At 44.2% G+C, this 71708-nt stretch overlaps 1 protein-coding gene across 2 annotated transcripts; it reads left to right on the top strand.

Moving 5' to 3' along the window:
• The first annotated feature begins 19030 nt into the window (after window positions 1–19030).
• Window positions 19031–64801, top strand: N4BP1 (NEDD4 binding protein 1). 2 transcript variants are annotated; one of them, XM_032323201.1, is made up of 7 exons: window positions 19031–19253; window positions 45016–46706; window positions 53724–53854; window positions 55417–55513; window positions 58012–58119; window positions 60067–60174; window positions 62019–64801. In XM_032323201.1, the coding sequence occupies exons 1-7, from the start codon at window positions 19056–19058 to the stop codon at window positions 62374–62376; spliced, it is 2691 nt and encodes an 896-aa protein (XP_032179092.1). In that variant the 5' UTR covers window positions 19031–19055; the 3' UTR covers window positions 62377–64801. The 2 variants fall into 2 exon arrangements, with proteins under 2 accessions (XP_032179092.1, XP_032179093.1); XM_032323202.1 differs by lacking the exon at window positions 58012–58119.
• Window positions 64802–71708: the final 6907 nt, after the last annotated feature.

Here is a 71708-nt window from a genome sequence, read left to right as displayed (position 1 = left end):
AAAATCAGGGCTACGTCTACACACAGGAAGCAAGAGCACCAGAATGTCACAATCCCCAGGATATCCTATTGTCTTAACCTCTGTTAGCTTTGTTGATTTGTTACCTGCCTGAATTCTGGAAGCATTTGTTTGTAACTTCTCTGTGTACTGCCATCTCTTGTCCCTTACACACATATATATGCACACACCCTTCCAATCACTCCATCTAACTTACATTTTCTTTCAATCCTCTATGCCTTTCCATCCTACTGCCTCTGTCTAGAATGTCTTCATCATCTCTACTGACCTCTGTGAAGGCCCAGTTCAAAACCACATTCTAGGGCAGCAGATATCAACCTTGAGATCCATCATCCCTTCCAACAGCTCTCTATCTTCCTTTGAGTCAGGGACGACCCTGTACCCAAGTTCTGGCAAATGAGATGAAAGTGAAAATATGTTGTGGGCTTTCAGGAAGGCTGCTTAAAGGAAAATGTCTTCACCAGGAACTGGAGTTCACTGCCACCTTTGTTCTGCCCTCAGTCCAGAAGACAGATGTGCCCTCTCTCACCTCCAAGTCCCTTCATGAATGCCACCGTGAGAGCTCTCTAACCATTCCATTTAAAATATTGGGGGTGCCTGGGTGGCTCAGTGGGTTAAAGCCTCTGCCTTCAGCTCAGGTCATGATCCCAAGGTCCAGGGATCGAGCCCCGCATCAGGCTCACTGCTCGGCGGGGAGCCTGCTTCCTCCTCTCTCTCCGCCTGCCTCTCTGCCTACTTGTGACCTCTGCCTGTCAAATAAATAAATAAAAATTAAAAAACATTAAAAATAAATAAATAAATAAAGTATTGATCCCTCTCCCTTCCAACAGTCTGACTACCCTTTACCAATCCTTTCCTCATATGGCACTTACTTTTTAATGTACCATCTAGTGTATAAAATTATACTATCTATTGCCTGCTCTTCCATTAGAATACATGGCTAGCAAGAGCAGGGAGCTGTCTGTGATTTTTTTCCACGTATCCCAAGCATCTAGAATAGACCTGTGATAAACGTAAATACATATCTTGAATGAATAAATAACCCTCCTCCATTTCATGCAATTTGAAACTCGGGCATTTTTAAAGGTTTATCATTAACCCTACTTTCAGTTTAAAACAAGTCCTATAAACTGCACCTGCATATCACCTCTCAGATGTGCCCATCCACCCTCTGCCCCCCAAATACCACCTGCATGTGACTCTCCCTCACCTTAACCATCTTCCAGCTCCCAAACTCCCCCCCACCCCCGCCATCTTGCAGAGGGCATCCCACATCACTGCCCTGCTTAAAACCTTTCCATGGCTCCATCGCCTCAAACTAAAGTGCAAACTCCACAACCATCCACAAACCTACCCAACCTGGCCCCAACTCCTACCACGTCTCCTTGTGTTCTCTTCCACCTCCGACGCATCCCAGACCTAGAAAACTCCTCACTGTTGTCCAAAGAGCACTCCTACACACCTTCATATTTTCTGCCCCATCTGCTAAAAATGCTTTCCCCCACCTCTTTCACCAGGCTTGCTCTGGTTTGTCCTTGGGAACTTGTGTACCGCCTCCTCCAAGAAGTCTTCCCTAACTGCTCCTCAGGCTGAGCGAGCTACCACCTCTTTGTGCTCACATATCACCCCATATTTATCCCCATCAGCTTTCTGACTTTACCATGAGACTACATGTGCCTTTAGATGGAATTTTCCTTATCCTATAACCCCGGTGTGAGGAGCAGCACCATCCCATAGTAGGCACTCGGTAAATGAAAAGGGGAGGAAGGCAGGAAGAAAGAGAAGGAGGAAGGCAGGGAGGCATGGACAGAGGGAGGGAGAGAAATCACTGGATCACAAACACGCAGCTGTCTTCTGAGCCCTTGAGTTCATGCCTGGCCATGTAACCTGCTATGGCCCATGAAATGGGAATGTCACTCACGTGTCACTACTGAGCAGAAGCTGAAGGGGCAGTCTGTTTCCTCCAGGCTCTTTTTGCTGCCTGTTGAGCTGGAGCTTCTGTCAGCCCAGACCCTGAGGGACTAAGGGGAGAAGAGCCCGGGCTGACCTGAAGTATGCTTACGGCATTAACGAGAGTGACACTTTTCTTTTCAATTGCTGAGATGTTAGGGTTTATTACTAACCCAGCATAATTATGTCTGTTCTAACACAGCTGGTTTGGAGTATTGAGGGGAAGAAAATCACACATTTTTAACCTTTTATTTCCTGAGAATATCAGACACTACCTTGCCTTTCCCACTGCCATGCAATTTTCAACCAAATTTTATGTTTCCCCGGGGTTTCCTTGTATGATTGCAAAGATGCTATAAGATAAAATGCTCAGATCATATTATTCCCTCTCCTACAAACTCAGAAAAACTACACAAATGACTTGCCTGAGACTCCCTGGCAGGAGAGAGGAGAGCTCACGCTAGCACTAGCTCTGTCTCTGACACCTGACCCAGTGCTCACTGCCTGCTCTGGGAAATAAAATAGCACCGATCTAAATATAGTCTCAATGTAGGGGGTCTGCACCAGAAAGGGATCCTTCTCTTGTTACCGAGGAAATATATCAAAACTTACATAAAATGGTGGGCTCTGGAGCCAAGCTACCCTGAGTTCCTTCCAGCCTCAGCCTTTAGGACCCAGGATCCCTGAGCAAGTAGCTACATTTCTCCCCCCCTCTGCTCCCCCAGCCCTGCAATAGGGGAACAACAATCGTACCGCCTTCATTCTCTCCTTGTTGAGTTTTACATAATGAACCCATGAGGGGGCCCTGGCATGGTGTCATAACACATAACAAAGGCTCAATACAACTTAGCTATGGCGGCCCCGATTATCACAGATGGAAGGCGCTCCTCACTCTGTCCTTACCTTTACCAGAGGGGCGCTGCGTGGTAATGCCAGGCTCTTGCCACGAGGTGGCACGCTTGTCTCTGGTCACCCTTCCTTCCTGCGTCACTAAAAGCTCCGTTTCTCAAAATGCCAAGAAGGGCAAAGATGGAAGGGGGACCTGGAAAAGGATGACAAAGTCTGAGCACTCCAACCAAAAAGATGTCTTCCCAGACAAACCATAAGTGACTTTTTTTTTAAAGATATATCTATTTATTTATTTGACAGACAGAGATCACAAGTGGGCAGAGAGGCAGAGAGAGAGAGGAGGAAGCAGGCCCCCCGCTGAGCAGAGAGCCCCATACGGGACTCGATCCCACGACCCTGAGATCATGACCTGAGCCGAAGGCAGAGGCTTTAACCCACGGAGCCACCCAGGCGCCCCCCCCCCCGCCCCCCGCCATAAGTGACTTAATCTCACAAAACAAACTGAGGGTTGCTGTGGGGAGGGAGGTTGGGAGAAGGGGGATGGGGTTATGGACATTGGGGAGGGTATGTGCTATGGTGAGTGCTGTGAAGTGTGTAAACCTGGCGATTCACAGACCTGTACCCCTGGGGATAAAAATACATTATATGTTTATTAAAAAAATTAAAATTTAAATTAAAGAAAAAAAAAGATGTCTTCTCTATCACAGCAGAAGTGCAGGTACTGCTTCATTCATTTACCTCTGCTGCCTCTTATTGGGTTCCCCAGCCTGGCCGATCCCCAACCTTGAGAAGAGGCTAAAGGAGCTAGTAAAATTGTGTTGTCCGGTCCCGCCTCCACACGCCATCCTGCGGGGTCAGAAGTTGCACCTGGGAATCTGATGGAAAAGGGTGTTTGAAAGCCACTATGAAAGAGCGGGGCTGGGGTGCCTGGGTGGCTCAGTGGGTTAATGCCTCTGCCTTCAGCTCAGGTCGTGATCTCGGGGTCCTGGGATCAAGCCCTGCATTGGGTTCTCTGCTCAGTGGGGAGCCTGCTTCCTCCTCTCTCTCTGCCTGCCTCTCTGCCTACTTGGATCTCTGTCCGTCAAATAAATAAATAAAATCTTCTTTAAAAAAAAAAAAAAAGAGCAGGGCTTTCTAGGACTTTACAGCACATGTAAATCACCTGGGCATCTTGCTAAAATACAGATTCTGATTCAGCTGGTCTGGGGTGGGGCCTGGGATTCTGCATTTCTTCTTTTTTTTTTTTTTTTTTAATTTTATTTATTTCTTTGACAAAGAGAGAGATCCCAAGTAGATAGAGAGGCAGGCAGAGAGGGGGAGAAGCAGGCTCCCAGGACCCTGAGACCAGGACCTGAGCCAAAGGCAGAGACTTAACCCACTGAGCCACCCAGGCACCCCGGATTCTGCATTTCTTTTTTTTTTTTTTTTTTAAGATTTTATTTATTTATTTGACACAGAGAGATCACAAGTAGGCAGAGAGGCAGGCAGAGAGAGAGAGGAGGAAGCAGGCCCCCCGCTGAGCAGAGAGCCCGACGCGGGACTCGATCCCAGGACCCTGAGATCATGACCTGAGCCGAAGGCAGCGGCCTAACCCACTGAGCCACCCAGGTGCCCCCGGATTCTGCATTTCTAACGAGTGTTCCGGGCATGCCCATGCCGCTGATCCATGCACGATGGTCTGAGCACCAGGAACCTGGAGGACCTGGCCCAGTGCCTGGCTCATGGAAGGAGCAGACACTTTCCGAGTGCTGACCATGTCTAAGCCCCTTCTGTACACTAATTCATTTTCCCCTCACAATAGCCCCTCGCAATCAGTCCTATTGTCCCTGCTTGGCAGATGAAAAACAGAAACATTAAGTAACAGTTCCAAAACCTAACAGCTCATCTGTAGTGGAGTCAGGACTCACAGTATACTTTTGCTAAATCAGATGGTACTGTTTAACGCTGAATTAAACACCATCCGGCTTTCCTTCCTAACTTCCCAGGACAAAGAGGAAAGATCACCGAAGCAGCGAAGCAGTGTAGAGGAGCAGTGAAGAGGGCAGATTCCGGAGCCAATTACCCAGATTCACAATCTCAGCTCTGCCACTCAGGAGCTATGTGACTTTGATGGGTGGTGTGACCTCTCTGTGCCTCTCTTTCTTCATCACAAAATTGGAATGACAATAGCACCAACTTCAGGGAGTTGTTAGGAGGATTAAGGGAGGTAATTGAATACGGTGCTCAGCAGGCACCTGGTAGATGGGAAGTACTTGGCTCTGCCTGCCCCCAGGTCATTCTTCCAAGGCAGTGAGAACTGCAGGGACAAATGAGTCTCCACTTCGGACTTTAAGAAACTCACAGTGTTAGGGGCACCTGGGTGGCTCAGTCAGTTAAGTGTCTTCCTTCGGCTCAGGTCATGATCCCAGGGTCCTGGGACTGAGCCCCGCATCGGGCTCTCTGCTCAGGAAGGAGCCAGCTTCTCTCTGCCTGCCACTCCCCCTGCTTGTGCACTCAAGCTCTCTCTCTCTTTTTCTCTGTCAAATAAATACATAAAATTAAATTAAATTTTAAAAAGGAAGAACTCATAGTTTCATGAAGGAAAGGGAGAGAAAGTGCTAATAAGCGGGCCGTCAGAGCACCCCCGGGGGAAAATCATCACCATACAACACAGCAAGAGGCAGCCCTCCAGCACCCCCTCCACACACAGCTTACATTTATTCACCTGTATGCACCCTCCTCCCACAAGAAGCTTAATAGCTTGACTGATGCCACCCGCCACCTGACCCAACAAGCCCAGAGAGGGCCTATGAACCTGCTGGGCCTGCTGTTCCAAAAGCCTCTCAGAGTGTGAGCTGACCATAATGTGGGTCACTACAGTGTGTAGACCCTTGATTTGTACCCCAAGGCCCGGAAATGCACACCTGTTACTTCATACAGCGCCATGACCCATTACAATGCTGGGGAAAAGTAGCCTGGGGTTTACTGAGAGAAGGTGGCCAGTCTTGACTGTGGGCCTATCTATTTTATTTTATTTTTTAAGATTTTATTTATTTATTTGACAGAGAGAGATCACAAGAAGGCAGAGAGAGAGGGGGGAAGCAGGCTCCCTGCTGAGCAGAGAGCCCGATGCGGGACTCGATCCTACGACCCTGGGATCATGACCTGAGCCAAAGGCAGAGGTTTTAACCCACTGAACCACCCAGGCGTCCCAGGCCTATCTATTTTAAAGGGTGAGTGTAAATAACACATTTTACTTTGCAGTCACAGTTTAAACTCTTGGTAAGTTGAGCTGATTCCTTTGGGTGGTAGTTAATAAAGTGTCTTCAAGAGACTGGAAACAATCTCAACACCCGCCAGCTGGGGAGTGGTGAAAGAAATTATAGTTCCTGGATGATAGCTGCTATAGCAGCTATAAAAAAGGAATAAGGTATAGTATTATTTATAATAACCAAAGTGTGGGCACCTGGGTGGCTCAGTTGGTTAAGTGACTGCCTTCAGCTCAGGTCATGATCCCAGAGTCCTGGGATCAAGTCCAGCATCAGGCTCCTTGCTCCATGGTGAGTCTGCTTCTCCCTCTGACCTTCTCCTCTCTCATGCTCTCGCTCACTGTCTCTCTCTCAAATAAATAAATAAAATCTTTAAAAAAAAAAAAAAAAATATATATATATAGTAACCAAGGTGTGGAAACTACCTAAGAGTCCATCAGTGGGTGAATGGATAAGGAAGATGTGGTATATACCTCCAATGGAATACTATGCAGCCACACACACACAGACACAGACACACACACACACACACACAAATCTTGCTGTTTGCAACATGGATGGACTGTGAGGGTATTATGCTAAGTGAAAGAAATCTAAGAGAGAGAGAGGCAAAAACTATACGATCTCACTTATATGTGGAACCAAACCAAACAAAACAAAACAAAAAAACAGCAACAAACAAACAACAACAACAAAACCAAGCTCATCAGTACAGAGAACAGATTGGTGGTTGTTGGGGAGTCAGGGGCAAAATGAGTGAAGGAAGTCCGAAGGTGTAAACTTCCAGCAACAAAATAAGTTAAGTCCTGGAAATATGACATACAGCATGCTGAGTGTACTTAATAATACTGTATTGCATATATGAAAGTTGCTGAGAGAGGAGAATCTTAAAAGTTCCCACCACACACACAAAAAATTCTATAACCACGTACAGTGACAGATATTAATTAGACTTATCATGGTGACCATTACACAATATATACAAATATCAGATCGTTAGGCTATACACCTGAAATTAATATAATGTTATATGTCAATTATGCTTCAATTAAGATAAATAAGCATAAATAAATTTTTAAAGGAATGAGGGGTTCTTGATGTTCTGATGTTGAATGATCTCCAAGATATTACTGTCCCCAGACAATAATAAGACGATGATTGGTATGAATGGATAGTTTGCTACTCTTTGTGCAAAAAGAGCCGGGGTCGAGGCTCACCTGTATTGTGTGTATTTTTTAAAAGTGAAAGATCCCTATAAAACTAATAGTGCACATGGTTTCCCATGGTGAGGAGTCACAAGGCAGAGAAAGGACAAAGGCAAGAGAGAACTTTTCCCCTGAATGCCTTTTTTCTTTTTACTACAAGTAAAAAACATAAAAATAGAACATAAAATTCACCATTTTACCATTTATAAGTGTACAGTAGTGTTAAGTGTATTCACGATATTGCATGACGCTACTGAATATATTTTAGTATTTGTTTGAATTGTGGAACCCCATAATTGTATTGCTTATGTTTTAAAAATTAACTTTAAAATCATCATGCCCAGATAATAGGAATAAAGAGAATCATTGTACTGGAAAAAGAAAAAAGAACATCTGCTTTAAAATCAAACGGACTGAATTCAAATCTTTGTCCTTGCCATTTTCTGGTCTTGGGCAAGTCAAGTAAATTCTTTAAGCCTTAGTCTCTCCCTCCTCTACAATGCACCAAAAAACGGGGAACATCCCCTTACAGCGATGTGATGAGCATTAAGTGAGAATCCTCAGAGAACACCAAGAACAGTAAAAAAGTAAGCTTTCAGTCCACGGTGGTATTTTTCACAGCATCCCGAAGAAGCTGGACAAAAGAGTGCTTTTTAAGCCTGTGCAAGTGCTTTGTTACCTTAGGAGGACAGGAATCACCCCGGGCACCTGTTAGAAATATACCCAGCCCAAACCCCCTCCACCACACACCCACCAGACGCTTCTCTTTCAACACTACCGTCTCTTTAATTCAGAAAGATCAAAACTAGAGAATAACTAAGGTGAAAAGCTTCTGTGCACCCAGACGGCACCCCCAGGCCTCCAACTGAAAACTCAGGTGGACTTTGAGAATCTTGGCTCAAAGTTGCACGATGGAGGAGTGGGGTCCTGGGGAGTGGCATCCCCGTTAGATTGGCACTCAGGTGCTGCATTCTGAACACAGAGGAGTTCCAGCCCCATCACTGAGACTGCTAAGAAAGAGAGCTTGCGGGGCGGGGTGCTGGGTGGCTCAATGGGTTAAGCCTCTGCCTTCTGCTCAGGTCATGATCTCAGGGTCCTGGGATCGAGCCCCACATCGGGCTCTCAGCAGGGAGCCTGCTTCCTCCTCTCTCTGCCTGCCTCTCTGCCTATTTGTGATCTCTCTCTCTCTGTCAAATAAATAAATAAAATCTTAAGAAAGAAAGAGAGCTTTAGGAAGCAATTCCCCCCCATGTGGGAGCGGAGCACATGCCCTCTGTGCGGTGACACCTTGCCTCACCTTCCTCTCCACTTAAGGTAAAAACAGAATGAAAAGTCCCAAACAAATTAATTCATCGTCCATTTATTGAACCTCTGATGCAACTCTCTAGCTGCTCTCTCCACACCCACAACTGCGGTGGGAAGCAGACCCAGTCCCTTTTTGTTGCCTCCAGGTGCTTGTTGTAAGCCTTCATTTTCGTGAAAAGCATGGCCAAGTAGGGCTGTCACTGCTTGCCTATTTCTTTTGGTTCCCTCTGAGGCCCTTCCATCCACGGGACGCTTTTCTGCCAATCACACAGATCCATTTGCCAGCATCCCCATTCGGCCTTGACCCTCGGTTCCCAAAAGAACTGCCTTCCCTGTTTCCCCAGGGGATTGTCCCCAGCGCGCGCGCTCCCTGCGAAGGAAGGCTTGAAATCAAGCCTGCTCCGCCACCGTCGGAAGCTGCACTGGCGCCTCTGGGACAGCAGGTGGCGCCCCGTCGGTGGCCTAAACCAGGAGCGGGTGAGAAGCAAGTTTTCTTAGAGCAGAGGTGTCTGGGTCGGGGAGGGGCACAGTAAACACTTGATAAGGGAGCGAGTGTGCTCGTGAAACGTGGAATCGCTTCCCGGGACACTCTGTTCCCTGGTCCAAGCTCCAACGCCAGCAGGAGGCGATAGGAATGAGAATGTGTCAGCTGCAAGGGCCACAACCTCCTCATTGCAGAAATGGGGAACTCAGCCCACAGCAGGGGAGACCCGCCCAGGCACCCACCCAGGCCAAGACTCCTGCCCTGCGGTCCTTTGGCCGGCCTAGAGCCAGCCCTTAGACCCTCAGACGGAGGTCTTCCGAAAGATTTGCCACTATTCGCACATGCCTTTGCATAAGGGACAAGGGACAGGGTCCCAAAGCACCAACTACCATAAGTATTTCCCACACTTGAGTTCTTTTGAAATGCCAATAAAGTATTACCCCCACCTTAAAAGACCACCAGAGACGTGAGTCAAAGCCAATCAGCAAGGGTCGTTTATTGCAGGTTCGAACCTGGACCTCTGCGCCGCTCGTTGCCGATAACGCCTAGAGGTCCGGAGCTGGGTGGGTGCAGGATTTTTATAGACAGATACAAACAAGTTTCGGGTGGGGCTGAGCTGATTGATTGATAGTTTGAACAGGCATACTTGGCGTCAGTGGATTGGGTCAGGGGTGATTCTGGCCTTTTCCACACACTACCCCAGTTATTATTCCATTAACACGTTTTCTTGAATCAACTCACATTTTAAAGTTAAATAAAATTATATGGGAAATACTTCATTACTACAGCTGGAAGTTCAGTATTTCTGCCAAAAACAGGACGGTAAAAAAAAGATATATGACAATTACAACTTCTTCGAAGTCTGGCTGTTTCCCAATGAAACTCATCTGCCGTTCCATCAGTGGTGTTTTCCACGCTTTAGGAAAAATTGGGCTTCTAGAACTACCTCTCCTGGGAATTCTGAAGGAGAAGAAGCAAGAGGTGGTGAGGGGGAGCCAGAGGGTGAGGTGGCCACAATGTTGACTTTGTTGTGAACAAGGAGAACCCTCACATATTCCATGGCCTTCCTGCAGTACACACTAACTTCTGAAAACTGCAAGTTCTTTTTTAGTCTGGAAAGCTGGAGGGGAAGGGTGGAGACCTAGTTTCCTGTGAGCCTGCCCCACCCTGGAGCTCTTAGGGAATGCATAAAATAGCATCTCAGGATGAGGCGGTCCTAAGAGGTCACCCAGCCAGTTCCCTGTAGCTGGACTGGTCTCCTTTCCCTCCCTGTTGTATGACAGGGGTACTCGGGCACCTACACCAGCACGGTGCCTGCTGCCAGCATAGCAGGAAAAGATGCGTGGGACCTGGGGATGGGGGTGGAGAAAGACGAGGCCCTCCTCTAGACAAGGGTGAGCCTGGCTGTGAAAAAGGTTTGTCCACTCTGGATTGGGCTGTAGGGAAAGACAGTCATGGGTGTGGATAATCCACTTCCCCTCTCTGAATTTCGGTTGTCTCATCTATACAATAAAGAGGATAGACTGGACAGGGGGTCTTAAGTTAGGGTCAGACTCAAGCGCCTCTCCAGAGTACAACTCGGGGGGGTTGTCAGGAGGAGATGTCCCCTGGCCAACTCTTGTCTTCCAGAGCATTCAGGAGTTTTATAACGGGATGTCCAGACCTGTCTTGCACATTTCCAGAGCACAAACAAGAGACAGGTCAAGTAGGAAAAAGACCTTCCTGCTGTCTGGGTCCTGCAGTCCTAGAATGTGGAAAAGTCATTTGTGCCCTCCTAGAGATCTTTAGTTGAGCAAGACCCAACTGGGGTCCTGGGCAGTCACTGAAGGAACCTGTCATGTTTGGGTGCAGGAGGGTACCAGGGGAACCAAGGCATGCGTGCCCCCTTCTACGTCTGTGTCAATACTGCAGACCTGTTGTGTCAGTTCTGGCTCTGCCCTTTCCTCCCCTTCCTAGTGGTACAGACTTTAGACAAGTTACTTGAACTCCCTAAGTCTCAGTTGCCCCATCTTTAAAATGGGTATGACACCTACTTCATAGAATTGTTGGTGGGAGTGGACAAATGAGATCATTCGTGTGGAGTCAGCCAATCATTCATTTGTGGAACACATATTGTTCTAACACATATTGTGGAACACACATATGCTGGGTGCATAGCCCAGTTCCTTGTATTGGTCAAGCATGCAAAGGGGCATTTGGAAAAACAATGTATATATAGACATATGCACATATGCTTAGGCAGCATGTCTTCCATGCCAGAGCAATTCCATCCAATCCCTTCCTCATTTGTGGGGAATTTTCCCTTCCTCATTTCCTCTGCATCTTTTGCCTGCCCCTCACCACTTGATTTCTGTCCCTCGTGGTGGTAACAGTATGCTATCTTTCATTATGAAGACATTACTTGCCTTCTTTTGCTCTTCGGGAAAGATAAGCAAAGACCACCTTCGTCACTGTTACCCCTACCTCTCACCCCCACTGGTGACTTTAGCATATCCTGTACATTACAGGCACTCGTATGAACTTTGTCTGAAATTCCACAGCCCAGGTAGCTCAGACCAAAGGTCTCACAAAGCGGACCCCCTTGTTTGGCCACGTTATCCTAGAAGCTACTGTATCCACCCGGACCGGATTGTGATACATGCCGCTGTGCACCTGGAGTCTCAGGCCTGGAGTGGTGGCCTCGCCCACGTGCAGGAACCCAACAGCTCCTCCACTCTGGCTGCAACATAGTTCCACAAACAGGAAACGTGATGACAAGACTTCTGAAGCCCCCACTGCTCTGTGATTTGCAGAATCTATCGACCAAGGAGCATGGATCACCTTCTAATGTCTTCCCATCACATGTAAAATAAAGTCCGACACTTTCCCAGGCCCACAAGGCCCCATGCTCTGGCCGCTGCCCATGTCTCAACCTCAACCTCTTCTCCTCTCTGTGCTCACCCAGCTCCAGGCACAAGGGCCTCCTTGCTGCTCTGCAAACACACTAACTATGCTCGGCCTATAAGCTCTTCTCCAGGTATCCCCGGGGCTCCCTACTCCACTCAGATGCCTGCTCGAATGTCAGCTCCTCAGAGAAGTTTTCCTTATCCAGCCCATCTAAAGGATCACAAATGCATCTTCTCCATTTCAGAATCCCCATCATTGCTAGTGCACCCTTTTTCTCTGTTCTTTATGTTTCCTGTGAAGGAGACCAGCCAGACCCTCTCTCTTGGCCTATGTCCCTACCCATCTCTCCCTCCTCTCTATGGGAAGGTTGAATTGCCTGATTGATGAGTTTGGGAGAAGACGCTGAGCATGTGCAGCTCAGCCCTCTTCTCTAGCTGAGCCAGCCTCGCTGCAGAGAGCACACCCCTGACTGCTCTCTGATGTGTAGAAAGGGAACTTCCCATGTGCCCAGAGGGTAGGGAAAGAAGAGAAGACTGGAGGGTGACCAGCGGTGCCTGTCACCACCAGACTCGTCTAGTTCATGAGTAGGTCAATAACTAGTCACAACCTCCACTCAACACCATCAGTTATAAGTTTCAGTATCTGGCTTCTATGTTGCCTATCAGTTGGTTATGAATTTCAAGGTTTCTTTTTTTTTTAATATTTTATTTATTTATTTGACAGATATCACAAGTAAGCAGAGAGGCAGGCAGAGACAGAGAGAGGGAGAAGCAGGCTCCCTGCTGAGCAGAGAGCCCAATGCAGGGCTCGATCCCAGGACCCTGGGATCATGACCTGAGCTGAAAGCAGAGGCTTCAACCCACTGAGCCACCCAGGCGCCCCTCAAGGTTTCTTTTATCTAGTACGACATAACACACCACCCAAAACTCAGTAGCTGAATGAACAATTTACCATTTCATATAAGTCTGTGGGTTGACTAGATGGTTCTATTGTTTCACAAGTTGTCTCTCAGCGGGAACCCTGAGCCAGCTGGAAGTCCAAAATGGCCTCACTCACATGACTGGTACTTGGTTAATGGTCACTAGCTGAGAGTTCATCTGGGGGCTGTCAGCTGGGAAAATGAGGACCTTGGCCCTTCTCCACATAGTTTTTTGGGCTTCCTCTTGGCATGGTAACTAGGTTCCAGTCAGGCCTGTTCCACAAGCAAATATTCCAAAAGGAAGGAAGTAGAAGCTAACAGGCTTCTTAAGAATTGGTCTTGGATATCCTGGAATATCATTTCTCGAGAAGCTATCGGTCAATGCAATCACAGAGCAGCCCAGATTCCTGATATAAGTATGATACTAGTAGGACCACACGGAGAGGAAAAGCATTGTTGAGGGCCAGCTCTGGAGACTAGCTACCAGAGATGCGGGATAGAATATGGAGCTCCTAAATTCCCACAGCCCCTTCCCAACACTATGCCATTCATTCATTCATTGTCTCTTCCCTTCTAGTGAGTTCACGAAAGCAGATACTTCGCTTTGTTCATTGTTCATTTGTTCTTTAACTAGTTGTTAAATGAATAAATGAATTAAACAACCAGTCATTCAACTGCCCAATAAAGGCAGATACTTTGCTTTGTCCATTGCTATGTGTTCAGGCAGTGCCTGGTACATAGTAGGTATTCTGTAACTACTTGTTGAATGAACAAATGAATTAAACAACCAGTTATTCAATTGCCCTAGTTAGCTAAACAGGCCAGCATGTTTTCCCAGAAGTGAGGCTTAAGCTGGGCTTTAAAGACAGGCGGGCCTGGCAAGAACGTGCCCTATAGGTAAGCTGATGAGAAGCAGTGATGAGTAATGGGCAGCCAGTTGCCGGGTCACTAGCTTGGTGGCCACACACAAGACCCGGACCCTCTTAATCCATGTTGTTCCAAACTCCGTCTACACAGGACAATATATCAGAGGGAACTCGGAGAGCTTTCATTAGATTTGGGGTGTGTGTGTGTGTGTGTGTTGTGTGTGTTCCCTAGAGAGAATGCAGAAGAGAGGAGAAGACAGAATTCTGACTGGCTCAGTTCCAGGGACAAGGCTTTCTCTGAACTGCTGTGTAGACTAGCAGTTCTTAGTAGGGACAGGGCCATTACAAACTGTCTAGAGACATTTTTGGTGTTGTCATAACTGGGCTGGAAGGATGCTACGGCATTATCTGGCCCCAAATGTCAATTGTGCCATTAGGGATAAAACCTGCTGTAAAAGGTGACAGGAAAACACTGTAGATCCAGGGCATCTCGGAGCTGGGAGGTTGCAGGCAATCATGGAGTAACACCTGGCCTAGAAACTGTGTTCCCACCTGAGACGACTGAGATTTATAAATGACTTGCCATGCGGTAGCAGGTTAGCAGTTTGAATTAAGGTCAGATGAGTTCCAACGACGTGGGTAATAACAACACAGAGGAATTATAAAGGGAAAGAAGCATAATACCAAAGCAGCAGAAACGCTAGGACTTTTCTTCAGCTAAGGAGAAACAAGCCCCCTGTACTTTCCTGTTGAGGTTTTGCCACCAAAACACCTCTCAGATTCCTCCTCTCTGTCTCCACTCCGGCTTCCCTGATGCAAACCACCACTATCCCTCTACTGGAACAACACCAAATAAGTGCTAATCCTAGGTCCACTCTGATCCTCCATGCTTCCTCTCCCAGAGAAGGCAAGAGATCTCAGAGCACAAACTGAATGGAGCACTTGCTGCTTAAAACCCAGGAAGGCTTCCTAGTGTGCTTAAAACACAAAATCTGTGGCCCACCAGGTTGGTTGTGGAAGCTCCAACCTCATCCTACTAATGGGTGTCCCCCTGCCTCAGCACTCTCTAGACATAAAGGGCTACATGCTGCCCTGCTTTCCATTCCTGAAATACTTCAAGCTAATTCCAGCCTCCAGGACAGCCTCCATGGAGCTGATGGTCTGATGACATCTGGAGATGGATGTGAATCAATCATATCACATAAGCATATGTAAGACTGATCAGTGATATGAGCAAGAGGGCCACAGTGCCCCCAAGAGCCTGTGACAAGGCAGTTTGATCAATCAGAAAAGCCAGTGAACGAGTTGTGGGTGGTGGTGGGTTTTTTTTGTTTTGTTTTAAGATTCTACTTATTTGACAGAGAGAGAGAGAGAGCGAGAGAGAGAGAGAGCGCATGCAAACACACCACAAGCAGGGGGAGCAACAGAGGGAAAGAGAGAAGGAGGCTTTCTGCAGAGCAGAGACCCTGGGTTCATGACCTGAGCTGAAGGCAGACGTTTAACCAGCTGAGCCTCCCAGGCGCCCCCAGTGATTGAATTCTTAAAAGAAGTGGCTCTTGAGGGGCACCTGGGTGGCTCAGTGGGTTGGGCCGCTGCCTTCTGCTCTGGTTACCATCTCGAGATCCAGGGATTGAGCCCTGCATCAGGCTCTCTTCTCAGTAGGGAGCCTGCTTCCTCCTCTCTCTCTGCCTTCCTCTCTGCCTACTTGTGATCTCTTTCTGTCAAATAAATAAATAAAATCTTAAATAAAAAAAAAAAAGAAGTTAGAGACCCCTTGAGGGGTCTTAAGAGACTGACTGATGAAATCTGCCATTTGAGAACATACTCTGGCTGCAGCATTGATATTTGTAAATAATTTCTCCCAACCGGATGGCAGTTGTAGCTCTTGGAATTTGGAGAGAGGGCAGGAAGAATGTGGGGGCTGGACCCCACAGTTGTCAAAGGGAGAAATGATAGTGGCTTGGACTAGTGACAAGGGAGATGAGAAAAACTGAACAGTTTGTAAATATATTAAAATGTGTGGCTAAGACACAATTGTATTCCTGTTTCTTACTCTAAAGCTGTAGGTGTCATTATACCAAAAAAAAAAAAAAAAAAAAAGAAAGAAACAAAGAGAGAGAAGAACAGAACCCAGGAGGTCTCATCACCCTAGAGACTGATGGTTGGAGGGCATGTTAAATAAATTTATCAGATTGGTTGGTTGTGCCAAGAAATGTTACTTGTGCAAATCTGTCTATTTTTGACAGCATTCCAAGGCAAGCAGAGCCTAAGGGTTAGTGATGCCCCAGCACAGAGAGCCTGGATTCAAATTCCTATTCCTATCACTTAACTTTCCAGATCGGTGAAACATTCCCAAACCTCTCCATGCCTCTATTTCCTCACCTTTAAAATAGAAATGATAATAATAGCAACCATTGTTGGCATTTTAGAAGACCAATACACACTTTCTGCCCCTCCTGCATTCAGAACTGAGAAATAAAAGCAGGTGTCAGGTCGAGGTCAAAAGGTCATTTTTTGTACTGAGCAAGCTGGCCTGGAGGATGTGGCTGAAGTGACCCAGTGAACAACTGCAGACAGCACACAATAACACACCTTCTCGGGGGGCAGGATGGTCCAACTTAGTCCTCTCAGAAAGCCACTGGTCTGTTAGATCCAGTAAGTCTTCCTCCTGCCCTGGGGAAGAGTGAGGGAGAAGTAGATGGAAGCTGGGATATGTTCCTCCATACTTGGCTCTGTAGGGATAAAGTAGGAATCCACCCCCACCTCCATGATAATACAAGAAGGGGAAATAAGAGATTCTCTTAACACTGTTTCATGGGATATCAGAGAAAAAAAAATAGGTAAATGATTTGGAATATAGACTCCATAAAGGACTCATCCTTGGCATCAACTGTCCTGGGCTGGTGAGACTAGCCAAGATAGGCTAGGCTGGTCAACTGAGGAAAACTGTGGTTCAGAAATTGCAGGAATCAAGGGAGTTTCTTAAAAAGGGGATTTCTCTTTCTCCCTCTCTCCTAGTTCCCTACACTCAGGAAACCTTGAGAGTTCCCTAAAAGGAAATGCTGACCAGATATGAGTTGACAAGTCTTTTAAATGGGGGGAAAAAACCCCAACAGGTCTATGTCCGGTGATACACCCATCCAGTGACTAATGAACACAATATACATTATACATGTAATGTATCAGCTATCTTTTATGGGTGCGTGTGTATGCACTACTTTTGTTGGCATAGGGCGGGTTTTTGTTGGGGGACGGGAAGGAGCTATTGTGTGTTTTTCAAGGCAACCTCTCCTCACCCTTTACAATTAAGCAATTAAGAATCACTGGCCAGGAAGTCACTGGGAGCAAACAGGAAAGCCTGGGGGGGGGGAAACCTTGTCCAATCACTGAACAATAGCAATTCCTTTTAAGGTGAGTACACCAAGAAGACAGGAAATAACATGTGTTGACTCTAGCTCTGAGTGCAATCTATCAACAAGGCCATGCTCACCACCTGCCTTGTCTAAGCCAGTCTCAGGTCACCTACCTGAGGAGGCAGAGGAAGATTGGAGGAAGACTTCCAGTTGTGTAGATACCAAGGGAAAAGCCCAGGGGAACAGGAAGTTGTTGGTCTCTGAGCCTAAGGTTCTCTTCCCTGTGTTGAGTCATCTCTCACTGGGGCATCAGGGAACCACACCTGCCTAAATTTCTGATACAAATGGAAAACCCCAGCAGCCAGGATCCCTGAGAGGTTTTACCTTGGGTAATCCCTCTTACCAAGACCGTTTACCTTTGGCATTTCCAACTATAACATCTTTAGATCCCCTTCTTTCTCCTTAAGGGGAAATCTACACCGATGGAGGGGGCTCCCAGGCCCACAAGTTCAGCACGGTTGTATAATCCATACAAAGCTTTTCCATGAAAATAGAACCTTAAATGCACTGCTAATTCAGCAATAGTAATAGCTAATACTTAGTGATCATTTACCATGTCCAGGTAGTGCAGTAATTTTCACAACCACAGGAGGCACTATTGTTGCCCTCATTTCACAAATCAGGAATTAAGACACAGAGAAGTTAAGTAATATTCCCATGATCCTTGTCTATCTATCTACTATATCCATGACATTTAGCCCACGGAAAGGAAAACAACATTTTATCTTCCACAATCTCGTTATGAACTCAGAGAATGTAAGATCTGGAAACGTCTTTAAAGATAACTGAGTAAACCCATGATTTTATAGATGAGAAAACAAAGTTGGAGTGGGGTTAGGGCATATTTATTCAAGTACCACAGAAAAAGAGATGCATCCTTAGTCCCCTACTTTTTATACCTCTATTATGATACATTCCCCTTCTTCCCTCCCAGAAGAAATCACTCTTCTGAATTTTTTAACCATTTCTTTGCTCTTCAATTCTCCATATTTATTATTCCCATTTTTTTCTCTTCTTGTTACCATTTTTACCGAAAAAGCAATAGGAAAGAAAAGAAGGAAGAGAATGTAAAGGAAGATGATGGGTGGGGAGAGAGAGAGAGGGTGAAAGAGAAGGGAGGGAGGGTGGGAGGAAGGAAATCTGCCGAGCAATTATTGAGAATCTGGAAGGGATGGAGAAAGGGTGGAAAGGACGGAGAGAAGGTGGAAGGGGAGGAGAGGGGAGGGGAAAGGAGGAGAGGGGAGGAGAGGAGAGGAGAGGAGGAAAGTAGGGAGGGAGGTGGGAAGGGAGAGAGGAAGAGATGGAGAAAGACCATCTGCCTATCAATTACTGAGAAGCTAGAAAACTTCAATTGCTAGAGCCCTAATTTGGGCTTCAAGATGTAGGAAGACAAGCCAAATCTCTTGTGATACTGGGTCAGTCCTATCAGTTGATTCAGAGCTTCAATTTCCCCAACCTTAAAACCAGAGATTCACCATCCATCAAGACGCCCAAAAGCGTTCTGCCCTCACCAAAGAAGGCCGTCCAGGCCCCTCTCCGCAGCCGTCGCCTTGCCCTCAACAAACATGGCTACTGTGCGTGACGTCAAGTTCCGTCGCCTCCGCCCTCCCTCCTTCCCTCGGAGGCGGCGAGCATCAATGACGGCAGTAGGCCGGGCGCATGCGCGGCGGCGGGGCTCGGCCCGCGGCAGCGGCGGCGAAGGGGCGGAGGGGTTCTCTGCCCTCAGTTGCCAAGCTGCGGCGGCCGTGCCGGGATGGTGTAGCTAGGCCTGCGGGAAGGCGGCGGGGCGCGGGCGGGGGCGAGGCGGCCGCGAGGGCCGACGCCTCCTGACGGGCTCCCGTGTAGCGGCAGCACGCTGAGGGGGCGTCGGCGCCGCCGGCCCCCGGCGCCGCCGCGGGAGGCCGCGCCCGCCATGGCGGCCCGGGCGGTGCTGGACGAGTTCACGGCGCCCGCGGAGAAGGCGGCGCTGCTGGAGCGGAGCCGCGGCCGCATCGAGGGCCTGTTTGGCGTGAGCCTGGCGGTGCTTGGCGCGCTCGGGGCCGAAGAACCGCTGCCTGCGCGCATTTGGCTGCAGCTCCGCGGGGCGCAGGAGGCGGTGCACAGCGCCAAGGTGAGTCCCGCTGCCGCCCCCGCGCGCCCGCCTTCCGCGGCCCGGCCCCCGCGGCCTCGGCTCAGCCGAGCTCCCAGGGCGCCCCCACCCCCTTCCTCCCTGCTCTTCGTACTGGGACGCAGCGAACGTGGTGAAGAGCGCAGTCTCCAGAGCCCACGGACCTGCGTTCTCAGCTTTTCGAGCCATGTGACCTTGGGCTAGCGGTTCAGTCCTGGGGCGCCTCAGTTTCCCCATTTGTAAAGTGGCGCTGACGAAAGCACCTCCATCGGAGGGCTGTCGCGAGGATTGGAGTAGATGCTTTTGTAAAGCGCAGAGCTCAGTGACTGGCCTGGGGTGGTGATTCGCGCTGCGAATGTTGCCTGTTATCTTTCCCCTCCCGACCCTCAGGACGGTGCGCAGGGCCTGATACCAGGGCCCACAGCCTCCTTAACGACCACATCAGCCACCCTTCTCTTCCCAGGTCTCCAGTACAGTAGTTCTGAACCTTTTTGGGATTTCAGTCCCTTTTGAGAATCTGACAAAACCATTCTAGTGGTAAAATGCACAGAATATCAAGAAGAGATAGGGATGTTTAATAATAGTGTTAAAAAGAACATTATTCATTGTGTCGATATTATGTTCAACTAACATTTATTTAATGGTTATAGCACATCAGACGTTATGCTAAACACTTCATAAGGATTATCTAATGCAGCTCTTAAAAAATCCAGTGAGGTGGATTTTATTATCTTCCTCTCTGTAAATTAACAGCTGGGGAAACTGAAACTCTGCAAGTGGTGACTCACCTTCTCTCAGAATCAGCGTTTCAGGCTTATACCTACGCAGCACCTTCAACTATTGCCCTTCCTTCCCGAGCCAAGAAACAGTAACAAAGCACATACCCCCCTTTCCCAGGTATGCAAGTTTCTCTAGGTTTTGCCGTCCATTGCGTGGAGGCTCCAGGATTCAGACTTAGAGCCCTTGTTCTTGATACCTGGCTCCCAAATGATGAGCCCTCTGGCCGGGAAGAAAATGGATCTTTTTTTGGCATCCGACTTCAGAAATTTCACAGTGTCCTTGGAGAATTGGACAAGCTGTAATTCCTGACTCCCTTTGATAAGAAAAAAAAAAAAAAAGCCTGGGTGCTGTTTGTTTTAATATCTTCAGAAGAGATAGGACTCTGATTCTTCTCCACAGCATAACTTAAAACATTGTAGATGTTCCATCAGTTTTACTTTGCTGTAGTTAATTTTTCCTAACTTTAAATTTTCTAAGTTTTTAAAAAAATTTTCATTTTTTAAGGTGGGCTCCATGCCCACTTATCAAGATCCTGAGATCAAGAACCACACGTTCTATGGATTGAGCCAGACAGGCACCCCCTAACTTTTAATTTTTAACTTCTTAGGCCCCTCCTTCTTTTCTCCCTGGCGACTGAATTTCTTCCCACTCCCCAGAGCTAAAAGGTTTGATGTAACTAAGTCCTGTCAGTGCTTCTGAAAATATCTTAGATGCAGTCATTCCTCTCCTTCCATTGCCTCTGCTGCAGTTCAGACCTGCTTTCTTGAGAAGTATGCGCCCCTCCCTTAGTTCGTGGCCCTCACTCCATTCCTCCTCCTTTCCCTCCCTCTCTAGTACAACTTGCATTTAACTGATCCTCCCACAGAAAATCATTTTCCTTCCCTGGGAACTACTGGGAAGTCCTGCTGGCTATCTCATTCATTCTAAACTCCTCCTCTGGAGAGTTATAAAACATTTACTAATCCAGTCCCACCTTATTTTCCCAACTCTCAAGCTTAACTCTGCTGTCTTCTGCCTAGTCCCACTGCTTTTACTTCTGCTTCGCAGTTCAGTTTTATTCAGTGTTCATTCCAAGTGTGGAAAGTGCTTCTTTTGCTCTGCAGAAAAGCTGGCATAGTCTGCCAGACCCTCCCAAGGGCTGTTCTCTTGCCTGTCCTGCCCTGCAGCTTAGCATAAGCTATCTGGAAAAGGTGTGTCTTACAGTATCTTGGAAGTAGGTGTCACTTGCCCATTTATCTTTGTGATGTGTATTACTCATAATCCAATCCTCCCACTTGTAAGCAATCCTTTTCTTTTCCCTTGAGTCATGGGTAGGCATTGAATGCCATAGTTGTTAGTTGGTTTTGGAGTTTGTCTTACATTCTTTTGAGGAAGAGAAGACCATTAACTTAAAAATTAAGAACAGGAAGCAAATTTCAGCATATACAATATTTTAAGTTAAGTTGTGGAGGAGGAGGAGGTTTTCGGGAAGGAAGATTTAGAGTAAAATAAGTGCTTAAGCTAACTAGTAAGTCAGTCTGATTAAGGTAAGATGCAAGGTTACTGTTTTGGGTCCCTTCAGGTGGTTTACTTTGTTTTCCTGCTTTTAAATGTTAAGTCACTACAGTTAGTTAATGCTAGGGAAGAGGAGATTGTGGAGATTTAGTTAGGGGTCCCTTGGCTAGAGAGAATGGGGCCTATAGGTAGAAAGTGATAATGCCCTAGGAGGTTAAAAAAAAAAACCAAAAAATGGCACACTCTAGAAGAGTGGCCACTTTTGTCAAAGGGGAAATGTATTGGGGGAAACTGTACTTGAGTTGGGCTTTGAAGAACCAATAAGATTGAAGAGCCACAAAGTGTCAGACCCTCGAGGGACCCTAATGCCAGGTTAAGCCATTGGGCCTTAGTCAGTAAGGAGTCAGGATTTTTGAGAGAAGGAGAACTTGTCTTCTTTTTACTTGGAAAGCGGGAAGATCCAACTGTGGAAGAGACATGTTTTAAGCTGGATGTGGGTGGGTGACAAAGTTTTCACTGGAATTTGGCAGATGAGTGGATGTAGGGATTAAGGGGAGGGGTTTTAAACCTCCATGTCAGGAAGATTGGTGGGTATGTTGTTTGACCTGTTGGTAGGCCCAGGTAGCCAACATTTAAAGAAAATTTATGTGCCAGGAAGTTCAGTGATGGTTGCCTCTGGGCCTCAGGTAATCCACTACCTAGTGGGGGAGACAGACTTGGAAACAAATAGTACAGTACGACACACGTTAACAATTTGAAGTATGTGCAAGGTGTTTATGTTCATACAGGAGAGAAGGGGTTGTTCTGCCTAATTGGGTGTTAAAGGATGAACAAGAGTTCTCCTGAGGGAAGAGCATGTGTGAAGTCACAGGGATGTGAAATAGTGCCAGTTTATCACTGATTTCTCAAGTCTAGAAGTAGATTGGTAGAAAGGGGCCAAGTCACAGGCACTTGGGGCCTGCAGAAGAACATGGTTTTACCAAGCAGGCAGGTAGTAGGGAGTCAGGGAAGGGTTGTGAGACCAAGAGTGATGCCATCAGATTTACATTTCTAAGAATCTCTCCATGTCAGTTTTTGTACACCTAGGCTTGTTTTTCTCCGTGTGGTCCATTGCTGGTTTGTGTTGATGTAAGGGCAAAAATTGGAGACAAGTGTTTAGTGGCTTTTATGGCAATGTGACATTACCATGAGGGCTGGAGAGGCAGTGTCTCAAAGAGCAGAATACTAGTAGAGAGCATTCTATCTACACGGGGACCCAGCAGGAGGGGGTTGAAGTCAGGGGTGGCTGACGTGGAATAAAAGGAGGATGAGGACTGAATTTTTGAGAGGAAGTGTAGGTTCTGACTCGATGCTGCCTCATTCTTAGATCAAAGATGCAGTGCCTCGGAGGGGTGAGGCTGAAAAGATCTCAGCCCTGGGAACAAGAAAATAGAACTCTTCCTTTAACTCTAGGTGGCATGAATTCCATGCTCCCTGGGTCCATGTAGGGAGACTGCATATCGAAGCAGCTGGTTGATAGGGAGTATCTGGTGAATAAGGAAGGTGCTTATGCTCTGTGCGAGAAGGTGACTGCCAATGCTTAGTATTAGCCAATGACATAGTAGGGGCCCAGTGATATCTCATCTCATTATCTGAGAAAAGTCAGGGGTTTAGATTTCATAATCTATTTTGTTTATTAAGAGGTAACCAATTTCTACTTTAAAAACCATTCATGCTGTGAATGATATCTCAGTAAAATTTGCATTAATGTATCCTTGTTAAAAGTGTATGTTCTGCAGGCACCTGGGTGGCTCAGTGGGTTAAAACCTCTGCCTTCAGCTCAGGTCATGATCCCGGGGTCCTGGGATCGAGCCCCGCATCAGGCTCTCTGCTCAGCAGGGAGCCTGCTTCCCCCTCTCTCTCTGCCTGCCTCCCTGCCTACTTGTGATCTCTGTCAAATAAATAAATAAAATCTTAAAGAAAAAAAAAGTGTGTATTCTGGGGGGTGGGGGGGGGGAGAAAGGAACCATGCATGCTAAATGAAACATGTCAGAGGACCAGGTTCAGTTTTTAGGACCTCTTCTAGATAAAGGAGACAGGATGAGTGAAGATATGCCCCCCCTCCCATTTGGTGAAGAGGGCAGTTGAACACCTTAATGGCCTATAGTATTGTCTCAGTAAAGTGGGAAACCCGTTCATGCCTGCAGAGGGAGGGTGAGAGCTGGAAGATGGTGGAGTATGTTAGGGTGGATGCAGTGGAGCTTTTGGAAGTACTTTGGAAAAGAACAAAAAGGGATTGGAACTGAAGTAAGGACCAGGGGAATTTAAATGGCCTGAATTTATAATATCACTTGATCCAGAAATTCTCCAGTAGGTGATGATTTCCCCCACTTGGGGTATTGGTAAAGCTAACACACCAAGGACTAAAGGAATCCAGGATGTAATCGAACGAGGCAGAATGGGGCCCAGGAAATGCTTCTGAGTGGTCAGCATTATTTGGGTTAGAATAATCCAAAAATGTGTAAGACTTACCTTCTACTTTAGTGACCTGACAGCTGTAAAGGTTCAGACTGGGGAGGAGAAGGCAGAAAAAGGGGCATAATGAACTGTGAGAACAAGGGAAGGAGTAAGACCTTAGACCCTGTCCCCTCCTAGACTCTTGGAATCATACAGATAGGGCAAGTTCAGTGAGTATTGGAGAACTGTAGAAGGTGAAGTGAGGGAGGAATTTCAGATTAGAATCTTGGATATGGAGGAATTCTGAGAACCAAGGAGTGGTGCCTCAGTAGTCTGGGTACGAATGGAAGTGTGAGGCATCTGGAGATAGTATGGGGCTGAGTTCAGCAAGGTTCATAGCAGTGATTTGGGTGCTAACATTAGTTTAGTTGGTTGATCCCCGAGCCTGTCCTGGAGGTTAACACACAAGAGGGAGTAATGGGAAACAAATGGCTTGGCTGCTTGTACAAAACTGCCCATCAGCTTTTCGGGGGCTTAGATTTGCTAACTGCAGTTGCCTGTCAGTGTTTCAGGCATTACCTTGTGACAGTGAGGAGCCACTATGAGCCACAGCTGGAACACCAGTCTGGAGGACTTAAAGAGTAGTTTGGAAGACTGGGAAGCCTTGGTGGCTCAGCTGGTTAAGAGTCTGTCTTTGGCTCTGGTCTTGATCCTTGGGTCTTGGGATTGAATCCCACATTGGGCTCTTTGTTCTGCTTCTCCCTCTGCCTGCTGCTCCCCCTGCTTGTGTGTGCTCACTCGCGCTCTCTCTCTCTCTGACAAGTGAATAAATAAAATCTTTAAAAGGGGGGGGATGATATTTGGAGGACTGATTAATCTTAAACATTGAAATTACAGTACATTCAAGAAGCTATGCTAAGGTAAACCAAACATCTGGCCCATTTTAATTTGTGAGGAAGAGAAAGGGAGAAAGAGCGTCGTATGAAGAGTTGGCAATCATCCTTAGGGTTTTTACTTAAATGTTTATAGAGTAAGAGGAGAAAGATCAGGATTTAAAAAAAAAAAAAAGGAATTCGAGTGGAAGTGGCTCAGTACGCATTGACTTCAGAGAGTTAAAATGGACACTGTACTGTTTCATTTCCTTTTCTGTTAGGAGAGCTTGGTACCTGGTTCCATGAATGAATTCTTGAACAGTTGATTTGTTCATGGAGGAAATAATTTGTAGATGTAATACTGGGTAGTGACATGGAGGTTTTGTTTTGATTTTACCAGAAAGGAGGTTGGTGGCCTCTTTGCATTTCCTAGAATGATTTTTTTTTTTTAACTCACTGTGGTTGTGAAAATCATCTTCTTAAGAAATGGTGGTTTGTTCCGTTTCTTTTTATGGTTAATATTATGGGGTTATACCAGAATGTTGAAATAAGGGATACTCAGACTGGCTATACTGGGGTCAAAGTGATTGCTCAGGACCGTAGTTTCCTCTTCCCTATTTACCAGCTAGTATTGTAGGGTTTTAATTAAATCAAGGACAACATTCTTGTTCTGTGTTGGCTTTTTACTAAATTAATATAACTGTATTAAGTTAGAAGTCTTGCATTTCAAAACCAAAAGATGGGGGGAGGGCAGTACTTAGAGTAATTAATTAAAGAACTGGGTTGTTTTTTTTTTTAATTATGTTATGTCCAATAGAAACAACATAGGAAACTTCTTTGTTTAAAGAAACTGAATTATTATTTGTTATTTTATGAGGTTCCTTTCAAATTGGAGGGTTTTGTTCAGTTTAGTACTGAGAGGATTAGTAATTTATATTGGTTGATAAATAAAGAGCCACATAATAAATATTTTAGATTTTGTGTACTGTACCCAGTGTTTGTCTCATACTCTTTTTTTGTTTTTGCTTTTTTACAACCTTTCTGAAGGTTCTTGAAATCCTTAGATAAGACAAGAATCTGAACAATTCTTATCTTGGGGGCTATACAGAAATTGTCCAGGGGCTGTATTTGCACTGTCCAGTATGTAGCCACTACAACATGTGGCTATTTAAGTTAGCCAGAGTTCAATGAAATTAAGTATTTACTTCCTCAGTTGCAATTCATGTGCTCTGTGGCCACATGTAACTTGCGTCTACCAGTGTGGGCAGTGCAGTTATAGAACATTTATGTTATTTTGTCCAGAAGTTCTGTCAGACAGTGCCACCCTAGATAGAAACTAATCCTTGGTTGGGCCTCCCTGACAGTTCTCTGTTATGACATTGAATGAACATGCAGCCATCCTTTTACCTTGTTTCCTGAATTTCTATAATTTTTGTTAATTGTGTCCCTTGTAATCATAAATAATTTCCGAGGACGACTCTTGATCATAGAGACACATGAATACAGACTAGCTTCATTGTATTTGGAATATGGTAGGAGATATTAGCAATTAGTAAACCTGGAGAATTATCCTCTGAGAAAATTTCACAAGGAACCTTCTGTTGCATTTTTAATAGCCAGGTGGTTTTTGTTCTTAATTGCCTTTATGGCTCTCATTCTAAAGTGAGGAAGCAGACCTCCAAAAAAATCAAGAAAGTGGTCTCCATATTTCACCTATAGTATTTGTACATTTTCATGAATTCTTCTCTTCCCAAGGTTCCCAAAATATGCTAACATTTCTGGCCTGTCAGGAAGTCACTTTCTTTATACTATATGTAAGGCTGGGACCCTGTATGCCACAGAACAGGTACCACAGCAGTGTCCTAAGCATTGGTTCTATGCATGAACTACAGTCCTTATTTTGTAATAGTGATGTTGCCATATATGATTCAGCAGGATTTGTAAATATGACATTCTAGTTATGGCCTGGGTTGCACATTGAATTTGTCTAATTTTATCCTAGTCAAACTGAGGACAGATTGTCACTGATCCCTACACAAATAACTACATTGCCATAAAAAAAGTAAAAGAAACCAGACTTCCCTTTTGATTTGACACAAATTAATGGTGTTGCCCCACATAAGAAATAGTTTTAGCATCCTTCTTGTTGGAAGGTAAAAGACAAATTTTTGTGACTGATCGCTGGGGACGTTTGGAAAATCCCAGAGATAATTTAGGAGTTAATGCTTTCAGAGTGGTATACTGCACAGCACTAATGTAGATGAATTCCAGAGATAAGTCGAGTGAAAGAAGATTTACATAAGACAATTCTATATATATGAAATACTAGATAGGGCAAAAAATTGTGTAATTATGGTGAAAAAATAGAATAGAGCAGAACAGCTCTATTCTATTTTTTCACCATAATTACACAATTTTTTGTGTAATTAGAGCAGAACAGCTCTATTCTGTTTTTTAGGACATTATTTATTCTATTTTTAGGACATTAAACATAGACTGAGTATTACCAATACTAGGGAATCACTGTTCATTTTGTTGGGTGCTGTACTGACATTGTGGCTGTATTAGAAAGCCTGTATATGTATGTGCTTTCATTGTATTTGGTGTCTGACTCATTTGGAAATTAACGATGTATCTGAAGAGGACCTTAGTTAACCATTTACTATTAGTCTGATCAAGATTTTAAAGGTAACTGAGGATATTGTAAATTATGCTTACGCTGATAACTGAACAGCATATAACTTCTGATACTTCAAAAGTTGTCAGTGTTCTAATTCAATTTAGTTGAACATATAAGCTTGTGTGTTTCATAATTATAAATGTGAGTAATCATGAATAATATAGCTTATTTGACCAGCAAGCCAGCAAAGTTTAGAAAGTTCAGATGTGTCCCTTCATAGGAAGAAAAATATATTTAAAAAAAAAATACACGAGAGCATTGTGTTTTACACAGATGAAATCAGGAAAAGGATATCTGTTTTTAAATTAGCATTAGAATTAGCAAATCAAACTGACCTAAGGATTATTTTCATTATGTGAATGGGATTCTTAAATAAAAATTCTTTTGAAGTGTCAGTTTCTGTGAGTTTGTGGGATTTTTTTCTTTTGGTCCTTAAAAGACTAACGTAAGTATTAGATGTTTAGTTCCTTTATTTTCTGGGAATTCTAGGTATATAAATTTAAGTAAAAGCTTGTTACTCTGTATAAACCAATTAGAACAGAAATTTTTTAATCTAATTCATTAATACCCCTGGAGGTAGGAATATATTTCATACTCACACCGTGAGAAATAAAGGCTTTCCTCATTTTATAGATAAGAGCATTCAGAGAGCTTTCAGTTCTGATTCCACAGTGTTAAACATACGTCAAAAGTAATCCAAAAACACGAAACTGGTACAGATTTCAAAAAGGCTGTTCTTTCAGTGGTGCTGAGACATGTTTTACACAAACAGAAAAACAGAAAAGACAAAAAACAGATTTTCTTGTAGTCTCTCATCCAACAGAAAATAGATCCATTATCCACTGACAGATCCCTTGGTCAGACACTGTAAAATCGGATTCCTGTAGTCTAGGTTTGTGTATATCAAGGATGTAGTTGAGGCTGACCTGATAGTATGTAACCAATGGTGTAGGTGTAGAAAGGGACATGTGGCCAAGAACTCTAAAGCAAAAATAAAATCAGAAGAATAAAAAAACAAGGAAAGAGCACCAGTAAAAATCTCTTTTTGCTTGGGATTCACTCTGGGACCCAAAATGAGACATGGTTGGGCTTACACAACCATGCAGTCTTCTTTGTGGGCCATTCAGTTTAATAGTTCCAGGCAGAGGAGTCCACTTGGACATCTCCATGAGTCCTATAAACTGCCAAAGTGTAAATTAAAAAAAAAAAAAAAAAGCTGTAAACATGACTTTCAGGTAGATAACTCATGAATGAGGGAACCAGCAGGAATGTAAAACTGGTTCAGAGAGCATTTGAGGATCTGATTATTGATCTACACTGAAAGAATAGTGGAGTAAAATTACTTGATGAGGTACAGATTGCTTTATATCTCTCAAGCAGTATAATCGTAGTATTTTTTTCAGTCAAATGGAGATACATCTCTGCTGGACCAAAAAAAAAAAAATCTACATTTTAATATGTAGCATCCCTTTTTAGGCCCAAATGAGTAATGAATGGTGTGTCAGACAAAACTAAATTTTCCAGAGGATTAAATACTCTGGGGGTGGGCCAAAGACAGTGCTCTGTTATGATTGCAAGGCCATCCTTTTGCCTTATTTAAGAGTATTTAGAACTTTTCTTAACATTATACAGACTATTAAAATGGGACACCCCACCCTCCACCTCCTTTTGGTCATCTTGGCCATTTTCTCTTTGACAGCATTACCCAGTCATTGGTACTAGGCTAGATGTCAACCTGTGTTCTCAGACTTCCTAATTTCTGTTTGAGTGCATATTTGTTCAGCGTTTATTGTTCAGATCAGGGTTTCTCAGTAGTGGCACTATTGACATTTTGGTTGAGAATATTTTGTTGTTTGGTTGTATCGTGCTTTCTAGGATGTTTAACAGCATCCCTGACCTCTACCCCCGAGATGCCAGGGGCACCCCATCAGTGTGACAATCAGAAGTGTCTCCTGACATTGTCAGTGCCCCCAGGAAGAGCAAAATTATCCATGGTTGAGAACCACTGTGTTAAATAACCAAGGCTAGGCCCCACACTGTCTCGTCAAGTTGTGTAAATGCTGTAGTTCAAATAATGAGATAACTGGTGTGCGTAGAAAACATTAACATCTCCCTCACCCAGCTCTTGGAAAATGTTTTTGGATGAATATAAGGAAGGAAAGGTTAAATTAGGCTGCAGAAATAAGAAAATAGATTAAAATCCAAACTACAGAGGACTTTGAATATGGGTCTGAGGGTCTTGAACATTAATGCTTTGGAGTGAGGATCTTTAGAAAGTTTTTGAGTAGGAAAGTGAAACAGGTAGGTTTTCACATGTCACCAATACTGTTACTTGGGGGTGGAGTCTGACAAGACCCAGAAAGAAGGGTTTAGAGTTGGTTGCGGTAATACTCAGGTGAGACAGGATTTGTGAAAAATTGCAGATGATGAGAAGGAAAGAAAGCTTTGAATCCAGGCAACTGTGTTTCATTTTTAAGGGAACTTGGACTAAATACAAGTGGACAGCTCTGAGCTCTGATGCAGATCATTAAATTTGAGGCACTTGTGGGACAGTCTGGTAAAAGTGTCCAGGGGATGGATAGTTTGCAGCCTAATAGTATTAAGGGCTAGAGATGGAAATTTGGAGTTGACATCATAGAAATAAAAGTTCTGGTAGGAACCTGAAGAGTCTCTGAGAGTATAACTGAGGTAGAAGATCAGAAAGGCACGTTGGGGAAGGCATACATGTAAGGTGCAGTAGGAAGCGGCAGCAGAGGATTTTGGGAAGTAGTCAGAAAGATAGGAAGTGGACAGCTAGCGGTATTTCCAAAGTATGGAGAGGAAATAACTTGTCAAGGAGAAGTTGGGCAACCACATTGTGCTACAGAGAGCCTGAGTAGGAGAGTACAGAAAATGGGCCTTTGCATTTGACCATAGTTGTCATTGTTGACATTCAGGAAAGTGGTTTCAGTTTGAATGGGAGCAGAATCCAGATTTCAAAGGGTTGGCAGTGAAATGGAGTTTAGGCTACTTTTTTCAAAAAGTGTGATGATAAAGACAGAGGTGGAGCAATCCTATGCCAAGGCAGGGAGGCTGAAGAAAGTGTTCTGTAGGTTCAGGGAAACCCACACAGGTTTGTATGTGGGCAGGGGTGAGTAAAAAGAGAGTGATGAACCAAGACCTGGGAAAGGGGCATGGCTTTGAAGCAGAAGGAAGGAGGTAACAAAGTCATGAAAGGTAGAATTTTTTAGATAAAAAAGGAGAGGCAGTTGAAGACGTTCACAGTGTTGGCTTTTGGACTGTGATAAAATAATTTATTTTACTAAGAGTGAGACGAACAACAAATGAAGTTCGGTACCTGAAGATATTATTTGGGTAAGAACAAAGAATAAAAAAGAATAAATTGACCAGGAGAGCTGAGAGTTTTTTGGAAGCTGTAGAAATTTCAGAGATTTACAGGAATGCGGATCAAGTCGGGTAAATACTGAGTATGGTCCCTGGTCCTGAGTCAAGAAGTACACTCAAGAGTGAGTATGAAGAAGTTCTTCCTTGTGGAGCTGTTAAGGCAGTCCTCCTGGGAGAGCACTTGGTAGTCATTTTAGAATGAGATGGAAGAGAAAGACGGAACAGAAAGCAGATGTTGGAAATGCACTGGAAAAATGGCTAATGTGGTTACTCATTTTATAGCAGTATTATTAATATAGATAACCAGATAGAGACCTAAAATGGATCTGTTACAGATTTGTAAATTAATCATGTTAAAAATCTTTTCTTCTTCTAAGTCTTATGTGGTGCTTTGAAATTAGGCATATTCTGTGCGATGCATGTCAATGTCTAAAAATCATATTACTCCTCCTTTCTTTCATTTTGGGGATAATATACAGCACCGTTTATGTAAGAGTCCCCTAAGTATGAGAAATCTTTAGAATCCTAAAGTGTGCAGCCAGAGATGGGAAGTGTTTCCAAACATTTTAGGAATCTCTCTAAAATGTATTAAGAGCTTCCTTGACTGCATAGTTTCTTTTTCCTTGATGATTTGTGGTCCACTTGAGTGTCTTCTGTGTTAGCACAGTTATGCTTCTGGCAGCTGCCAAAATGTGTTAGATCCACACTCACGCTACCTGATCTTGAGTTGCTATGGCTTTTAACCATTATGTCTTCCTTAAATTTGTTTTTGCACCTGTGCTCTCAGTTGTCATTTGCTGTTACGGGCTCTGCAAGTAGTACCCTGTGTTGTTCCTTCTATACTTTGAACCAGCTGCTTCAAACCATATGTGACCTGCTGACAGAGCCCCTCACGTGTGCGCCCATAGTAAGCGATGGTAGATGGTGAACAGTGGTTCAGAGAAACCTTTCCCCGGTCAAACCTGTGGACTCTTGAGTAGCCACTCTGATCTTTTCTGGTTTTAGATATGTTCTGAATGGCACAGGTTGCCAAGAACTTCTCTTTGGTTTCGTGAAATGTTAGAATAGGGTTGAGAAGAGCTGGTTTGTAGAGGGTAGAATAATACAAAGTCACTTTATTATATGAAAGGAAGTTATAATTACATGTATCAGATGCCCCCTCCTCTCCTTTTTTTTTTAACTAAAAAGCCTGAGTAAACAGCATATGAATATTACAGGGTGGGGGAGACAGTTTTTGACTGACATTCAAATGTTGAGATAACCAGTTACAGCCAAATGCAAATAATGGATATTAGGGTCCACAGATGCTTATCCATGCAACTGATGGCTAGACATCTAGACTGCAGTAATAACTGCATACCTGTATACTTTATTGTTCACTTCTGAATTTGAACATAAAAATCAATTGTTGCTATTTAGTAATTCACAAGAGTAAATTATTAATGAAAAAGTGGGAGTCTGAATCTCAAGGGATAAATTATTCCTTTCTTTTGGGAGTACACAAAGATTTGTGCATGTGAAGCTGTAACAAGCTCTTAGCACAACTGTCCCTCAAAACTATGCATTTAATCTTGTAGTATTGGTTTTAGTTTCTTAGCAAATAATGTCAGATGACTCTGCTTGTATTGGGCATTTCTCTGCCAGTCCTCCTGGTGCTTACATACTGAGAGCCACCAGAGCTCTCCTGAGGCCTTCTATGATCTTTTCAGAGGATCTAAATTTTACTTAATTTTTTTCTCTGAAAGATGGTAATCTAAATAGTATCTGGATACCTCCCCAAGAATACTTCTTGCTGTGAAATGATTGTATAAGCAATGAAAAGTAAATTGATTTGTTTGTAAATAACACATCAGATTTATAATTTTAGACTGTGTCTTTTCTGTAGGTTCAAATGTATAAAATCGATGAAGTTGATAAAAACATACAGACTTCTGTGATCATCATTAAACAAATTATATGTGTGGGAAATCTGTATACCTTCTCAACTTTGCTGTGAACCTGGAATTGCTTGAAAAAATAAAGTCTTTTTTAAAAAAAATCAAAGTCAGGATTATCACTCATTTTTGCAGTTACCTGTCTTGTGTCAGCATCCAGTTTAATTTTACTTTCCTTTTTTGGTTGCACAGCATTGAGAACATCCTAAATCAGTCAGTACAGTTACAATTAATTAGTTATAACTCTTCTTGAAGATTATACCACTCCAGAAAAGTGACAGAAATAATGGAAGATGTTTGTTTCAGAGATGAATCACTCACAATATTTCAAAACTGCTAACATTTATCTTAAATGTCAAATAAGAATCAAGCAAAACAAAACACCAAAGCTATCACTAATTTAGCATCGCAGTATGTGATGTATCCATTTTAAACATTTTTTATTTAAATTAGGAAATAAGGAGAATACCAAAATAATATATATACATGGTTAAAACAAAAAAGTAGTACTGTTTTTGTAAGAAATAGTAACAGTCCTTACTTCCTAAAGGCAACTACTTTTTACTGTTTTTAGCTGTTTGTTTTGATGGTTACCTAAAGAATTATAAATAATATACTGCTATTTTTTATAAATTTTAGGCATTATCTACTTTCTTTAATAGATGAGTTGGGCACCTGGGTGGCTCAAGTCAGTTAAGTATCCAGCTCTTGGTTTAAGCTTGGGTCATGATCTCGTGGTCCTGGATCGCGCCCCTCACTGGGCTCTCCACTCAGTGTAGAGTCTGCTTCAGATTCTCTCTCCCTCACCCTCAAACTTACTCTCTCAGTCTGACTCAAATGAATAAATAGAATCTTCAAAAAAATAAAAAATCAATGAAGCAAAAACTACCCTCCATTTTCCCATTTGCTATGGTCTGAATCTTTATGTTCTGTCACAGTTCATACGGTGAGATCCCAATGCCTGATAAGATAGTATTAGGAGGTGGAGCCTTTGGGAGGTGATTAAGCCATGAGGGGCTTGAATGAAGTTAATACCCTTATAAAAGAGGCCCAGGAGAACTCCTTTGCTTCTTCTACCACATGGAAGTATAACAGGAGGTCTGTACCCAGAAAGAGAGCCCTCACCCAAGCACACTGGCACTCTTATCTTAGGTTTCCAGCTGCCAGAACTGTCAGAAGTTTCTGTTGTTTCTATGCCACCGGTCTGGTATTTTGTTACAGCAGTGTGAATGGACTAAGACACCTATATAGTTATTTTGTTATTAGCTAAAGCAAGAATCAAGGTTTATATAGTTATACGATTTATGTAAATATCACTGCAAAGCCCAGTATTGTATTACATTATGTATTCCTTCTGATACAGCTTTTAATTTTTACTGCAATTTATCTGCCCTGTTTTCATTTACTTGTGAAATATGATTTAAACACATCCTTAAGTTTGTACAGATACTCATTGAGCTTCCTTTTCCAGGAGAACAGTCCTGGAGCCTCCTTGCCTCCTCCACTGAGCTAATCCCTCAGCTTGTTTGCTGCACAGCTATAGTCTTTGGACATCTATTTGCCAATCTTGGATTGGATTTACTAATTCATCTCCCTCATTTTTGGTGGCCTTCATCTTCAAATAGTTTCTCAAGAAACTGTGAGAGTGATTTCGTTGACTTTTAGCATGTCTGGAAATGTCTTTAATATGAATGGTTTAGAATTATAGATTAAAAAAATCACTTTCTGTTAGAATTTAAAATGCATTGCTATCCTTTTTATCCCCCAGTTGTCCAGATCTACTGTTGGGAATTTCTAGTATTCTGATTGGGATTCTTTTATATGTGTCCTGTTCCCATCCTGCCCCCAGGATTTTTTTCTTGTGGGCCTTTAAAAAGCAATCATGCTTGGGTATTCTTTGGACCCTTTCAAGATAATATCTGTGTGCTTTAGTGTCCAAACAGGATTTGATGTAATTTTTTCACTAATCATACATGGGGTCTTATGTATTTTAGTTCTGAGAAATTATTTGTTTTACTTCTTTATTAATTGCCATTCTGTTTTTGTTTTTGATTTTGATTTTGTTTTGGAGTGTCACTTATTTGGGTTTTGGATATTCTAGATGGACCCTTAAAGTTTCTTTTCCCTCCGGTTTTTCAGTTTGTTTCTGTGGTACTTTTGGAGAGGTTTCTTCCAGTGTGTCTTTGAAATTCTTCTGTTTACGTGTATTTTGGCCATCATATCCTTAATTTCCTATTTTTGATTTGATTTACTATTTTTGACTTTGATTATTTGTCTTTCTTTAGCATCTTGATTTCTGTTATATGAACTCATTATCAGATTATATGTTTCTGAAAGCACTAATTAAACTTTTGTTGAACTTTTCTTTCCTACCCTGCATTTATTACCTGGTTTCCCTCTAGTTTATGTTCTACTCTGTTGGCTTCTGTCTTTCATATTTGAGATATTAATCTGGCAGGGGTCCTTTTTATATTTCGTATGGCATCTGAAAAACTAGTTGGAAGCCTTGGGTCTTGGGCAGGATCTGTTGCTATGTGGGCTTTACAAATTGGATCAATTGGAGAGAGAGCCCTTGTTTGAGAGGATACTTGTTTCAGAAGCTTTTTATCTGGAGAAGAAACCTCTTCTCTCTGGGTTGGCTAATAATTGCTGGCATTCCACTGAGTGGGTGAGATCAGCTTTTTCTCATCTGGTGGCTGCACAGTAGTCTCAACAGTATTTGACTTGTGAATTCAACCATGCACTTATGCTAAACAGGCAGCATTACTTAAATATTAACAGGTAGCCAGGAGATTCCCGTTCTGAGTAAGATAGAACAACCAGACTCTACCCTGTCACTCCTACTGAATATGATTAGAAAACCTGGACAGAATCCATGGAGCAGCTAATACGAGGGCTCTGAAAATTAAATAGTAGGCAGACTGGGTTTGAAAACCAGAATTCAGAGCACCACCAAACCAGTGGCAAGTCTGCCATTTTTTCCTCTTTTTGGTCCTTCATCCTGAATTCAATGTCGCTCAACCTGAAAGTGGAAATGATCACCAGCGGATAGAAAGAGCAGTAGGAGAAGCCCTCTGGTTCGGGCTCCAGGGGCAGGAAAGGGAGCACCTAATAGAGGGCAAAGGCCATTTTCTTCATTCCAGTGCATACCAGCTTCCAGCCAATCCTGTGATGGTGACAGGGGGAGGTTGCTGGAACCAAAGTTCTGAGGGAGGAGAACCTTCCTTTCCAGTTGGTGCAGTTGTGGCCCCAAGAGGATGGGGCCAGCCTCATTACTTTGTCTGTGTGTATCCTCTGGCATGACCCAGGCAGAGCTGCAGAAGTGCAAGGCAAAGTGGGGTAACCAAAGCCCCAGCTTTCTAACTGGAAGACGGAAGAAAAGAGCCTCAGGGAACCAGAAACCAGAAAGAAACCATAAAAATACGGCAGAGAGGGTAGAGCTCAGAAAAGTGACTCTGTAAAGCTTTGATGATGGATCTCCTGGGTTTATCCCAAAGCTACACATGTGTGGATCTGCTTTTCATCAGCATAACAAAGACTTAAAAACTGAACTAACAGTAAAACTACCATCTAGGTCCCAGACTGGCCTCTGGTAGCACACATGTGGGACAGATACAGATAACATTGCAGAGACTTTAAAAACTGAATTAGCACTAGAATCACAGCTTACTGAAGACAGGTTGCAGCTTGCAGCCTGAATCTAATTAGGTCAATTAATTACCTGTTAGAACAGAAGTATCAACATTCATCCTAGGATTTAAATAAGACTCAGAGTCTCATAATATTTAGAATGAATACAATACAAAATCACTTGGCATATGTAGAACATGGAAAATATCAACTCTCATGAGAAAAGACGTCAGACACCAATGCCAAGATGACACAGATGTTAGAATCATCTAACAAAGACTTTTAAAAAAATTTTATTTGAAAGCATGCCCACAAGTGGGGGATGGGCAGCATGAGAGACTCTCCAGCAGACTTCCTGCAAAGTGTAGAGCCCAACCTGTGGCTGGATCTCCGACCCTGAGATCATGACCTAAGCCAGAAACGAGAGCTCATCCTTCCCAGAATCAACCCTCATCCGACTGAGCCACCCAGGCATCCTTTGTCTGTCTGTCCTATCTCCACACCCATTGTGGAGCCCAATGCAGAGCTCAAACTCATGACCCCAAGATCAAGAGACCTGAGCTGAGGTCAGGACTCAGACACTTAACTGACTGAGCCATCCAGGTCCCCCATCTAACAAAGACTTGAAAAACATCTATTATAGAGATGCTCCAACAGACCATCACAAATACTCTTAAAAGTAATTAAAAAATAGAAAGCTTCAGCAGAGAAATAGAAGATCATCACAAATACTCTTAAAAGTAATTAAAAAATAGAAAGCTTCAGCAGAGAAATAGAAGATACAAAGAACCAAATGGAAAGGTTAGCAATGAAAAATACAGTAACCTAAATTAACTCACTGGATAGGCTTGAATTTAAAATGGACATGACAGAAGAGTCACTGAGTTTGAAGACAGAAAATAGAAGGTATCTAGGAATGTCCAGTTGGCTCAGACGGTTAAGCATCTGCCTTTGGCGCAGGGCATGATCCCAGAGTCCTGGGATCAAGCCATCGTTGGGCTCCGTGCTCAGTGGTGAGCTTGCTTCTCCCTCTCCCTTTGCTGTTCCCTCTGCTTGTACAATCTTGCTTCCTGTATCAAATAAATAAATAAAATCTTTAAAAAAAAAAAAAGAAAGTAGGAGTTATCTAGTCTAAATGAGGGAAGACGGGAGTGTGGCATTAAAAAAAAAAAAAAAGATGTGGAGAAATAATGCCTAAAGATTTCCAGAACCTGGCAGAAGATGTAAACATAATTTAAGAAGCTCAGTGAAGGGCGCCTGGGTGGCTCAGTGGGTTAAGCTGCTGCCTTCGGCTCAGGTCATGATCTCAGGGTCCTGGGATCGAGTCCGGCATCGGGCTCTCTGCTCAGCAGGGAGCCTGCTTCCCTCTCTCTATCTCTGCCTGCTTCTCCATCTACTTGTGATTTCTCTCTGTCAAATAAATAAATAAAATCTTTAAAAAAAAAAAAAGGCAGCTCAGTGAACACAAATGGAATAAGTTCCAAGACTTCCACACCCAGACATCATAACCACAGTGCTGAAAAACTAAAGACAGATGAAAAATTACAAAAGCATTTAGAGAAAAGCACATGTAGAATAACAGCAACTAGGATGAGTACAGGTTTCTCATCAGAAACTACAGAGGCCAGAGAAATGACACAATATTTTTTGAAGTGGTAAAAAAAAAAAAAAAAAAAATGTTACCCGAAAATTCCCTGTCCAGTGAAGTTAATCCTTCAGGAATGAAAGTGAAATAAAGCTTGATAAAAATTCTCATTTGAACAAAAACTAAAATGAAATCATTGCCAGTATCCAGTTCTAAAAGAATTGGTAAGGGAAGTTCTTCAGCTAGAAATGATAAATACATGGATAAATGTAATAGATTACTTTAGCTTCTTGAGTTCTTTAAAATGAGTTGTTGAAAATAAAATTTATAATGTAGTCTGATGGGATTTCAAATGTGCATACATGTAGTTTATGTGGTAACTGTAACGTACAAGGGAGGGCAGAGAAAATAGAGATTAAGGTAAAAGATGATAGTGATGTTCTAAAGTTTATACCCCGGGGCTTTAAGTTAGGGAAGTGACTGAATGATGGCCCAGAGAAGTCAGTGCCACTGAAGGAAGATGTTGATTATATCTCCTGGGAGAAGGGTGCGTACTTCACTATGCTGGGCTATAGGTGAAGCATTGGGCTTTGGTCAGGAGGCAGAAGCAGGAGCAAGGGGGAGGGCAAGGCAGGAGAGAATAAACCATTTGGAATTGGCTAGTTTGGGTAATTTCAGTGGCTTTGGGGCATGAAGGCTGGTTTTAGTTGTCTGGTTCCTGGCCCAGGCTTGATACAAGGTAAGGGCAATACTGGCTTAGTGTGTGAGTTCGATAAAGAGATGGGTGTCGGGGCATAGCACTAGATCAGTCAATCTGGACACATGTCACCCCTGCTAGAAATTAGAGGTAAGTCTCTCCTCAGGTCTGAAGGCCCCCCCCTAAGGTGTCAGAACATCATAAGATAGAGAAAATAAAACATGACTAGTGGAGATGATAAGGTTTATACATTCTTGAAATGATAAAATATTGACTCTGAAGTAGATCAGGTATGTTATAATAGCAAGACCACTTTAAAAACTATACAAAGAGATATAGTAAAAAATACAATAAATTATAATACTAAAAAATATTTGTATAGTGCAAAAGAAGGCCATGTAGGGAAAAAAGGAATTAAAAGTCAGGAACAAGCAGAAAATAAATAAATAGTGGACTTAAATCCAAACAATTTCATTAAAAGTAAATAGTATAAACACACCAATTAAAAGAGATTGTCAGAGTGGATTTAAAAACGTAACCAAACTATATGGCGTCTTCATGAAAGTTATTTCAAATATAACGATACAGATTAAGTTCAAACAAGGATAAAACATCTGTGCAGCCATTAATCAGAACAGAGCTGGAGTGGCAACATTACTGTCAGACAAAGCCTTCAGAGCGAAGAGGAGTATTTACATAATGATCAGAGGGTCCATTCACCAAGAAGAGGAAACAGTGCTTAAATGTGTATATTCCTAATAGTACAGCTACAAAATATATGAAGCAAAACCTGGGAGAACTGACAGGGGAAATGGATACAATTATAATTGGAAACTTCAGCATCCTCTCAACAAGTGACAGAACCATCAGAAGATCAGCAAGAATAAAAACAGCATCATTAGCCAGCCAGATCCACATAGTTGTTTTTTGAACATTGCCCAGCAATAGCAGAATGCACGTTCTTTCCAAGTATCCACAGAACATCTGTCAAGATAGACCATATCCATAAAACAAATCTCAACAAATTTAAAAGAATAGAAATTATTTAGAGTATGTTGTCTTAATTACCAAGGAATCAAAACTAGAAATCAATCACAAAGATAACCAGAAAATCTTCAAATATTTGTAAACTAAGCAACACTCCTTTGAATATTGAATAATTTCTAGAGAAGTTTTAAAAATACATTGAACTAAATAAATGAAAATACAGTATATCAAAATGTATGGGATGTAGCTTAAAGTATTAGTGCTGAAAGAGAAATTTATAACTACTTTAGAAAAGAAGAAAGTCTCAAATCAGTGATTGAAGCTCCCACTTACAGGAATGAGAAAAAAATAAAAAGAGCAGAATAAGTGCAAAGCAAGCAACAGGAGGGAGTAGCAGAAGTCAATGAATTTGAAAACTGAAACAATAGAGAAAAATCAATGAAATAATAAGCTTGTTCTTTGGGAAAAAAAAATAAATAAAATTGACCTCTTAGCAACCCTTAAGAAAGCAGACAGAAATTACTAATGTCAGGAATGAAACAGGGTATCAACTGTAGAGTAGACCCTGCAGACATCAAAAAGATAAGGAAACACTACAAACAGCTCTGCACGCATAAAGTTGACAGCTTAGTAAAAATGGGCCAATTCCTCAAAAAGTGCAAACTACCATAACTTACCCAAGATGAGATAGATCATTTGAATAGACTTATAGGTATTAAGGAAGTTGAATTAATAATTTGATAATTCTTATAAAGGAAATCTCCGGGCCCAGATTGTTTCATGGGAGAAGTCTACAAAATGTTTTGGGAAGAATTAATGTCAATTCTACACAATCTTTTCTAGAAAATACAAAAGGAGAGAATACCTTCTTCACTTACTCATTATTATCCTGATGCTAAAACCCAACAAAGATGGTACAAATCGAAACTACAGACTCCTCATGAATATAGTTTCAAAAAATTTAAAAATTCTTAACAAAGTATTAGCAGGTAGCATTCATCAATATATTTATATATCAGGACCAAGTGGCAGTTTTTCCAGGAATACAGGCTGTTTCAGTATTCAAAAAATCAGTCAGTGCAACCTACCATATTAACAGGCTAAAGAAATGAAGTCACTTGAGAATATTTGATACAGTAAAGCATTTAACAAGTTTCAATACCTATTCATATTCCTGTTCCTAGATAAGTAGAAATACAGGATGACCTCCTCAACATGATTTTTTTTTAATATATAAAAATCTAACATCATAGGGGTGCTTGGGTGGCTTAGTTGAGTGTCTGCCTTCAGCTTGGGTTGTAATCTCCGGATCCCCCCCGACTTATGTGTGCTCACTCTTTCTCAAATAAATAAGTAAAATAAAAATTTTAAAAAAAAAAGAAAGAAAGAAAGAAAGAAAATCCCAAGGAGTCTGTAAGAAAAAATCCTAGAACTAGAAGTAGGGTTAGCAAGGTCACAGGATACATGATCAAAATCTATTTCTATTTATTAAGCAAAGAACACAGAAATCAAAATAGAGTGCCATGTTCTGTCGCTCCAGAAATCAAGTATTTGGGTGTACAGGGTTTGTATGCTCAAAACCGTAAAACACTGATGAAAGAAAGCAAAGATCTAGAGAAATAGATGTTATTCTTACAGCAGGAGACTCAGCAAATGTCTGTTACCCTCAAGTCAGTCTGCTGGTTTAACAAAACTGCTAAATGATAGCTAAGCAAGATTATCCTAAAATGTACATGGAAAAGCAAAGGAACTAGAATAGCTAAGAACAATTTTATAATGAATAAAATAGCAATTACTATTACTATCCAATTTCAAGACATTCTGTAATTACAGTAATCAAGATTGTGTTGCATTGGAGCACCTGGGTGGATCAGAAGGTTGGGCCTCTGCCTTTGGTTCAGGTCATGGTACTGGGGTCCTGGGATCGAGTCCCGCATTGGGTTTCCGCTCGGCGATGGGGGGGCCTGCTTCTCCCTCTCCCTCTGCTGCTCTCCCTGCCCATGCTCTCTCTCTCTGTCAAATGAATAAATAAAATCTTAAAGAAAAAAAAAAAAAGATTCTGTTCTGTTGCATTGATGAAGGAATAGATACCTAAGCCAGTGGAACAGAATAGCGAACCCAGAAATAGCCCCACGAAAGAATGACCAACTGATTTTTGACACCTGCAAAAGTAATTAGAGAAAGGATATTCTTTTCCAGAAATGGTGCTGGAGCAATTAGATTTCTATAAGCAAAAACATGAACCTCACCCTAAATTTCATGTCTTATCCAAAAGCCAACTCAAAATGGGTTGTAAATTTAAATGTAAGACTTTTGAAAGATTACCATAGGAGAACTATTTGGGATCTGGGGTTTGGTGAAGAAAAAGCCAATGAACTAAACTTCCCTAAAATTAAAAACTGTCTCCTGTCATAGAAGACCCTGTTAAGAGGATGAAAAAGCAAACTAGAGAACAAAATATTTGTAAGCTGCACATCTGAGAAAGGACTTCTATACTTGTAGAATATATCAACAACTCCCAAAACCCAACATAAAACCCAAATATTCCAGTTAGGACCAAAAAATTGAGTGGACAGTTTGCAAAGGAGGGATATAGAAGGCAAATAATACATGGAAAGATATTCAGTATCACTTGCCATTAGGGAAATACAAACTAAGACCATGACGAGATACACTATATTCTTAATAGAACAGCTAAAATAAAAAATAGTAGCACTATCAAATGCTGGTGAGGATGAGGAAAAACTGGATCTCTTGATCTCATACATTGTGGGAATGGAAAATGTTACAGTTATTCTGGAGCACAGTTTGGCAGTTCCTTGAAATCTAACCATGCACCTACCATATGGCGCAGCATTTATCCCAGAGAAATGAACAGTTAAATTCACATGAAAACCTGTTAATGAAAATTGTTCATAGTAGCTTCATTTGTAGTGACTCCAAACAGGAACAACCAAAATGCCACTCAGTAGATAGTGGTTAAAAATCCATAGTTCATCTGTACCATGGAATAGTACTCAGCGATAAAAAGGGATGAGCTTGATACATGTAACAGCTTGGGTGGGTTTCAAGAGCATCATGTTGAGTGAAAAAGGCCAATCTGGAGGGGCCTGGGCAGCTCAGTCAGTTAAGCGTCTGCCTTTGGCTCAGGTCATGATCTTCAGGTCTTGGGATTGAGTCCCACATTCAGCTACCTGCTCAAGGGGGAACCTGCTTCTCCTTTTCCTTCTGCTGCTCTGCTCTCCCGGCTTGTGCTTTCTCTCACTCTCTATCAAATAAATAAGTAAAATCTTAAGAAAAAGGCCAATCTCAAAAGGCAGAAACTGTATAATTCTATTTATGTAACATTCTTGAAGTCACAATATGATAGAGACAAAAACAGATGAGCAGTTGTTGGGGGTAGGGGTGGTGTGGGTAGAAGTAGGGGTAAATAGGACTAACAGGTGGCATGAAGGTAATCTTTGTGGTGATGGAGTCATTACGTTGATTGACGTGGTATTTGCTTGAATGTGATAAAATGGCACAGAACTGTGTACACACTGTATCAGTGTGAGTGCCCAGGTTTTGATACTGTGCTGTAATTAGGTGAGATACACCTAGTGATTGGAAAGGACTGGGTGAAGAGTACACAGAACCTTTATGTCCTATCTTTGCAGCCTCCTGGAAACCCATGATTATTTCAAAATAAAAATGTTTTTAAAGAGAAATAACTTCAAAACACAACCTAAATGCAGCATAGTTTCAAACAAATGGTAGCAAAATGTCCATTTGGACATGTTCAGGGAGGCTGACATCAGTATTTAGCACTCTGCACACACATTCAGGAAAAAAGGATGTTCGGTTACTATACGCAGTTACCGTGTTGCAAAATTAGCAGACCGCTCTCATAAACAACCAGCACACGTGCGTCCTGCACCAGTCATCTCCCATCTTTACCACCAAGCCCACCTACATGCCAGGTTTATCCAGAGGACCTAAGAGGATCTTGTGATTGAACATGATACAGCTTAGATCAGATGTTTCCTCTCCGACATTTTCCTCCTGTTTCTACTCAGAGGGATTTGTACCCATTGGTATATGAATTCTCCCTGAAGCTGTGTGACCCCTGTGACAACAAGCAGGCAGCAGGGGCAGGGCTGCAGAGCCTCACCGGAGCTCTTCAGTAGCAACATTTAGGATAGCGCCATTCTGATTTTTGTGTCAAGTATGGGTCATGTGTTTTCAGGCTCATTTCTTAGAAATGTCCTTCCAGAAAATTTGCACTAATAATTTAGGAGTGTTATTATTTAGGAAGCACTTACTAGATACAAGACACTTGTCAGAATTTTACTATCTCATCGAATTTCCTCAAAACACCTGGGATTGCACCATCTTCTCACTCCTCTACGTGGGGACATGAGGTTAGAGGGGCTGTGGAACTGTACCAAGGCCTCCAGACCCCCAGAGCTGGGGTTTGAGCCCAGGAACAGACTCCAGCGCGCACATTACTAAGTGTTTCCCACCATGCCTGAGTGTGTGTGCGCATGCGTGTTCATTGTTCACATCATTCACACTTTGGCCTCTGGGAGCAACCTAATTGGCTGGAGAACGCTGTTCTCTTTCTTACCTCACTGAGGCCTTATTTAATACCAGATTTACTAGAAACTGGTTTTCTGTCTGAGAGGGGGCAGTACTGTCCAGCACTCTCTGGTTCTTTCTATTTAGATCTACATTTAAACAGTCTGCCCTTTGAATTAAAAAAAAAAAAAAAGACATAAAATTATATAGACTATGCATTGTTCTAGCCAGCTAGGGAATTTATTTTATTTTATTTTTTAAAGCTTTCAGAATCTCTGTTTTATCTGGAAACTAAGGACATTAGTAGCAAAGCAAAAGTCCAGGTTTATTCTGGAGTAAACTGACTTGATTATCTTATCTCTTCATTATGTCATTGTATCAGTAAATACCTGGTGGCAAGCAAAATGTTTGTTCTTTATAGATGTAAATAAATCCAGTCTTGTCCTTACCCACTGTGCCGTTGGGCATACCCCAAAGATCATATTGCAGGATACATTATTGAAAATGTTAACACGGGCTTTTAAGGCAAAATTTTCAAGTCCAGCAGAAACGATTAAGCAACTTACATCTCTTATCTTGACTCTTTTATTTAAAATGTGGCATTTTTTCCCCAAGTTATTAGCATGCTTTTGATTTTTGTACGGCTTGACATTTGTCATTATGTGTAACATAATAGGTGCTATAAAGAGCTTTTGTAAATTGATCTAATTTCTTAACTCCTCTTTACAGGAATATATTAAAGGAATCTGTGAACCTGAACTAGAAGAAAGAGAATGTTACCCCAAGGCCATGCACTGCATTTTTGTTGGGGCCCAGAGCCTGTTTCTGAAAAGCTTGATTCAGGACACCTGTGCCGATCTCTGCATTCTGGACATTGGTCTTCTTGGCATCAGAGGAAGTGCCGAAGCTGTAGTCATGGCTAGGAGTCACATTCAGCAGTTTGTAAAGCTCTTTGAGAATAATGAGAACCTACCCAACAGTCAGAAAGAATCCGAGGTGAAAAGGGAATTTAAACAATTTGTCGAAGCTCGGGCTGACAACTATACAATGGACTTGTTGATTTTGCCCACTTCCTTGAAAAAAGAGCTTTTGACACTCACACAAGGTGAGGAGAATTTCTTTGAAACGGGAGATGATGATGTTATTGAAATTGGAGATTCTAAACCAACAGAGTTTCCACAGAATGCTGCCACAGGGCTGAATATTTCCAGAGATGAAATTGTTTTGCAGGAAGATGCAAGAAATAAAGCTGGCACTCCTGTTTCTGAGCTTACAAAACAAATGGACACGATCTTTTCTAGTTCACAAGATGTACTTTTTGTTCCAGTAAATGGTCTAAGCCCAGACGAAGAGACATTATCCAAAGACAGAATTTGTCACAAAAGGAGATTTTCTGATTCTGAAGAAAGGCATACCAAGAAACAGTTTTCTTTGGAAAATGTTCAAGAGGGGGAGCTTCTCGATGATGGTAAGACATTAGCTGAAAGTGTAATCATTGACTTATCCGATTCTTCTGCTGACCCTGAAAATTTAAGTCCCGATGTAAAGGACACTACTGAGGAAATGGAATACAACATCCTCGTAAACTTTTTTAAAACCATGGGCTATTCCCAAGAAATTGTTGAAAAGGTCATTAGGGAGTATGGGCCATCCACTGAACCATTATTGCTCTTAGAAGAAATTGAAAAAGAAAATAAAAGATTCCAAGAAGACAGAGAATTTTCACCTGGTACTGTGTATCCAGAGACTAACAAAACCAAAAACAAAGGTGTTTGTAGCAGCGTAAATGAGCTTACAACGGATTCCACTCCAAAGAAAACACAAACTCACACACAGCAAAATATGGTGGAAAAATTTTCTCAGTTACCATTCAAAGAATCAAAACCATGTACCTCAAATTGCAAAATTAATACTTTCAGAACAGTGCCAATAGAACAGAAACAAGAAATCTGGAGTTCAAACCAGAATTATGTTTGTAACATGGACCTTGAAACTGATGGCCTTTCACCCTCTGTTGTTCCTTCAAGTCCCAAAGAAGTTGTCAGTTTTGTTTCAAGAGGAGCTTCAAGTCACCAGCCCAGAATTCCAGTTTTTCCTGAAAATGGTTTGCAACAGCAAGCAGAGCCCTTACTTCCAAGTAGTATGAGGTCTCCCTGTGAAAACCGATCAGGGTGTTGTAGCTCTCCCCAGTCTAAGCCGAATTGTCCACCCCTTTCTCCACCAATGCCACTGCCCCAGCTGTTACCTTCAGTTACTGACGCAAGGTTGGCAGGACCGTCTGATCATATTGATTCCTCCGTCACTGGCGTTCAGAGGTTCCGAGATACTCTGAAAGTACCCTACAAGCTGGAATTAAAAAATGAGCCAGGGAGAACGGATTTGAAGCACATTGTTATAGATGGGAGCAATGTCGCAATTACGTAAGTCCACTATTTGCAAGTTATATTATAGTTGTAAATAGGGCCCTAAGCAGTGTCTCAGAATTACATGCAGTTGAAGGAACTTATGCTATGCATCTGTCTAGCTGATCTATTTTCTTACCTGGAAAAAGAAAACATGAAGCAGCTGTTTGGAAAGTTTTGTTATTCCATCTTCTGGAGTTGTAAACTTGGCTTTTCATCTTGCTGAACCTAAATTTCTGAGGGTGAGAGATAATAGAAAATTTGTCTTCACTTTTGCATTGCCTAGTCAGTGATAACAGTATAGAGATTTTTACAGCATTAGCTACTGTTTTTTTGGGTTTTTTTTTAATCATTAGGTTCTTAATACCATGAATTCCATTAGGTTCTGAATATGAGGATGGAGTTTAAAGCCAAAAAGATTTTTTTGTCTCTTTATGCTACTTTATGCTATTTTTATGTCTCTTTATGTATGTTGGGGTTCTAGGCAAGAGTGCAGTGATAATGGATGTTCTGTACTTCTGTTGTTCTTTGTTGATAGAGTGATAGCAATTTCCTTTCTAAGGAAGTTCATCAGTTTGAGCTTCTTCATGGTCCTCTGCTGCTACAAAAAGCTTGTATATTTGCTTTTAGCAAAAGGAGTTAAAAGATCATTTCTATTTAACCTGTCTTAGAAACCTCTGAAGAGTCTGTATTTTATACATCTGGTGCAAGCTTGGGTTTCTTCTCTAAGGGGAGGTTTAATACAATGACTAAGAAGAGGGGAGGGGATCAAGTGGGAGTCTCTGCCCTGCTGTGGACCACCTGTTTGACCTCATGTAGGTTTCTGTCTGCTGGGTTTCGCTTGCTGTAAGCTGTTGCCTTTGCCTTGTCCTAAAGGGCACCTTTATCATGCCATTTCAATAATTGGTAGGTAAAGTCTCTCTCCAGTTTTCAAAATCAGTCACTCCGTTGATTTTGAAGAAGTCTGTAAGGTCTGGCATTTTAAGTGGCTGTCATTTAAGAAAAGGGGCATGTCCCTGGACACCAGATGAAGACGGTGAAACTCTTCTAACTTTTAGCAAATGTGTATGTGACCTCTCTCCTAGGAATTCTATAAGTGCTGTATATTTATTTTTTTGTTTTGTTAGTTTTTTTACTGAGTTTTCAAACAAATACATAAAAAGGTAATAGGATGAATCTATTTTTGAATTTGGGATTCCCCACCTTCAATAGTTCTCAGCTCATGTCCAGTCGTGTTGAGCCTGTACCCCCACTACTGCCTTTCACCCAAGTTATTTTAAAGAAAAGCTCAGATATGTCATCTTATCCTTAAGTACTTTAATGTCAGTTTTTTAAAATAAGGATTCTTTTTATTTTTGACTGAATTGTTGATGCTGTATTTTGCTGTCAAAAGAAAGAAAGAAAAATCCCAGCATTCCCCATGTTAATGTTTGAAGATAGACTGGAAAAATACGTAATACACTTGTCTTCATTTCTAAATAATACTGTTTGTTGTCATTTCACCTTGCTTTTTGGCAGTTCTTGTTGGGGAAACCCAGCAAATGGCCCACAGCCACATAGTGTTATCTAAGTAAAAATGTAAAGTGCAGTTTCAGTCACCCACAGTCCAAGCCCAGCACCAGTTCCTCATTGTTATGATTTCTTTAGCAAGTGGTGATAATAAAATTTAGGTCATGATTGTGAGTAATAGTAATAGTAATAGAAATCTTTGGAAAGATTTCCCAAATTGGTGTTGAAGGATTAAGAAATGTAAAGTAACATAGAATGAGCAGTGATGATGCCACTATTTAAAAACATTTGGGAGTAGTAACTAATGTATTTCTCAGAGGGGTCACTATTGGAATTTAGAGTGGTAGTGCCTTTCATGACAGGGTTTTTTGCATATCTCGTCCCTCCTGCTTTGCCCATAGTATGACACCCCAGAACACTTGCACCTATTTACTAATACCCATGGGTGCAGTGCCATTTCTTTTGAAAACCACTGAATTAGTGCACTAAGGGGAACCACAGGCAGACTTTCATTACTTTTCCTTTTAAAAGCTGATTATTTGGGGAGGATTCCAGTTCTCTTTGAATTCACAGATGTCTATGTTTAAAAGCAACAATTTATAAGGATGTATTATCCAAAAAATAACAGACTTATACTTAACTTGATAAAGATTGATCTGAAAATATCAGTAACTAAAATTAACTCTTATCCTGGGGGGAACTGCTTAATAGGACAGGGTCTTATTTGGGGGTGATGGAATGTTTTAGAACAAGTTCTAAGTGGTGATTGTACAATACTGTGAATGTACTGAATGCCACTGAATTGTTACTTCAAAATGATTATATTATATAAATTTCAGCTCAACATTTTTTAAATTTGGGAAAAAAATTGATCCTCATTTGAGATCACTTTGATAGTAAATGTGGATTCTAGATTGTACATTCCGTGGAAGAAGTGATTTGTATGTCTCCTGTTAACTGAAATACCCGCAGGGTCCATGGTGCTGGCACATGGTGGGCACTCAGTAACATTCTGTTGAATGAATGACCTAAAGACTTAAATATTAGGATTTTTTTTTTATAAACATATTTTTATCCCCAGGGGTACAGGTCTGTGTATCGCCAGGTTTACACACTTCACAGCACTCACCAGAGCACATACCCTCCCCAATGTCCATAACCCCACCCTCCTTCTCCCAACCCCCCTCCCCCCAGCAACCCTCAGTTTGTTTTGTGAGATTAAGAGTCACTTCTGGTTTGTTAAATATTAGGATTTTTAAAATGACTTTTCCCCACTCTTTTATAACATCCTATTCCATTGATCAATTTAGATTAAAATTTAACTGAGACATTTTTCAGCAAATATTTGAAATCTTAAAACTGAAACATTTATTATGTTTTAGGTATTTTTCTCTTTTAAAATGTAATCTTTACACTGATTTTGTGAGATAAAAATGATCTATACTTTTATAACATAAAATGGCTTAAAAATCTTATCCAAGATTTCACAGATAGGAGATGTGGGCCCATAGGCTCCCAGAGCCATCATATATCCTGCCTTCTCCCATCAAAAATGAGGTTGGAATTTTCAGGTCTTGGCAATGTAGGGTACTTAAGTCTTGAGTTGTTTAAGCATAAACCTCACTTATTTGACCCAACTGGTGCAGAAGTAGTTAAAAAGGAAATTTGAACTCTTAAACAATAGGATTTGTTGGTTTGATCCTACTCCGGAGCAGCTCAGACCTACCCATCTCTGGGTGTCTGCCTGTCCTTTATTATATTAGCCTATCCAGCATGCTGTCTGCAATTCATATACACTGTGAGAAATTCCAAAATACCCACTTCATGCTGCTAATTACACATATTTCTACTTGGTTTTTCCCCTTGTCACCATGAATGAGTCAAATGATGAGTAAATGGAAATTGTTTGTGGTGCACGGCTAGACATCACAGTTGTGGCTAGATCACACTCAGACTCGGTCACTTTGAAACTTTAGCATTAGGACACCTGACTTATCTGGGTAGATAATTTTCCGTGTAGATGAGGTTTGCCCCTTCACTTTTCAGTGCTATGTATTTCTGCATTTTTTTCATGCTAGTCTTCTGTACCAGGGTCCCATGGCTTTTTTTAGTAGTGGAAACTAGTGAAGGAAATGACTCTTTTTCCCGGGGTAACTCCAAAAGAGTTTTTTCACCATTTCCCCTACATTGCATGGTCTGGTTCTATCACTACTGTGAGATTTTATCAATCATCTGTTGCCCATCTCCTCTCTGCTTGGGACATTCTTCCTTCCAGTTTAATGCCTGCTATAATATGGAAAACAACCAGATGATGTAACTAAAACATGGAATAGGAGTTTAAATCTCCCTTGAGAGCCAACACACCTGGCCCCTCTGGCTTATTAATCTGTTCATTCTGCATGCGGAGCTGGAAGCCCCAGACCTTTGGCCTTCCCAGAAGTAGAGGAGAAGTTACGGTATGTAAACCCTTTGTCTCAGAGCCTAAATAGACAGTTGGTCTGGGTCTACCTGTCAGCAGGTTCCTCTGACTTGACTGCAGGGAGGTAAGGAGGCACATTTCTGCCTAGCCAGGATGTTGGGGAGTTGAAGTAGGAAGCAACAGGGACCTTCTGTATTACTCGGAGGACGTGAATTTGGCTGCACTTGATTTTCTTGTATAGTTCAATTTTTTGGCTGAATCTATGTGTTTTCCACCAGAATTTTGAACTGCCGTTTTTATTCCTAAAACAGCTCTCAAGATTTTTCAAGGTACCCACAGTGATTTGATCTTATCACTAAGGATAACACTGGAAATTAGTACAGAGCTAATGTTTCCGGAAATGCCATATCTTCCACTGTAAGTTTGTGCGTGGTATAGCGCAGTGGGATTGCATCTACTTGCATTTCCCTTCCTTTTCCCCCGGGACCCCCATGGGACAGAGCTGGATTCCACTCACTTTCTACTGTTGCACTCAAAAGAAGCTTTAGAGGGAGGGAAAAAGTTAGTACACATTTGTAGCCGATGAATAAACCAAACTTTACAAGCCTTTTTAGTGCATTTCTCTTAAGGATTGTTCTTTTCAGGACTTAAATAACATACATATTCCTTGGTTTTTCTAAGAACTAGTAGGCTGTTTTGTGTGTGTGTGTGTGTGTTTTATTTTTTATTTTCATGTTAAGGCTGTGGTTGACATTAACTCTGGGTGTGTTCTTGCTGTTAAGCAGTTAGAATGGTTTTTAAAGTTTTTTTTTTTTTTTTTTTTTTTTTTAAGATGACGCCTACAAAAACTACCTCCAGCCTTTCTCCAGTAGCAGATGTCCTGTTGCTACATTCTTGCCATGTTTTGAATGCTTTTAGATAAACAGATCACTGCTGAGTTACTTCATCAAGAAGGTTTACTTGCATATGTTTTCTGGAGCAAAGCTGATGTCGGTGCAGTCTCTTATTTGTGGCTCACAGAGAAGAGAGAGTGGGCTTTAGACTCTTAAAGGAGAAGTTTCTGAGCTGTTCTTCTTAGTGTTAGACGTTTATTGAATGTCCAGCCCATTTCTCCTTCGTGAGAATATAGATTTAGGTGGGGACAGTGCCAGTGTAGGGTGGTAGGAGGGGCACTGGCTCAGGAGTGAGGAAGCCTGAGTAATCCCAGCACAACCACCCTGTGGCAGTGCAGCCTGGGAAAGTTGCTCAGCCTCTCAGGGCTTTCTTTCTTTTTATCTAGTAGGAATCTAACTTCGTTCCTTCTCCTAAATTCTGTCATTCCTGTAGACAATATAGGATAGCAAGACAGGAAAGAGGAGAGGTATTGAGGACCTGTTTTTAGAAATGGCGTCATAGAAGAAGGTCTGGAATTGTGTGCCTAGGGCGTTGGAGGAAGGCATAAGAGAAGGTCTACAAAGATAGCAGGGAAAAGAAAGCTCACTGCCGAGGAAGAGGGCCATAGCAAGCCCACCTGGCCAGAAACGAGAGTGATAATGCATGGTGATAGCTAGATCCCTCCTGACTAGAGAGATATAGAGGGGACCTTGAAGCCATGCCCTGAGTTTGTTGAAAGAAATGCTGCCACTGATGACCCTGAGCAGGATCGAAGGCCTGACAGCTGTATTTCAGGGTCTCACTGGAGTTTGAGGAGGTATGGGAATTAGGAGAGCATGGGGTTGACTTGGGACACATTGTGCCTGAGGTGGCAGGACTTCTAAGTGATGGAATTTTGGTTTTGATATGGAGACACTAGACATGAAGAGAAGACAGGACTGAAGATGCAGGATTTCCTGTCACTAGAACCTAAGTAACTATTGAAATAGTAAAGATAGATTATGCTCATTTCATAAACTGTAGCTTCACAGTTTGGGGGTTTGAGGTTTTTGGTTTTTTTTTTCTTTCTAATATTCATGGTTAGAAAATGGATCACCACCAACAAAATGTCAAACTTTGAAAACCCTCCTTTTTTTAAAATCTCCACTTTTACTTAACTATGGGAAAATACAGTTTAAATATTTTTTCTCGTTTCTTTTGAAATTTGTTACCACATTTTTGGGTGGGGTCAGTTTTTAATCCACTATACCAGAGGTTGCAAACTGTGGGCCAAATCTGGCTACCACCTGTTTTTGTAAATAAAGAACACAGCCACCCTCATTCATTTCCAGTTGGCAGACTTGAGTGGAGCAGCAGAGACCATATGGCCTACAAGGCCTATCTGGTCCTTTACAGAAAATCGTATCCTGACTTACATTCTATACAGTTCATTGTTTGTTTGCATCTGCTTCCCACACTTTCTGTTTCCTTCAGTAAAAGCATCTGCCATGGCCTCCAGTTAGTTCCACTGGAATTGTGTCCTCAATTTATCTCTGGGAAGCTGCAAACTGAGTAGGTTTCACAGTTCCCTAGAAAGGGTATGGAGCCCTGGAGCTGGAGGCATCTGTAGCCTTTGGAAGTTGTGAGGACCATGGAAGGGTTATGTGTACTTCTGCTTCAGCAGCAAGTTTCTTTTTTTCTTTAAGATTTTATTTATTAGAGAGAGAGGGAGAGAGCATAAGCAGGGGGAGCAGCAGAGGGAGAGGGAGAGGGAGAAGCAATCCCAGAATGTTGGGATCATGACCTGAACTGAAGGCGGATGCCTAACCGACTGAGCCACTCCAGTGCCCCCAACAACAAGTTCCTTAATAAAATGTGTAAAATGCTCTTAGAGGTCAAATGACCAGGCAGGACTTTTTGGAATGGGCTCTCTAAAGAGAGCAAAAACAGAATAAAAAGTGCAATAAACAAGTATTACGATGAAGCTCAAACTGCCTTCTATCCCAATAGCATGTTCAGTTAGATTGAACAAAGTACAAGAAAAATGATAAAGCTATTAAGAATCACATCTCATGCAGTCTTCTGTCTTGGCTTTGTAAAGTAATAAACTATGCGATTTGGTGCCAAAGAATATAAAAGAGTATTACAGGGAATTTTGTTGCAATTGTTTTTGTTATATATGGAGTTCACCTTTTCACTTTTTCATGATGAAACTTAACATACTTTAAACTGAAATAAATTTTGTTCTCTTCTAGCCATGGTCTGAAAAAGTTCTTTTCTTGTCGTGGAATTGCAATTGCAGTTGAATATTTTTGGAAGCTTGGCAACAGAAACATCACTGTATTTGTCCCACAGTGGAGAACAAGGCGTGATCCTAATGTCACAGGTAAGGCAAACTGATCCTTCCAGATTTCTCCTTTTCTAGATGTTTAACGAGTTGGCTTATATTTGCAACACATGCTACTTAGAGCAGAGCCATGTGCCTTAGACAGCAGCTTTTAAAGCAAAATGGTAAATCTGTTGCGCCCAGTAGAACATTAGGTGGAGTGTGTTACAGCATAAGAAGTACTTAGGGGAAGGATGGAAAGTTAACATAGTTGTTTATATGGAAAGTTATGTTAGAGTTCTTTAAACATACAAAAATTTTCCCAACTTCCTGAAAACGAGGTTAAATCTATCTTTCCTTTAGTCTGGGCTTCTGCCTAATTAAACGGTCTTTTTTAAAATGGTCACTTGATAAATTTGGGAACCCCCCATAGAGAGTGTTTTTTGAGCAGTCTGTTTAATAACTTAACATAAATTACATCTGTTAATCGTGTGGTACTGTTGACTGCAGGCCACATACAGAGCTTTGAACTTAGTGAATCGTGCAGCAGCCCAGAGAAACCTAAGGTTGTTTCTTAGGTCACGGTAGGAGGAGTGTTCAGTCTGTGTCAGACAGCTTACCACAGCAGCGGGCCTCGACACAAAAGGTAGATTGGGAAGAGAAAGAGTGAGTACAGAGCTCACCTAGCATTTGAACAGGAAGTGAAACTTAGTCACTGTTGAGGTGGAAATGGTAAGACCACACATTTCTCAAGTATCCCAACTTCTCTCATTTAGGAGAGCATATTTGTCTTAACTGAGCGGGCTTGAGGACTAAGGCAGAGCCACTGATTTTTTGCAGTAGGACCTGTGAGGGCATCTTGTGATCCCTCCTGTGAGCCCTCCATGCTGTGCATCTCTAGGACAGTAAAACATGGCCAGGGTGGGGGAGGGGGATAGTATTTTGGTCTAAGCCAGTAGTGAGTACTGTTGCAGGAGATACTCTCTCACCCTGAGCTAAGTTTAGTGCTTTTTGCCCATTGACTGGTTTTCTAGTTTGGCTTTGACCCTCTTTTCTTGTGTCATGAAAGTCAGTAAAGGTTCATGCAGATAACTGAGAGCGGTTGGATACAATGCCAGCTAGAGGGATATTTTGACAGACTCTTGGAATGGGTCCACACAGGCCTTCCTTGGGATGGGGCAGAGCCTCGTGTCCCTGCCACACCTCTGCTTCCAACCCTGTTTCCTGTCCCACCCCAGCCCTCTCTCTGGAACTTGTGTCGTCAGTCTGTCTGTCCTACTGATTGTGATATGAGTGTGAAAAATTCCTGGATGGTAGGATACATTAAATACAGGTTTATGGCCTACTCTTAATTTCAGGAGCAAATGAGTTGAACTTTTTTATATCTAAAAAATAGCTAAGGTCAATTTTTACATTGTATTTGCCTTAGTTATGTATATTCCTTGTTTTTTATTTTTTTATTTTTTTTTTTCCTACCCAGTGAGTTAGTACATTGAGTCTTCTTGAGTCAGTAAAGGTTTTCCTAACTCTCTAAGTGAAACATTTGGGGGTAGTTTCATTTATTTGAACATCTGGGAAGATAGCCTTTTTCTGAATGTGTATTCAACTTATTCCATGAACAGAACAGCACTTCTTAACTCAGCTCCAGGAGCTTGGAATATTATCTTTAACTCCTGCCCGGATGGTCTTTGGAGAAAGAATTGCTTCTCATGATGACAGGTACGAAAGGCTGTTTTCCTTCCTGAGATGGGTGAGGGGTGCTGAGGAGCCCACCGCCTGCTCCACTGGACAGTTCATGGTGCTCTTGGACCCCCATGCATAAAGGGCTTAAAAGATCCAGGGGTTTGAGAATTTTAATGTTTATGGTCATTAAGGTTATATAGTCACTCAGTGGGTTATTATTATTTTTTTGTTATATGGGTTTAGGAACATTATCTTAAAGTCTGTTGGTTAGAATGTTTGTTTATATGCTTGTTTGTATTCTTAATAAAACATAACTGAGAATCCATAAGTAAAAGCAGACATTGAGTTCTCTTTTTTGATGCATACTAAAAGTAATGTTTGAGTAAAGTTTGTCTTGTCTTAGGGTGTCAGCCCCAAGAATGCTTTTCAAACATGATTCATCTCCTCCTGGTTGATTTTGGCCAGTGACTTAGTTTGTCATTGCCATACCTGAGCCCTCAGTATTTCTTCCACGTAATAAAAGATGGTCTCAGCTGACGCAAAGTGTGATAAGAGTAAGCTGCATTTCTTAGGTTGATGGGTCACTCAGAAAGCAGGTGTTAGTGCATTGGAGACAATAGGCTTTAATCTGCACCTTTTACATTTTTTCTAGCAGTCTTACTGAGCACCAAACCAAGTACAATGCCCAGAGCTAGGCTCTGGGGACATGTGCTTCAGACACATGTCCTGCTGTAAGGAGCTTGTGATCTAAAGAAGGCACACAAAAATAAGGTGGGGTGGGTTCTTGTGGTTGAATAAGAGAAGGTCCCAAACATGACCAGTGGCGTGACAGCCAGTTTTTCAAACCCTCCTCTTTGGAGTGAATTCAGTAGTAGCAACCCTGCCAGTATCTGGGAACTTAAGTAGTGGCCTCTTGTTCTTTCCACTCCTGCATTCACCCCCTTTATGGTATTCTGGCCTGAAGCACTTAGAGTGTGCTGGTGGTTTTGCCTCAGTATTCCACCAAAGTGGTCCCCCTACATTGCAGACCGTGTTTAGCTCGTAACCCAGACTAGTGAGTGATAGTCAGATGGGTGAGATATGCAAAGAGGGGAGCCCGGCAGTAGGGAGTTGGGGGAGAGACTAGGGATGACAGCAGACGTTCCTTAAGCAAAAGGTTCAGAGGCCTTCTCACTGACAGCCCCTTGTCCTTCTCTAGGCTGGAATGAGAGGCCAGATCAGATGGGAAGAATCAGAGTGGATGTGAGAGAATAGCATGAGAGGAAGTGGAAGGAGGAGGGCACGTCGGGTGGGGCAGGGGTGCGGGAGTGCTGGGAGACCGGGTCCCACTCCGGCTCCGTGGTACTGGCCTCAGACCCTGCAGTGCTCGGCTGGAGGGTCAGGCGGGCTGTGGGGCTCGTGAAGAGCCTTCAGATCTCTAACACTGTAGCTGCACACCTGCAGAATTTGAAGTCCTGTGCAAGTATGCAGACTAAATAAGCTTGTGCTTAATTTATTATGACTCTGGGTTTTTAGCAGACGTGGATCTGTGTCTTGATTCATAGTACATGCACTCAGAAGCCTTAACTACTTTCGTTAATACCTATGAGGGAACCTCATCGCTTACAATTCATGCCAGCTAGGAGTACTTTATAAAGTATTCAATAATAAATCAAAATGTGTATTCATACTTTCCAAGGCACCCTAAGACTTCTGAAACTAATGAGGCTTCTTTTTTAATTCCTTTGAAGTTCTTACTCTCACTAAGAAAAGCCGTTGTTCGCACCTTCCGTTCTAGTGATTCTCTTAATGTATTGTTTGTTGTCTTTGTCTGCATTGCCTTAGACAGATGCGGTCCCCCTGACTGAGGGATAAAACTCAACATTATTATCCTCACAAATCTCTCATTAAGAGGGTTTGAGCATGAGTAATCTGCCGCAATGAAATAGAGTTCTCAATATTGAATTCTTACCCTTCCTTTTCACCAGCGCAGCTTCTCATAAATGGCATTTGAGTGAATCTCTAACTTGGGCTAAACACAATAATAGTTCTAGACATCACAAGTCCAAGCAGAAGATGTGAACCTGTGGGTTTTTGTTTTTGTTTTTTTAATGCAAGGCTGATTGTACCAAGCAGCTAACCTCAGAACCAGAGTACTGTAGCTTAGCAACCAAAACTTGAATAGTGATTTCACAGGCTTGTCAGCTCGAATTTATTCTCAACTTTAGTCCTCGTAGATCATCTGATGATCGCTATCTGTTGATAATACAACTTTTCTAGAAAAATGTGTAAATCATGGTTGAGATCATTTTTAAAAAGAAAATAATATATTGTATGAAAACTAGACCTTCATTATAATCACACTAATAATTTCAGAGGTATTCAGTATTTCAGATTGATCTTCAGCTGACAAGGACTTAACTTTTCTACCTCCTAGCCATAGTTAAATTCTTTGGTGATTTTCCTATGAAGAGGAAATCCTTGTTTTCTTATAACATAGCTTCTATAAGCCAGGAATGCCTGCTTGCCCATTTTAACCTCTTATATTACTATAGGTTTCTACTACACTTAGCGGACAAAACTGGTGGCATAATTGTAACAAATGATAACTTCAGAGAATTTGTGACTGAGTCACTCTCTTGGAGAGAAATTATTACAAAAAGGTAATATTTTCTTCTTTGTCTTTGGTAAAGTGTTTTTTGTTGTTCATTGTTCGGTTTTGTTTCGTGTCCACCTTGGCCCTGCAGAAAGCAGTATAGGGAAATAAGAATAATCCCCATCCCATACTATGGCTGGTCCCTCTAGATAAGTGGGGGTCCCAGTACAAAGCCACAAAACCAGCAGGGGATGTATAGGCATGCTGTGGTGGCTGCTGGGTGTCTTTGAAAGATCGGTGTTCCTGACAGGAGGCAAGAGGCCCATGTTTATGGTGTGGTTAACTCTTGTTAACAGTGTAGTGGAGCAGAAGTGGCCCCTACCTTAGCCTTGCCCTGGATGGCAGGGGAGACTTCGGCAACTCACTGGGCATCCGTACTTGACCAACCATGAAATACGAAGGTTGGATTTAATGACAGCTGTGATTCCAGCAAGAGGTCGGGACCAAAATCAACCTGCTGGTTGAGTTTTTACTTCTTGGGAGTGGGAAGAATATTTGTGCTTTTAAATCTGTGATGCCTTTCTTGACCCTTTACCACAATGTTAAATCATGTACATTGGAACTATGTTTGATTATCATCCAGAAAAAAGTCAAGAGTAGAGCATTCACAGATGTGTTTTATTTGTGATGGTACTCTGAATGTGTCCGCCTGCCTGAAGATCAGTAAACACTGGATTCCAGGACTTCTCGTTAACAGGCATCATCTGATCAAGTTACCTAACAGCACCAATCTGTGATGGTGCCCTGGAGGAGGCCCATATGCCACAAATCTAAAAACGTAAATCAGCATACCTCAAGCTGTGTGTTAGTAGTAGTGTGTAACAGCTACAACTGGGTATTTACCTCTGTTGGGGTTTCACAGTTGCCCCTTATCTGATATTTGTATTTTGCTAAATCATTAGAGGATTTTGGAAAATAATTCTTTTTTTTTTTTTTTAAGATTTTATTTATTTATTTAACAGACAGAGATCACAAGTAGGCAGAGAGGCAGGCAGAGAGAGAGAGAAGAGGAAGCAGGCTCCCCGCAGAGCAGACAGCCCGACATGGGGCTCGATCCCAGGACCCCGGGATCATGACCCGGGCCAAAGGCAGCGGCTTAACCCACTGAGCCATCCAGGCGCCCCGGAAAATAATTCTTTACTGTAAAATACCCAGGTGTGAGATAAATACTCTCTGCATTTTGACTCACATGCTGTTAATAAGCTGTTCATGAGAGCTGAACTGAGATTTGGTCTTTGACCTTCTGGGCACACTTAATAAGCCATCAATCTTTGAGGACGTGTTTCTGTTGGATCTTTGCCCTGGACTCATTGTCAGTATTTACTGGACACTCCTCTGTGTGGTCTAAGTGCAATCAGGACTCATGTTTGTACACCAACCCCTTGCCTTCAGAACTCACAAAACAAGGCGTTTACTGAGGTCTAGACAACCAACACAAGCACTTGGCCTTCTTTTCTTTCTTATATCTTGCCCAGACTTACTAAATCATACTGAACTGATCTTAGATTTTCTTTCCTTGTAGATCATATTGTTTTGTTGTTTTAAGAGGTTATCTTCAGTGGGTTTGCCTGTAGACACAACTATTCAAAACAAAAGTAAAACCTTTGTTGTGCACCTGCTGTGTCCCAAGCTGACAGTCTTTAAATCTTGTTTTCAAAGTTGTATTAGGAGAAGAAGCTGCTTCCAAAAGCCCAGATAAAAAAAGTCTGCAAGTCTCATTAAGAAATGTGAGGGCCAACTGATAAAAGTTTGTTACTTTATTGAGTTTGTATCCAAAAGAGAAATTCAGGTGGTTTAACTTGGTTGTTTTTTTCCATTAGGCAATTAAGCAGCCTTATAATTTCATAGGTGACTGTTGCCTTGGAATTAGGTGGCCACTGCGACTTTCTTCTCAGTTCCTGCAGCAGTAAAAGCTTCATGTTTTCTCCAGCATTGTAATCATACTCTGTTGTAGATTGCTTCAATATACCTTCGTTGGGGATATATTTATGGTTCCTGATGACCCTCTGGGAAGAAGTGGACCTCGATTAGAAGACTTTCTTCGGAAGGAAGTCTTCCTTAGGTATTTGCTTTTTTCACACTGTTTTGTATTTACAGACTTGTTTCACTTCTTTGTGCTTTAGTGTAAGTGATGTCTCTGAAGGACTAAAGATGGCACTTTTGAAATTTTTATTAGCCTTACACTTGTCGCTGGTGTAGTATATTTGAAAAGCTAATCAAACACTCACCTTAAAGACCAGTTCTTCATTTGTGATCCTTTTGGTTTTAATCCTAGGACAGGATTTAATTTAATTTAATCCTAGGACAGGTCTTAAAAGACCACAGATTTTGCTGGCAGTCACTTATTAGCAAATGCCACTTAGGTTCGTTTTGACGTGTGAATATTCTTTTATATTCATTTTCCAAAATCATTTGCTTTTTTAAGTTGTTATGCTGCTGTTAATTTACTTACTATTCAGGAATCACTACTTGGGGAACTCTTTATCTCAACTGAAAGGAGAAGCCGGTATTTCATATTCTTCTGAAATTGATTTGATAATGTGGGTTTTCTTTATTGTAGTTTGGGTTTTTGTTTTGTTTTTTTAAAGATATGTTGCTAGTGGTTGTTTCTGTTTTCAGAATTCTCAGGTAATGGGCATTGTTAACTAAAGTATTCTGTGTGCCCAGCTGGCGGATAGTATGACCCGGTGACAGCTGATCTTTTTTATTTATAACCAGATCCCTTTGGAGTTGTAGCTTTGGATTTGGGGGTAGTTCACAGAGAGGTACTTCTACAGAGGAGACCAGTGTAATTTCAGTTCCCTGGTCTGAGAAATCATTTCTCCTTTGAGCCTTTGGCTTTTATTACACAGATGAGGGCTTACTTCCCAAGGTTCTGCTCCTCTCCTTAACCAAGGGAATAGCAGCCATTTTAACATACGCTGAGTGTTGTTGCATCGCCGCTGGGCTTTTAAGACCTGGGGCCTGTGTGCAGGCATCGGGGCCCATGGATCAGACTTCACGGAAAGACAGTTCTCTGACTCCTTCCACACCTGAGCAGCTTGGCAGCAGGGTCTGTCCTGCCTGCACACTTAATCGTTCTTTATAGTGTGTTAACTAATCGAGTAAGAAGTTAATAATAATAACCCCTCACAGAGGGTCTAGCTTTTGAAGTTGGGAAAAGTGTTCAGCCGGCCTCATTTCTTGGCTGCAAGTTCAAGTCACCTGGGAAGCTGCTTAATGAGACAAATGCCCTTTTCTCACACACACACATGCCCAGAGAACATGTAGGTGTGGGCACCAGCACCTCGCCCAGACTGGTAATGGGGGAGGGGTGGAGACTGCAGGAATCGGAAGTGGCTGCCTCACCCCAAAGGAGTCCCTTTTTCTTTTCTTTCTTTTTTTTTTTTTTTTTTAAAGATTTTTTATTTATTTGACAGAGAGAGAGAAATCACAAGTAGGCAGAGAGGCAGGCAGAGAGAGGGGAGAAAGCAGGTTCCCTGCGGAGCAGAGAGCCCGACGTGGGGCTCGATCCCAGGACCCTGGGATCATGACCTGAGCTGAAGGCAGAGGCTTTAACCCACTGAGCCACCCAGGTGCCCCAAGGAGTCCCTTTTTCTAAGCCCTTTCATCCAGGACCCCCACACAAAATTAGAGTCCTCAGAAGAAACTCAGGCTTAGAGCCAACAGTTGGCTGGGGTCAGGTCTCGTAGCTGTAGATCTGGGATGGTGGGGTAGCTCGTGTAGAGCTATCACTCACCGTCGTGACCAGTCGGGGTGGTACAGGCGTCACCCCCGTGGACCCGTCTGTGGGCAGCTTGCCTTCAAAGGTCATGGAGCAGCACAGCCTCCAGGTCAGCAGCAGGTCATTTTTGACAGCTTTCTCATCTTTTCTAACCCAACTCACCAGACTCGTTTTGTTCACAGAGATATGCAGCCCCTACTCAATGCCTTGCCAAATGTCGGCATGTTTGACCCCAGCTTCAGAGTCCCCGGCACCCAGGCAGCCAGCACCAGTCACCAGCCTCCCGCCCGGATTCAGGGCACCCCGCCCAGCCACTGGCTTCCTCAGCAGCCCCGCTTTCCAGTTCTGCCAAACCTTCCCGGTATGCAGCAGAGTGTGCCCATGCCGGCGCAGAGGTCTCCTGCGGAAACCAGCGAGTTGAGGGAAGCCCTTCTGAAGATCTTCCCTGACTCAGAGCAAAGACTGAAAATTGACCAGATACTGGCGGCCCATCCGTACATGAAAGACCTGAACGCACTGTCTGCCATGGTTTTGGACTGAAGGTCACACTCTAGCTCGTGTCTGCACGTGGCAGCAGGAAGCGACATAATGTGAAGAGACCGATTTCCCAGTGGAAATACTGTTGTAGTATATAGAAAACAGATGTTTTGTGTATAAAAAAATCTGGGTTTTCAAAACCAGCTTTTTCTATATATAAATTATGCTGCTATTACAGATTTAACATTTTCTGTAAAAGGAAAGTACATTTTCTGCCTGTTCAGAACTGTTTAATAGCAGTTACTCTTGAGTGTATTTACATTTTTATGTTTTTTAAACTATTTTCCTTAAAGCTGAAAATATTGACAAATGGATATGATTAGCCTTTCTAAATAAAAAAAAAAAAAAAGAGTTGCTTTCTTAGGGAAAGCAAGACCTCTTAAAGTATATTTTCTTGAGATGACTATGTAACGTCCACTAACATGAAGTGTGCTCACCACCCCCAGCCTCCTCTGCCCTCACCCCTGAATTAGAGTCATAGGAGTAGGTTTTGCTCCTGTGAGTCTTTTGTTGGAGCCATTTGTGAGAGGGGGCAGGAGGTGCCACTAGATGGCACCTGTGCCTAGCCGTTGTTAATGACCAGGGCACAGACTCCCAGAATGTCAGGGCAAGAAGAGATTCTAGAATTCATGGAGTCCCACCCTACTTCCCCTGCCCCCAGCAGAAGAGGGAACTGAGGCTCAGCATGCTTGCGTCCACACAGCCCAGGTCCAAAGCTGTAGAGCAGCTGGGCAGGGACCAGACTCTTTGTCCAGTGCTCTGACACGCTCACCAGGCTGAGGCCTCACTGTTGAGTAGAAGTCATGTCTTAGCCTCTGAAAATAATAGTGGGATGTGAGGAAATTCCATGAAGAGCCCCATTGTTACATACAATTTTGTGTCCACAACCTCCACACGAAGTTCGTTCAGCTTTGCCAAAAAGTGGTTTTCTATTCTCAAGAATGACCCAAGCCAATAAATAGCATTAGTAGCTGCCGTGGGGGCTCAGCCCCTTATTTATTTCTCCTGGATTTGTCTTTTTAGTGTTCTCAGCTGTCCTTCCAGTCTGTCTCAGCATTGGTATCTCAGTATTGTGTTTTCAGTGCTCAGATTCTGTGTCAGTGAAGTTCTTTTCCTGGGTAATTATACGTAACATCTTTCCTGTTCTCTGGACTTTCAAAGGGCTTTGTATTTTCTACCTTTCTCTTCCCTGGCTGCTCACGGTCAGTTTTGTGTCTGCCCTGTGGGTCGTGCCCCTCCCAGTCCCCAGAAACAGCTGCTGCGGACTCGGGGCCAGTCTGTTCTTCATGGTGAAGGGACTTTGTTGGCCACGAGCAGAGCTGGTACCTCCCCAGGAGCCTCCCTCCCGGTGTGTACAACCCTTGCTTCCCTCAGGGGATGAATTCAGAGTCCTCCAGGTGGCTGGACTTGTATTTTTCAATCATGTTTTCTCTCTAGTTGCCTTTAAGATGCCTCCTAATGGGGATCTGGTTGTCAGCTGCTGCTTTGGGGCAGGTGGCCAGAGTCACCCACCAGCTGTGGGTTTGGAGGTAGGAGACTTGGGGCTGGCAGGAAGTGATGCAGTCACAGCCCCGTGCCTCAGCTTCAGAACTCGTGGTTTATAAAAGTGTGGCAGACGTGTGAGGGCTAGGGCTGTCTCACACAGACTCTGATCTGGCTTGAGGTTTGGTCTGACAGCCTTCCCAATCCAGTATTTCTCCTATTTGCAGAGAAGGACTCAGCGGTAAACCTTACTGGCCTGGGCTTAGCCACACAGGTCTTCCTGGAAGGGGACTGGGCCTCAGGTGACACCAGGTGGGGCTGGCTAGACTGGGGGTTGCAGAGTTTCCTAGGCTCCAGAAGTGACTTGACCCTTGACCTTTGGGTTATCTAAGCCTCTCTATTTTTAGTATTGTTTCTGAAGGCTCTACCTGCCCCTTTCCTCTTTCTAGGGTATAGGAAGGAAGGATGCAGGAAATTAAGTGGGTCATTTACCTGCCTTGATAAATTACAACATAACACAAAAGTCTCAGTTCTTTCTGAAACTTGAAAATTTAAAAACCCAATTTTCAAACCATTAAAAAAAAAAGTCATTACTTGTTCTCAGCTTTCTCTTATACTAGGCTGAGTGTTGACGCTCCTCAAATGCTGCTTGACGGTCTGCCCCCAGTGGTTGATTTCTGAACCGCCGCGGTGGTGTCGGAAGCAGTGCTTCCTCGCTCTGCAGCTCCTCGGGCAGCGTGTGCCGAGGCTCTGCATCCTGCACTTCCTGGCCTTCCTAGAAGGAGGTGGCAGGGCAGGGGATGCCAACTCATTCAGGAGACAGGCGTCTGCTCCTCTTAGAGTGGTTGTCCAGGGTTCGAGAATTAAGTAAATGGTGATACGGGATGATTCCCGGACTTAGCTTCTGCCCCAGGCCCCTGCTGCCTTCTCTAGGAGAAAAAAAAAACCTTGTTTGACCCTTCTGCACGGTAGCCTGTGTTTGAGACCTTGTAGGCTGAGGGCTCGAAGACCGTGGGAAGGCATCTCAGCCATCCTGGATGGCGGGTCAGCTTTGTCTGGCAGACTCCGCTGTGGCTGGGCAGAGTCGCCAGGGACTCAGGCCTGTGGCAGCGTTTGGTCTCAGAGAGGAGGGCGAGGGTCGGTCTTGCTTCCTTAGGTTCGTTGTGGCACTTGTGGAATAGGATTCATGGAGAAAGCCATGCTCCCAGGTACCCTTCTCCATCACGGGAAATGCCCCAGGCACTGGGCCTCCTGAGTGTGGGCCTGGGCACCCTTCTCCCTCAGCTCCAGCCTGCCCCCTCCAGGCACCTCCGAGACGTGGCCTTCCTGCTTGTAGCTCTCCACCAGCACTGCCATGTCCTCCCTGTGTCCCTCACCTCTCCTCTCCGTGGTCTGTTCCGTCGGCCCCTCTGCCTCATGCCGTTTGTTTCTTCATGATCTACCATCTACCTCCCCGTTGCTCCCCGTTACTACAGTTGAGATCCTGTAAGAACATCGCCTGACCTCAGAATCCTCTCCAGGCACTGCTGCTCCCCCTCACCTTTCCGCTCTTCACTTCCTGTTTGGCAAACTTGGCCTTCATCCCACCACATGGAAATAGTCTAGGAAAAGTCCCAGGGACCACGTAATTGCCAAATTCAGAGGCCTTTTCTTAATCTTCCGTCTTCGTGTCCACATCAGTGACCAGAATATTTGATGCTATTGCCCTTATTTTTCCCCATTTTATGAAATTTCCCTCCCAAATGTTCTTCATGCCTTTCTCTTCTTTTACTGAAAGGCCAGGCCTTGAGACCCTTTTCTTTCTTGACAGGTGGTTCTCAAATTTTGGACCAGCCATGGAATTCATGGTGGGGTGGGGAGGGCAGCGCTTACTAAAAATTGTGATAGCCAGCCCCCAGAGCTCTTACACTCGGTGGCCCTTATTCGGTGGCCCTGGAGTAAAGCATGGAAATTGAAGATTTCGTCCAGCTCCCTGGGTGTGTCCCACGCAGGCTATCCGGGGACCACATGGCAAGACCTAAGACCTCACCTTTAGGGCTCACTAACTTCAGCCTTCCTCCTCCCTAACTTCTCTAGCTCAGAGTGTTCCCCCCACCCAGGGCATCGACTTCTAGTCCCACCTCTAAGCCTCCCCTGCAGGAGCATGTTTCTAGCTCACCTGGAAGCCCTATGCCGTCCTCACACTCCGCCCCCAGACCCGCTGCCTACATCTGTCCCTTGCTCTCCACCCCCACTCCACCCTGCCACAAAGTCCCCTCCATCCACCCTTGTCCATGGCCTGACGGTGCCCACCAGTCATGCTCTCATGGTCTCCCTGTGGGTGACGGTCCCTGACCAGTCAGCTCACCTCTCCCTCCCAGACTCCACAGTGTTCGCAGCTCTATCCGGCAGAACCACACCACTGGTCACACCCTCATCTCTGTTCAGTGCTTCAGTGCCTCGCGACCAGAGCACCAAGCTCAGCGCTCCGGAGTGTAGTATCTGTGCCATCCCCCTCGTGGCCACGTGTGACTGCCCCACTTGGAATAGCCCTTCCCCGGACGCTTGCTGCAGCCCACACACATTTCCTCAGTTCCCTGTGGGCTCCTGCTTCCGCGTGCACCTCTTTGCTCTGCTCGAGATGTCCTTTCTCCCAAATGGCTTCCCCTGCAAAGGCCCAGCCTGCATCCTCTTTGTACCCTTGCCCGAGCTTCTGACCAGAAGCAACGCCATGGCGCTCTGTGACCCACAGCACTTGTGTCTGGCTTTCGGCACTTGCCGCGCTGGCTGGTGTCACCGCAGCTGATTGTGTACTGTGTCTCACCTCCGTTTCTAGACTGTGAGCTCCTCGCGGGCAGGGACCGTCTGTGTTCACTCTTTGTATTTCCCATGGCACCTATCACAGTGCCTTGCACTTAATAGGTGCTCAATAAACGTCTGCTCAATTGAACTGGACAATAGTGTCTTCTTGATGTGGTACGTGGCAGCCGTAAGACCTTCAGAAGTCACACTGTGGGCATTTGCACCGGGGAATCCATACTCCGCTGTGGTAGACCGCGAGGGTTGGGGGAGGTACCTGCCTGGCTTTCCGCTTCTCTCCAAGGCTCCCAAAACACCTCGCGTCCCAGGGGTCAGCACCGGACAGGCTGAGCCCTGCCGCATGCTCACTTCTGCCCACAGATGGGCCGGGGCAGATACCTGGCCCAAGCTAGGCGAGTCAGAGCCACTCCTTGGGTTCTCCCCCTGCTGGTGGGACTGAGGAATGTCCTGCCCAGGTCTTTTGGAGGCCATTTCCTGCCATGGGGGAAGCTGACTATGGTAGAGAAGCAGGAGCAGGGCAGCGAGATTCCCAGGCAGGAAGGCCAGGCTGCTGTTGTCTCGGGAGCCTGATGGCACCCATGCCTTTGCACAGATGTCGAGAAATGCACTTCCTTTCGCTTAAGCTAGTTCAAGTTTGGTTTACAACCCTTGAAATCAAGAGTCTTGAGTAAAATGGGTATCACGGCTCCCAAACTCAGCAGATTAAATGGGAGAGGCCCATCGTATCTTTAGAAAGATCCCAAAGATGGGTGCAAACAGAACTTAGGAGTGTTCACCCCAGTCAGAAAACGGTAAGAGGCTGATAGTTTCTGATTTATTTGAAACTTTACCTCCAGGAGAGCTCCGCCCCACCCCCCGTTCAAGCAGGCTGTTTCCTGGTGCTGCTTTTCCTTCTCAACATCCCCACTTCCTCTTGAGCGTGTCTGGAAAAATTCCCTGATGTGAATTTCTTTGTTCAGTTCCCCGGCTTGGCAGACACTAGGCCTGTCCGGAGCCCGACCTTCCCGTAGCCTTCACATCCCCATCTGTAAAACACGCGTAGTGGAATCCCACGTCCTACGCCAGGGGCATTGTGAAGCGTAGGTGTGTTCATACCCATGAAGCACACACGACAGGGCCTGACACTGGGCCCTGTTCAGTGACATTCAGAGCCATCACTGTGGCTCTGATGAGCGCAACCCCTCTAAGACACCCGTAGTGTTCACACCTTTACAGTTCACTCCACATCTAACCAGGGGTTCGAGAGCTTGTCTCCAAATGCTCAGGTTATCTTCCAGCTTCCTGATGCTTTTCCGTGCCTGCTGACTCACTAGGCGTGTGGACCAGACTTCCCTTAGAGACTCAACAGGGCCATGAAGTCCTGCTCTCTAGGGCACTGCTCCTAAAAGCTAGGCAGCCAGGAGGGCCCCTCCGATATCACCCCCAGGGAGGGGAGAAAGGGAAGCGGGCAGAGCCATCGCGTGGCCTAAGGGTGCATGAGAAGGCAGACCCTGACCGCTGGCGCCAAGCACCCACTGTGCCTAATTCTGTTTGTGATCCTCACCACACTCCTCTGGGGTCTCTGGGAGGAGCTGGAACACAGGGCTACAAAGAGATTTGCAGTTCTCCAAGCCAGCGTGTCCCGGATTCGTCACCTTCCCCAGAGGTGACGTGGCAGCCAGAATGGCGCCTGAGATGACGCCCTGCCCCCACCCAGTGAACAGAAGGGGGGACCCACAGAAGGAAGCTGCCTCTTGCCTCCCCACTCCCTGCACAGCGAAGCCCACGTCCAGCGCTGTTTCTGTGCGAGGAGCACAGTTCCTAAAAGGGAAAGTTGACCAGCGTTGTCCAGAGTAAGCCCATGTGTGCAACACACCACCTTCCATTTCACTTAGGGCAACGCAGATCAGTAGGAGGAACTTCGAGGGGTTTTGAAACCTGAAAGAACTCTTTTTCACAGCTCCAGTCCTCGGACATCGTGGTTCCGAGGCGGGTGGCCGTGACTGGCCAGCAGGGATTTGTGAGAAACAAGGCAGGAGTGCCCACAGCCAGCGCTGGAGCTGGAAGCCCAGGGGCCTTGGGACTTCTTGACTCAGCCCCTCCCACTAGGCTCCGTGAAGCACAGGCCTCAGACTCCAGCTTGGGGGCTTTCCTTCCCACTGCCACCACGGCCCCAGGGAGCCCTGCTGGGCCCCACAGCCTGAAACCCAGTCTGGGGTCAGCCTGGGCAGGCCCTGCCCTTCCCCATCCTGTTCCCAGAGAGGAGGAGGCCGCCCTGAAGAGAATGCGCTTGTCTGCCCGCCTGTCTGGCTCCAGCTTCCGTCTAGAGTTTCACACCAGAGCAGGCTGCAGGAGGGAGAGGGCCTCCCACAGCCCGCAGCAAGCTGCTGCTGGGCCCCCATGCCTTCCCCGGACCAGAGTGTCTCTGCAGCAGCAGGTCCCTCTCCCCTGGCCAGCCCAGCACCCCGCTGGTCCCCTCCAGGATGGGCAGGGTGCCATGCTTCCTCCCAGCGTGTGGCTAAGGAGTCTGAGGCCGGGCTCGTGAGGGGTGGAAATGGGGTGGGAGTCTCAGACACCCACACTTTTCGGCCTGCTTCTGCTTCCCACCCCCGTGTGATTCCCACAGCTCCTCGTCCACAGGCAGGCCTTGAGCGGCTGGTGTGTGCAGGGGACAGTGGGGGAGGGGGAACAGCCAGATGGGCCCCTTTTCTAATCCTGGCCTGGCCACGAGGGCTTGGGCCCTGCTCTGGCCCTTCTTGCTGTGTGACCTCGAGAAGGTTACTCAGCCTCAAGGTCTGTTTCCTCATCCGAATGGAGGTGATGCTGTTGCCCTTGGAGATGGAGTCTTGCAGCCGTGGCTGCACATTGCAGTCAGCTGTAGGGACAGCTTCTAAAATGCTTGTGGCCAGGCCATGCCCCCAGACTACCAACATCTGAATTTCTGATCTGCCTTGTTTCTCGCAAATCCCTGCTGGCCAGTCACGGCCACCTGCCCCGGAACCACGATGTCCGAGGACTGGAGCTGTGAAATTACCTCTCCAGGTGACCCCGGGGTGCCCTCAGATGGTGAAGTGACACCCTCCCAGAGAGTTGCTGCAGCCACAAAACCCCACAAAGCAGGCCTGGCCCCCAGGCGAGTGCTGCTCTTTCCTGATCCCCACTGGTTGGAATTCACCTTAAAGGCCTGTCCGTGCCCCTCACGATGCACACAGCTCCGGCTCCAGTAAGGCTTCCTCCTGGAGTCCTCGTCTTACCTTCGGGGATTTTCAAACCCAAGACGCTGCTGAGGCAGGACGCCACGGGAAGCACTGAGCCAGGGGAGCCCCAGGAGCCCCTGCCAGGATCCTCCTGTTTGCAGGACTGACCTTGATTTTCCCCCACCCTCGGCCCAGCTGTGTATCCGCTTCCTGCAGAAGCTGGCTCCGATCACATCCCGGGACAGCTTCTGAAGGGGGACGAAGGGAGCGGCGCCTGGCCCCGACGAAGCATGCAGGCTGCTCTCCCCCAAACCCGTGCCTTCACGCTGCCCATAACGCACACCCCCGAGGGCCCAGTCGCCGTCCAGCAGAGCGCAGATGGGGCCTGGGAGTCCCAAGGGGGCAGCGCACACTGTCGGGAAGGACAGGAGTCGTCCGGCCTGGAAGGATTCCTATTTCACAGGGTGTACAGAGGCCGGCTGGCTTGGGTTCCCACGACCATCGGGCATTGGGTGAGGCAAGACTCAACGGGTTCTCTCCACTGCCTCCCTGGAAGAGCATCTTCCAGGGATACTGCCAGGTGCACCCCTCGCCCAGGAGCATTGGCATGGAGGACCGGCCTGAGACGAGGTCCCCCTGGGGTGGGGATGTTGGACAGTGACTGCCCAAGTGCCCTGGTTCCTCGGTCCTAGATCCCCGGCCCTGGGAGGGCCCCCAGGGATGGCTGCCAGGAAGAGGCCCTCCTGCCCAAAGCAGCGGTGGCAGTTTCCCTCCGCCGTCCCAGCACCCAGGCCTGGGTCCGTCTGCTGCCCTGACAAGCCAAGCCCCCATGCCGCTGTTAGAGTAATCACCAGGGAACTCTGCATGATGGCGCCAGGGACTGGGCCTGAGAACCAGCCCCAGCAGCAAGGGACTTGACACAAGTGCCTGTCCAGACTGGAGATCAGGCCCCCCTCTGTTTGATCCTTCAAGGTGTCCCTCACAGGTACCCCCAGTCAGCCAGAGCTGCTCGCCAGCCTCTTACGGGCACCGACTCCATGGCAGCCAGTGGGTAGAGTGGTTATCCCACCTTGCACGTCTGGAAACTGAGGCAGAACCATTCTGCGACCTGCAGAGCCAAGACTTGAAGCCAACCCTCCGCACTCAGCCCCTCCCGCGACGGCTCAGGAGCCACCGCTGGGTGTCCCAGCTCGCCCACCCGCGTCAGTTTCTACTCAGACCTGCCCGATTCTGAATTTCTGGCGGGAGGAGGAATGAGGGCCGGAGAGCCAGAGAGCAGAAGTGTGAGTGGGGTGGCTGGGAGGCGGCCAGGAGAGACAGGGGAGCTGTGGATGGGAGGACTGCCCCTGCCAGAGGAAACAGCACATGGAAAGGGGGGCCAGGCGGAGGGACTCTGGACAAGATCAGGGAGGGGGGTTTGGCTCTGTCCTAAAGGAGGAGTTCTGCCTTCTTTTCTGGGGGTGGCCCATGGGGCCGGCAGGGTAAGTCTCTGCTCTTTGGAAAAGCCCTTCTGGAGCCTATGTCTGAGCCTGGCAGACAACCCTTGGTCCAGCCCTCGCCAGCTCTTGGAGCAGAAGGGCGGCCCAAGATTCCTGCGAACCCATCTCCATTCCTGTGGGGAACAGAGTGGGTGGCAGGATGGGGACTGGGGACCTCCTGTGCCCGAGGGATCACCACTGGGTCCCCCAAGTGCCTGTCTGGGGAGGCCCGGCCTATCAGGGGTACGTGGCGGCATGTTACTAAATGGTCAAGACTAAGTCCTCCCAGAGACCCCTGGGCTGGGACGTCGCCTCTGCAGCAATGCCTCTGGCCCTCCATTTCTAGCCTCGTTGAAGGGCCAGCACCAAGGGGTCAGTCAGTCCTGTCACTTGGGACCAA

Source organism: Mustela erminea, chromosome 19, assembly GCF_009829155.1.
Source record: "Mustela erminea isolate mMusErm1 chromosome 19, mMusErm1.Pri, whole genome shotgun sequence".
NCBI classification, from domain to species: domain Eukaryota; kingdom Metazoa; phylum Chordata; class Mammalia; order Carnivora; family Mustelidae; genus Mustela; species Mustela erminea.
Note: the sequence above shows the minus strand (reverse complement) of the source record. Positions and strands in the feature narration are given on the sequence as shown.

Bases quoted from the DNA above. Each gene is read 5' to 3' on its own strand.
- N4BP1 (XM_032323201.1), top strand. From the start codon at position 19,056: ATGGCGGCCCGGGCGGTGCTGGACGAGTTCACGGCGCCCGCGGAGAAG. The intron at 53,855-55,416 runs GTAAGGCAAACT...TTCCATGAACAG, and splicing joins GCGTGATCCTAATGTCACAG to AACAGCACTTCTTAACTCAG. The intron at 55,514-58,011 runs GTACGAAAGGCT...ATATTACTATAG, and splicing joins ATTGCTTCTCATGATGACAG to GTTTCTACTACACTTAGCGG.